This window comes from Amblyomma maculatum, chromosome 10 (assembly GCF_055883805.1).
Source record: "Amblyomma maculatum isolate TAMU_Amacu chromosome 10, ASM5588380v1, whole genome shotgun sequence".
In the NCBI taxonomy this organism is placed as follows: Eukaryota; Metazoa; Arthropoda; class Arachnida; order Ixodida; family Ixodidae; genus Amblyomma; species Amblyomma maculatum.
The window spans coordinates 57,608,249-57,680,071 of record NC_139353.1 but is presented as its reverse complement, the minus strand read 5'-3'; the positions used below and the strand labels follow the sequence as shown (position 1 = coordinate 57,680,071).

Below are 71,823 nucleotides of genomic sequence, written 5' to 3'. Positions count from 1 at the left end.
GCCTTGGTGAGTGGGGATCCATGATAAAGTGGTTGATCCTGTTGGAACACAACCAGAACCCTAAGAGTAGACAAAAATATGTGCCAAAGTATTCAAATAAATTATTTTTGATTTTTGTGCGAAAAAAAAAAAAAAAACGATACAGTTCACTCCGAAAATCAGTGCGCACAACAGTCTTGTATGTGGCTCGAATTCGCCATTGGCAATTTACTGCTTTAACTCAAATTCAAATGCCGTACAATAACGAGAAAGCTAGCGCCCTCCCTCTAACCCCTCTCACCCGACGAGCTACCGAAAAAATAGAGGGGGGAAGGGGGGGGGGAGCGTTTTCCCTGCACGGCAATGAAAATTGAACAAGGCGACAACAGTATTTTCCAGAAAAAAAAAAGTAAATAGCGCAGTGCACATGGTCTTATTTTTTATTTCTTGTCTCTGACCTCGCCGATCGAGTTTAGAAGCATGTATACGACGTCGGCCGATCGAGAAGCCGCGCTGTGGGTTCTCTGTAGGCCGCAACCACTGAAGCAAGGTTACAGCAGAGTGATCAGTGCCCACCGCCGACAAGTCTTGGCGCGCTATTTAATATATTATCGATTTTCTTTTTTTTTCTTTCTCTCTTCGGCGTCGACTTCCACTAGACAGCGGCCATGTGCTCTTTGGTCGCGCGCATTGTATGGCTCAATCGCGGCGGTCATGCGACGCCAGCCGTGAGCCTTTGTATATGTGTGTACCCGGGCGAGCCGGTGCCGTACAGGTGCCGTTTTTATCTATGTTTTTGGTAGTTGAGATTAGATTGTGATTTTGAACTGGCGTGTGCTAAGGGTAGGGAGCGGGGAGATGCGGCGGGGGAGGGGGGGGGGGGGGGGGGGCTGGGGGAATGGCGCGGAAAAGCGAAATGAGGAATTTTACGGTGGTATATACATTTTTTTTCTCCTATTGAATACCTGCGTCCCCCTCTTGGCATTGCATACTGAAACGCTTAAAGTTACAATCAACATGTGCATAAATGCACCTCCGCCGCGGCTGAGAGTGTTTTTCGCGGTAACTTGTAAAAATGCTCGAAACACAGCGTACTCAATTCTACATGCAAGACCCTAGTTATATTCAATTTAAATACGCGAAATGATACTCCTGGCGGGATGGAGATAGTAGCAGCATAGCTACAGAGGAGCAGTAATTCAAGAATGAAATCCGTGGTTACCACGTCAGTTGGATGACGCTGTAAGCTATTGGCATTCTCGCTGTGCTGACCGTGGTCGGGGAATGAGTTTCCAAGCGTGTCATCATCGCTTTCGGAGTTGCTGCCCGATTCGACCGTGTCAGCAGCCTCGTTCTCAATTTGTTCTTCCGTTTAAGATTCCGTTTGGGCTTCGGATTGGTTCATCGTTGCTATTATGCGCCCTTGCGGCGTTTGTTCGTTACTTGACTTCTCTGGAGGTGTTCGTGCTGTCGTTTTATCGGCATCTGATGCGCTAGTGGCGGCACAGAAAGAGTAACCTGTGACATCGCCTTTCTCCCGGGCCTGCTCGACAGCGTTCTTGTGGAGGCCTCCGCTGGCAGAACTGCGCGCTATTTTAAAGCGATACTTTGACCTGAGCGGTACTCCACATTTCGGGTCCAATAAGTAGCGGTTATATTTTCTCATGTACGGCATTTTAGTCGCTTGAGCTTCTGAAAAAACAATGTCCTGTGACTATAAAGAAGAAATACCCATGTGCACAGGTGCACATTGAGGAGCTACCTCGTGTCGTACACTCTGCGCGGGAGACCGAAAACCGCATCTGAAAGTTCAGTGAACTTCAGACAGTGTGTGTTAGATTTTTTCTTCGTTTCTCGAGGCCACCCCCGCCTGGAAAGCGGCCGCTTGGTATCCAGCGCGCGCGAATCGAATATCACCGCGCGCACACATCCATTGTAACCCGACATCCACAGTCTGCCTCTGCCGATGCGCGTCCGGGCAGTCGGCGCCGTACAGATGCCATTTTCTTCTGTGTATGTTGCTTTTGAGACTTGATGCGCATTGGTTCAACCGTGGGAACGAAGGGGGTGCGGGCTGCGTCCTCTAATCCAAGCCAGTTCGCTCTAGCCTCTTGGCCGTTGCTCAGAGCTTGGTTGGGGCGTCTTGCTGGTTGCCTGCTGCAGTGCTTCTATAGGCTTCCAACAGAAAGCAGTATGGATCACGTCCTCGTGAAGTGGATGGACGAGGAGAAATGGGACGTCTACCCTATCCGCGCAATGAAGGATGCGGCCGTCGGTTTCCGTCTCTTGACGGAACCAGGCGCCATTAATGAACTGCGTGGCACTGTCCAGTTGTTGAACTGGAAGGAAGGCGAGGAGGCAGCATCTGCCAAAATAATTGACATCGGTAAGTAGTGGCGATTTTCCCCATCAATACGGTTACAGAGTCATTCTCCATGCCGTGAATATTTTTTCCAGGCAAGCCTCGCATACTATAGCGCAGACGTGCCCAGCTGGCTTCTGAAGGAGACATGGAGGAGCCACAACAGAGCTCAATACCGCGCAGTGCTAATGACCAGGTTAGTGACACGTAGCGCTGTTTTGTACTCAGTAAATGAAACATATGTCAGTGGATGTCATCGAATCGAGCGTATCAGTGAGAAGGTATGCGCTAGGGAATAGTTAAGGCGTACTTGATTTGGTTGTACGGTGTAATATTGCGGTGTGGCGGACATGTAAATATGCTACTTGGAGTGAAAGGCGTAGTACGATATTTGTTTGGAATGCGCACGGACCGACACCACGAGCGTGCTTTTTTCCGTTGCCTTCCGCGCAGATCTGCAGCTTGCGTACGGCAATTACAATAAAATGTTTTTTATCAAAGTGTCAAACATTCCCTCGGTGGTTAGTTTGCTTTTTCTAGCAAGACGACCAATACATATCTATAACTGTTAAAAAGCAGGATAATCTAAACTACCGCTGTGAAACGTAAGTGCATGTTGTGCTTTTGCGTTGAACCTTTGGATTTGGTCAAGTTTTTCTTTGCAGTGAGTGCACATTTGTAACAGCCTGTACTACAAGCGCCAACCGCCACATTCATCTATGCTCACAGACGTACTATGTAGCAGCGATATGAACGGAAAAGCACCGTCCGCATTAAGCCAAGAATAGTCTGCGTGCTTTGATAAAAGCAATTTTCTCTCTACCAACAGCATACAGATAGGAATTTCAAATGATGTGTACACATAAACGAACAATTTGCTTAGGCGTACGATGGGATTGCTCCCTTTCATATTGGAGTATTAGGTGTTAGTAAAATGGTCTTTTTTTTTTTCTTGAACCTTGTATCTGTAGGTACGAAAGCATCCCTATCCTTGTCAAGTCTTGACAGGGTGTATACTTTGTAAAACTAAATTCTAGGAAGGAGAGGCACCATTTTTTAAAGGCGTTCTTAAAATTTAAACCACTGATTCTTCCCATCACTTATCAGTCATGGATTATGTCTCGAGAAATTGTAACGCAGCAAGCAGTTTGTAAGCTGATACATTAGCATTTCCAGCTTATTTGTGTTTTTCCTTGTATTTGATGCATACGAAGTCCTGTGCGGTATTAGGTTAAGCTGAGCCGTAATTAAGTGTTGTGTCTTATTACACGTGTTCTTTGCTGTTTCTTCTACTTATTAGTGCTGCAGGGGAGTTTCATATTTTTTTTTTTTTTTGGTTTCATATTTTGCATCCAAAGTCATGCTCCCAGTGCGAGACGTCCAGAGAACAAATGTGGGCTTTGAAGCGCAGAATTGTCATATCTTCGTGGTGCTATTAAGGAGTGTGACATTTAATGATCTATAGTTTCAGTTCATCCTGGCAGCATAACAAGCTTGATAACTCACGCAATAACGTATACAGCTCGCGTTCCGCAGAATTGATTGACAAGGTCATAACGCCACAACCACATTGTAAACAGCGATTTGGGGGAGGGTCCAAATGAAGCCTAAATTAGTGAGGAGGTTGCTCTAATGAAGGTACTTGAGGAAATAGTAATTAAAAAAATATATTTGTGTTTTGATTCCAAATCCAGACAATACAAAGGACACACACAACTCATAGGCCCCCAAGGGCTCTCAGTACCAAGCGTGTTTTAATAAGGTGTATTCACACGATGCACAGAATCGCGGAGCGATCGACCACGTGACCCCTGATCCGTCGTCCGCCCGTTCGCGGCGAGCATTCAGCACGAATCGCTCGCTGCTCGCGGACTGAAGCGAAACAGCGGAAATCACTGACGTAGGGTCACGTCACGCCGAATCCGCCTTTTGCGCGAGTTTTCTGCGCATGCGCGAAGCCCCAGCGGCGACTGATGAAAACACATTGAGAGGCGTCGACGGCGCTTCTCGTCGCCGCACTCATAGCCAACGCACGGGGGCTGGAGGCGCGGTACGTTCACAGCCTCGGTAAAACGATGCCAACCACCTGTGCCGCTTACGGCTGCCACTCTCGAGGCGTGCCGGGATGCAAGACGCGTTTTGTTAGGTTTCCTTCGGCGAGCCGCGACCTGCAACGGCGTGAAGCTTGGATTAGGGCAACCAAGCGTCAAGACGTGAATGGGCGACCTTGGCAGCCGACTGCGTGCTCTCGACTGTGCGAAAAACACTTCGTTACAGGTACGTATGCATCTAAAGGAAATGTGCATGATGAAAAGTATCTACCGGAGTTTGCACCACCAGTGATAGCCGCAATGAGCACTTGTTCGGCGCGTCTGATGGCGATGTATTTTGTCGTTTATTTTTATGTGCGAAGGGGCCGGGTAGTGCAGATATCACAGGTGGCTGTGTGCTCTAGACCGTAATATTTAGCATGTTTTATCGCGACTGCCGTCTGACTAAAAAAGAAAAAGTTGGACGTTTGTTGTGATGCACCGCCGTTCGCGAGCCGAGTGGTTGAGCTGGTCATGAGGCTCGCGAACGGCAGTGCATTAAAACGCCGTATTTTTTTTTTCTTGTTAGTGAGGTGGCAGTCACGATAAAACATGCTAAATATTACGGCCTAGCGCACACAGCCGCCTGTGATATCTAAGCTACCTAGCCCTTTCGCACATAAAGATAAGAAGGGACAAAATACATCGCCTTCAGGCCCCGGTGCAACTGAAGCAATCACGCACCGAAGAAATCCTCATTGCAGCTATCACTGGTGCGCTACAGCCTGGGTGAAAACTCCAGTAGGTACTTTTCATCATGCCTATTTCGCTTAGATGCATACATACCTGTAGTATCTGTGTTTTTGCCGCTCGGAGCATATGACGCACTTGACACTTGCACGACGCACAGTATTTTTTTTTTTTTAATTAAAGGCTCGCCTTCGTGCACGCCAAAGCATCCGGATTTTGTTCCTTTGGTGTACGAATTATCAGATGCACTTCGTTAGGCAGCTTGATAATCGTCGTCTTCGTCCAACCATTTGCAACGTCAAGGAAACCGCCCGGCACAATAAATGAGTCTCCTGGAGGGTTCATGCTCGTTCACTTGCAGAGTCGATCGCTCTGGACGTAGAACAGGGTTGGTTCCTGACCGAGATGCGCATCAGATATGTAGGAGATTCACATTTGTCACCAAGTTGTTGATTCCGCAGAAATCGCGGCGGAGGCAGAAATGAACGTTGGAGATCCTTTCACAACAGAATGACCATTCTCTGCGCACCGAGAACCTTTTCACCACTGCGACCACATCCGTTCTGACTCCTGAGGCCAGAAACCGGCTACAGCTCTGAATCATCCATTGCCAGAAAAATGCAGCGCGTTTCCTGCAGGTGTGCATTCCGGCCGGGACAATGCCCTTTTCACGGGGTGTGTATATGTGACTCTCTGCCGATCTTCGTGGATGAAATCCTATAGCTGCACGGTTGTAGATGACGCGGGGAGGAAGCGACGCCCATTGCACCATGCCGGCGCCGCGGTGACCGCATTGTGCTCGGTAACTCAAGACACCCCGCGCATATGCGCCGCTCAAAGTCACAGGAGACGATTCCACCTAGCTCTGCAGCATCAACAAACCCCTGGCTGCTTTGCCCTTTGAGATCCCTCTCTCTCTCTCTGCCCCCCCGCTCTCCTGTCTTCTGAAAACCTGCACGCTGAGAGCGTCTCATTCTGTCACGTCGAACACGGCCCGCGCTACACGCTCTTACAATACGAAGATAGTATATGCGTACGTGCGTTATGAGTGGATTGTGAAAACGCTCTACCTTCCCCCATACTGCGTGAACATGATATGCTGCAATCACTGTCACTACTTTCCGCTACGAGGCCAAAAAAGGGGGGAAGCTTTCGCTTTCTACCAGCGTTGGCGTGGCCATTTCGTATGGTGCGCTCTCGCGTCGTCTGCTACACTGCCGCTCAATGTGTTTCCCGCCCGCTCCCGCATGATGGCGCCACATCCTCGCGCAAAAGGCGGATTGCGAGAGCGCTTAACGTTTCGGTCCGTCCTGTGATTAAAGGGGCCCGCAGAGAGGGCATGTGATCCTTATGACTTACTAACGTGTGTTTTGGATTAATAGCTCTAAAACAAAATAGACGAAAACGTGTTTTTAAAGATGGGCGGAATCCAAAGGCGATGTTAAAGGCACTATTGCCTCTACACTCAAGGTGAAGCTTAAGCAATTTTAAATCAAATCAAACTTTATTGGTTACAGTTGTACCTTTTTGGCGGGTTTTAAATCCACTCATTTATAATAGAGTTCCAAGCGAATGAAAGTTTGGGCAGCACTGTAAAGTTGCGTCTGTGCCAGTCCTGTCCTATCTTGTCTGTGTGTTGTCTCTGTTGTACTTAAAAATTTTTGACAGTTGTACTCATATGCTGAAGCACAACCTGAGACTTCAGCCAATACATTGTGCTCATCAACACATATCGCCTTTAGGTAGTCTACTGCACACTGCAGCGAGTTTCTTCTTTGTTCCTTCAAGAAATGAGAGAAGAAATATAAAAGCAAGGTTTTCGATGAGGCACAGCCGATGCAACAAAACATTCTTTTGGTCAGATTTTCTGGATCAGAGTCAGAACCTTATTATGCACCCAATTAGTGCAAATAGCACAGACCTGCTGAGTTAGTTCCTTTAGTAAAGGAACATGTCGGACGTTTTAAACAAATGGCACTGCCTGAACTGAAACAATATCTGGACACTTTAATCGCAATTAAATCAAGATATACGGCCCTTTCCACCCCAAGTTTCTAAAAATAAGAACTAAGGTAGGCATGTGGGCATATAAAAAGATTTCCATGGATCATGATTGTGGGTTGAATGATAGTCCGAAAATAAATACCACATGTGAACCATTGCTGTGAGTGCGAGGTGGCCCCTACCAAGAACTTATTTCAGTTTTATTTGCTGCCGAAGTGTTGTGGAAATATTACACCATTTCATTGCGACAATATTCTGTTCTTGATATCAGCTCCAAAGAATCTTCGACTGTGTAGCACTGACGTGCAGAGCGCCACGTATACAGTCACTGAGGCTAACACTTGAATTGTTTCCGACTAGAAGTAGTTAGTGTGTCCCTCCTATGCTAGTATTAGCAGTTATATATTGTTTTAAACCCTCCTTTTACAATTTATGATTTGAAATGCAACTTGATCTATGCATGCAAAGTATTAGCAGCAGCCTTGTCTATATAACAGGTTACAAACATTTATGCTCGGGAAACTCCAACAGCTGTAAAAAATGTTGAGCAGGGTTCAGAAATGTCCCTTAAAATCATTACATACCCTCGATTTAATGTTTCAAGACCTTTGAAGGTCCTTAAATTTTGATACACTGTTTAATTTTTTTCCAAAAAAGGCCAGCTGCTTTATGTCTCAAAAGGCAAGCTGAATGGCGACTAGCAGTGCCCCTCAGACAGAACAGCGGAAGACATGCAGGAGCAGATATGGGGAAAACCCACAGTGATGTGGCACACACACCAAGATCAATCAGGGTCTTTGTTTCCTGTCCTCTCTCTTTCTCTTCACGGTTCCCTTCCTGGCTTCCAGCCATTATTACTGTTTTTTTTATATACTGTACATATTCAAGCAACCTGTTTTCAATAAATTGGTCTGATAGTGGATGCCGGTAGAGCACGTAGCTTGCTTCAGAAGTTTTCGAAGGTCTTTAATTCTGTTTTCTACTGTTCCCACTGAATTGAGTCATCCAGCGCAGGCGGCGTCACTGCAGCAGTTTACGTTTCTGCTTGAAAGTTAAGGGGTATTATATTTGTAACAAAACTGTATGCCAGGTGTATAACGTAGGATTATTTCAGCATCAACAATGGTGGTTATAGCTGGCAGGTGAGACAACTGGGCAATCGACTTAAAGCAAACGTTGTGACAAAATACTATTGGTAAAATATCATTGGAAAATGTGGAACATATCTCCAGTCAGTGGCATCTGGAAGCTGATATTGTACTGGAAGTTTTTTTCATACATGCAAAAAAATCTGGAAAACGTTTTAGGAGTGCGCAGCAGAGAGCAGGCACATTTAAAATGCAGGCAATGGAGCTGGAGCTTGTGAATTTGCCCCAAAAGGAATTACAAATATTCCTATACTATTCTGAAATACATCCAGGTAAGAATACCGACATCCAGAGTGACAGCGATATATATGCTTGTCACTGCTAACAGCTGCCAAAAGGCCAGACAGGAGTAAGCAGAGATGGTGGATGGGAAGAGGTAAATTGGAGCTAAGCAAAAGTCGAATGATGCCTAAACTGTGTGATCCAGATTTCTTTGCCTTTTGTTCTTAAAACTTCGAAGTTTTCAGAAAAGCTCAATTATGCTCTATTTTTTCTGGTAAAATGCCTTCAAAAGCCCTGCCTGCAGCTGCAAGCGAGATTGGTGGTTTGATGTTAGTTTAACATTGCTGTATGAGGCTCTTGCACAGTATAATGGAATGACTAAATGCCTCTGTGAACTTGGCTGAAATGAAGGCTATCCATTTGACCTCATGCCATTGAAGTCCATTCGGCTGCGAAGTGGTTGATCTCATTAAGGAGATAATGGCCACTACATGAGCAGGAACTATTCAGTAATATCAGAGTTGCCATCATTTTGTTGTACTTGAAGCAACAAAGGCAGCGTGGCACACCTAACCTGCTTATTGCTACCTCCGGCCTGAAGCTACGTGCTTACAGAATTGCACTTGCGTTATCACATGAACACCCACTATAAAGCTTTATTTTTTCCTTATTTGTTCAAAACAAAATGAAGGTTTCATATAATGCTCTTATTTGTAAATAGCGATTCCGCTTATATTTTGCAGGTTGCCTTTTCAAGACTCAAGTTAAATTTTCATTCCCAGGTGGACATTGGGAGCGGCGTGAAAGTAGAGGAGATGGCTTTGGCCAGGCTGTGTGGCAGCAGCCCAGGAGCCCCAGCCAAATTTGCGAGAGGGCTTTTGAGGTAGCTTTTTACACCGGAGGAGCTCCGCGGCAAGTCTCTCTTTGGGCGTAAATCAAATGCCTATCCTGACGCTGTGGTGGAGGGAGGCTTGGGCCAGAAGAAAGTTGGTGCCATCATTGGTAAGTCATTTCTTTGTCACCTAAATTACCAACTTCTGCATTTATTAAGTTTTTCTTCCATGTCTTATACTTATGTGCATTTGCAATTGAACAGTTAGCTATGCGTATTTCACATAACTAAGCTTAAGCATGGTCGTATGTTGGCTGATCTTAATATTTTTGATCTGCATAGGATTGAAAGCCTTACTGTTCCCTGTGTCCTACACAGATGAAACAAACTCAGTGTTGTAGATGGTGGTCTGGTCTAATATTCTGTGTTTTGATTTTGTTAAGCGAGTCAGTAGTTAGAACAAACCATTGAACTTTTTAAATATTTGCTCCAGAATAAAGTGCTGATTGGGAATCTTGGAAAAAAATGCCAAAAACAGGTACCGTTTTCTGCTAAATATGGCACAAAAATAATAAGCTATAAAGATATCGTAAAAGTAAATAAACATAAAGAATTTGAGGATTTCGTGTGGTCTGGCTAGTTGGTTCTGCATATTTAAAAAGAAATTAGCGCAAAAACTTGGACGGGGAAGGAAAGTAAACACACACGACTATTGACAAACGCTACTACCAAATGTTTATTAGGGTCTGTACACACGCTAATAAACAGTTGGTAGTAGCGTTTGTCAATCGTCGTCCAATCTCGAGGAGAAATTATCTCAGAAATTATCTCTAAAAAGCTGTTTTGAATAAGGTTTTCAATCTACACAGGGTGCATGATATGAGATTATCTTTTCAGGTGTGGACTGCCTTTGAATTCAATTTTCACTGCAGGTACATGTACCTGTGAGATAGCTCATTTCTGCAGATTTTTCGCTACCTTCCTATCTCTCCTAGTATTTTGTGCTGATACCTTTGGGGGAAGATAACAACTCCTTTACACTGCATAGGGAAAAGCAAAATTCACCTGCCTGGAAGTTGATGTATATCTGCCAGGCGATGTGCCCTATAGCCGTTCGTATTGCGAGATGGTGACTGCTTCAATAATCTCACTTAGCACGTTATGAATCTCGAGACCTAAGACTCTCTCGGTTGCAGTGTGAATGAGAAGCACAACTGCTTGTTTGACGCATTTTCTTATTACGGCCTCCACTTTCTCTTCTTCAGCTGACTTTAGATGTAAGTAAGGGCATATATAGGCTGTGCGACTGATCACAGAGGCCTGTACTAAGCGGAGAGTATTCTTTTCTCTCAAGCCGGAGTGGCGGTTACTAATGCAACAGATGAGTCGCATAATTTACTGCGAGATTCCTTGAAGCATTTGAACTGCGTCCCCATCGGAGCCGTTTTCTTGTAAGGTTAAGCTCAGGATTTTAATTTTGGATACTCGAGGAATATGGACTTCACGAATATTATAAGTTTGATGGCTGGTGGTGGTTGCGCAAGAAATCTGGTTTTGCGGAATATGATAAATTCAGACCTAGCCGGAGAGCATCGCAGCCCCCGGGGTCCGCATAATTCACTACGATGCACTCCTTGATTTGGGCATCACTGCCCTCTGCGGTCCACAAGGTAATGTCATCCGCATAGAGGATGTGATGGAGCTATGGGACCTGCGCTAAATGTTGTGGAAGTTTGAGACTCGCGATATTAAAGAGAAAGAGCGAAAGGCCCAATCCTTGTGGGGTGCACTGTGAGTGACAGTTTGCATACATCACAGGCCCACTTGATAATTTATGATGCAATAAACTTAATAAACCAATTGAAGGCATCAAAATCTTAGTGCTTATAATTTTATCTTGTGATTAGCATTGCATCTAAATAAGAGAAGCCTTAACAGTCGACTTCTTGCTGCAAACAAACTGCACGACAGTTATGAATCTAGTTGAAGCTTTCTGCTGATAATCTATATTTAGAATTATTATCAGCATGCACATACATCATAGAGGCAGTGAAATGTGTGAAGTTCATTTATACTGTGTCAAATATCTGATATCTATGCGTGTGTTAATTTTTGCAGGTTACACAATTCAAGAGTTCAATGCGGACCCGATCCGCCTTAAGAGCAGCCTCTCATCGTTGCTCTCTCGAAAGGTGAAATAGAGGCTGTCCCACTACCCGAATGCCCATCTCCCACCATTGCTAGCTTGCAAATAAAGCAATAAAGTAAGGTTGCATGAACAACTTTTGTATGTCTTTGCATGTTTTGCAGAACAGATCACATTCACTAACATGCACAATTGAAACTTGTTCAATAGCTCCACTGCAGGCTCTATGAGAAAGGCCTACTGGGTCACTCCAAAGAGTTGGAACAATGTTCTGCAATAAGCAATTAGTTATCTGAGCTTATTAGGTAGTAATTGTTGAAGGAATTATTGAAGGCGCTCATTGCAGTAGCTCTATAGCAATACTGTTTTCTGCTCTGTAAGAATGTAGTGGTCACTTAGTTATTGGAACTAATTAAACCGTAATTATAGAATGTCAGTAAATTATCTAAGTTCTAGTTTAATGAATCTTTTAAAATTGCAAAATATGCTCGCTCCTGTATTTTTATAGCAGTACCTCTTTTTTGTTCCTGTAAGAATGCGGTGGCAAGAGTTATTGGAACTCAATACACTGTAATTACAGCAAGTCAATAATCACTCTATATGTTTTATTGAAGAAAAATGAAATGAACATCAATTGGATATTTTTAAAGATTTGCAAAAGACATTCACTATTGTATTTCTGTAGGAGCTCGTCTTTTGTGTTTCTATAAGAATGTGGTGGCCAAAGTTATTGGAACTCATTAGAAAATATTTATAGAAATTCGATAATTGCTCTAATGAGGAAACCTAAATGAGGTTCTATTGGATCTCTTTAAGGTGGTGCTAAAGACACTCACTATTGTATTTCTATAGCAGTACGTATTATGGGTTTCTACAAGAATGCGGTGACCAAATAGGTATTAGAACTCATTAGACAGTAATTATAGAAAATCAATAATTACTTTATAATCTCTACTGAAGGAAACTAAAAGAGAATCTATTGCATCTCTTTAAAGAGTTGCAAAAGACCCTCACCAGTGTATTTCTATAGTAACACGTCTTCTGTGTTTCAATAAGAATGCGGTGGCCAAATAATTATTGGAACTCATTAGGCAGTAATTATAGAAAATCAATAATTATTTTATAGTCTTTATTGAGGGAAATGAAAAGAGCATCTATTGGATTTTTTAAGGAGTTGCAAAAGACCCTCACTATTGTGTTTCTATAGGAATATATCTTTTGTGTTTCAGTAAGAATGCGGTGGCCAAATAGTTATTGAAACTCATTAGGCAGTAATTATAGAAAACCATTATTTATTTTATAGTCTCTATTGAGTGAAACTAAAAGAGAATCTATTGGATCTCTTTAAAGAGCTGCAAAAGACCCTCACTATTGTATTTCTATAGGAACACGTCTTCTGTGTTTCAGTAAGAATACGGTGGCCAAATAGTTATTGGAACTCATTAGGCAGTAATTATAGAAAATCATTAATTACTTTATAATCGCTTATTGGGGAAAACTAAAAGAGCATCTATTGAATCTCTCTAAAGAGTTGCAAAAGACATTCACTATTGTATTTCTATAGCAATACGTCTTTTGTGGTTGTGTTAGAATGCGGTGGCCAAATGGTTATTCAAACTCATTTAACATAGTGCATACAGAGTTAAAAGGAATACAATACATTCTAATGAGAAAACTGAAAAGAGATTCTAAACCAACACATTACACATTTTTGTAAGGGCAGGCACTCCATTGGTGTTTGCCGCAGAACGGGCGCGCTGCGTTAAGGCCTTTTGGGGCTCTAGGGTGCAGCAGCTGGACAGGGTCGCCTCCCAGTTCTCTCGGGTTGGGTTGGGGACAGGGGGCAAAGATGGATTTCTCTGGCAGGTCCACACCATGTGGTAGGTGTCAAACGCCTTCCCACAGTGCGAGCACAGCCCGTCGAATTGCGGATCAAAATGTTTTAGAGTAGCCGGGCACAACATTGTATTGGTGAGCAGGCGCAGGAGCATCCGCTCGTTTGCCTTCCCCAGCCCTTTGCACGGGGTTTGGTGCGTGGATCTGTAATATTCACATATTTATTTAAATTTGTAAGCTGGGCTGAAATCACAATCCTGGTCCGCGTCGAGTCCCGTGGGAAATACCCGGAGAGAGAGCGCGCGGGCGGCGTCGTCGGCTGCCTCATTCCCTTGGAGACCTTGCTGACCTGGAGCCCAAACGAGAGATCGGTACGCGGGATCCGAATTTCACTACAATTTTGGTAGATGCGGTAAGCTAAGGGAGCAGTCCACCCTTGCTGGACGTTCCGACAAGCCCCTCGCGAGTCGGTTATTACGTATTTGGAGGAGGAGTCAGGTAGTCGGCGCCGCGAGTTCGTTACATCAAGGTCAACCGCCGCGACATGTTCGTTACATGGAGTTTTCAAATATACGCACTTCAATGGGGGCGGTGTTGGGGGATTGAAAAACTTTGCAATATCGACAAATTCGCTACATGGAGGTTCGTTACATAGAGGTTGAACTGTATTGTCACGTGGTGGTGACAAAGCCGATGACAACAAAGGAAGAGTCTGGCAGTGCACTAAAGATACTCTTTATTGAGCTAACTTGCGCCCGCAAAAATAATTAAGCGATTCGGAGGCAGCGATATACAGCAAACGGTCTCGCTGGTCGTCGAACAGAGAATGCCCGTCGCACCCGTAAAGGCGACGAAGAAACATCTAGATAATGCCACAAACTGTGACTAGCCTAACCTGGAACACTTTAGAAACACGTGCGAGTGGCTCGAATCTTTGAGGTACATCTCGGCGCATCTTGCGCGACAAAGGAAACGATAAGGCTGCGTCTCGCGAAGAAGAGCATGAACAAACAAAGAATACAGAATCGACTCATGCGCAAGAATAACAGTGATAAGGCCGCATGCCGGCGGCTGTCGAAAAAAAAAACAGAGATTTGAATAAATTTTTTATTTTCGTTTATTTACTTTTACAGTCTTCGTCTAACCATCAGTCCGAACAGCTCAGAAACACTACCTTTGACCTTAATGTGATAAGTACTGTAAGGTGGCGGTGACGCGAATAATATGCGTTACAAGACAAGCACCCGAGGTTCGTTTCACAATGAGCTATTTTACATCAGATACCGTCGACAACACTGGCAGAGCATGGGGCATCGCTTTTTCATGTCTGTGTAGTAATCGATGAAAAAAAAAAGTTGGTTTAAGGCTTAGCTTGGTTAAGCCTGGAAGATTGCGAAAGCAATACCCTTGATTGCGCCTTGTTCGGCTCGTGCTTGATTGTGAAATATGCATAGGAGCACTATAGATACACTTGGTCTCACCCGCAGAAAGCCAATCACGGCGGTGCCCAGAAAGATGCAGCTCGTCGTCTTGTTCATGCTATCTTTCAATCACTTCTCTTCGATCAGGCTCAGTCTCAACAAGTTACAAAATGATACATCTAAAACGAAATAAACACTTGAGGTACGCAGCCACGTATGAAGCCATGCGAGTCATTACTGGTCTACCTCGAGTAACTTCTATTGGTCCGCTGTATGAGTATGCGCATCGAAATGCAAGCGATCTTAGCAGCAGCTTTCTCCCCATCCTCCTATAATCATGTGTACGTATTTGCGATTCTCAAGAAGCTCTAAAGCCTCTACAGAAAATCCTTTGTAGGTATCTTTCGGTTGCCTAGCAATTGTCGATCCTACAAGATAATTAGCACAAATGTGCATAACATCGTCGCTGGCGAGGTTTCTGGTTCAAGAGGCGCGCCACATACTGCCTCTGCCTCTTTGTCACCTGGTACACTCCTGACGCATTTGACGCCTGCAGCCTTTTTCAGGCAACGCACACCTGCTCTCATCCACCCGTGTACATACATGCCCTCCCGCCTCCAACATGTCGCGGGTGCAGCGGCTCTCTGGCGGTGGGTCGGAGCGACCTTGTGTTCGGCCCCAGGGCGAAGTGGGAAGATTCCAAAGCCAGACAAATGTCCTCATTGCAACCCACCCGCTTCCGTCACCACCGTGCAGCACTTATGCTGCAGACATGCCCACGAACTTCGCTTGTGCGCTTCCTTGTCCTTCGAAAGACAGGCCTGTCTTCCACTAATAGCAGCCATTTCCGCTTGCGCTAAAAAAAAAAAACACGCATAACCGTAGTGCGTGCTTTTTTCTAAACCTTCATAACGTTGCTTATTGACAGCACATTCTGTACCGCCCCGTGACAAATTTATTATAAATAACAACTCGATAGTTTTACACCAGAATCACGCCGCTAGCCTGCAAAATCCTGAGTCAATGTAGGACCTCAGCTGCACGGAAGGAGCTAATATGGGTATCAGGTCACCAGGGAGTTGAAGGAACGAGCGCGCACACGCTTCGGTCCGAGCTTTTCTTCCCCGGAATCCTACGGTATCCCTTGCTGATTTAGGCTCCCCCTCTCCGTTAACAACATTCAGATATTACAGCATTTGCGCCTTGAAAGGCAGACATTCCCGAAGCCCGCTAAGGGTCTTAGTAAATCAGAAGGGTGTCACCTTCGAAGGTTGCAAACTATCATTTAATATTCCAGCAACACTTCCCGCCATTGAACCCGAATTTTTGTGGCCAGAAGGCAAACTTATACCATATGGTATGGGCTTGTCAACAAAAAAATTGGTAGGACGCTTAAGCTTCGCCTTAAAGAGTGGAACGCGATAGCGTTATTGCACCTCGTTCGCACCGCCCACTCATTCGCTCGGTATGCTCTTGAGTGATCTAAAGGAAAGAAGCTTGATTCTACAACCCGTGAGGGTGCACGGCGAAACGTCAGGGGCGAGTGGCGCGCCACCTGTGGGGGAGCGCCGCACATTGCGAGGAGGGGTTCTTCTGTGTTTGCCGCAAGATGGCTCTGCATGTGCGCAGAAGAAATGTAGCGGAAACTTACTTCGCTACTCGTGTAACTGCGACTTCTGTAAGAAACATGCTCATAATTACCGATATACACCGCAGTATAACGTTCTAAGGCACGTTTCTAAGGCAATACCGCATTCACTAGAAGCGCTTTTGTACCGCTTTCAAGCATCGAACTCGTCAAGAGCTATTGTCCAAAAGATGCATCGTATCTTTGCCGTCTTTGTGTGGGGGTCTTCGTGGGAACGGACAAGTCGGACAAATCTCTTCCGCCGGGTGAAGGACGGCGGGCTTGGTTTGGCACATCTGTTTCTGCGCCAGTTAGTCAATCGTTTCATGTTTTTGAGGAATGTGAAAAATCCATTTCTTCGTACGGTCTGTCAGTTATGCCTGGGTCAAGCTCTCCCGGGAATTGTCGTTTCTTCTGACCGCATGTCAGGAGGTGTCCACGGGTATCTAAGGGAAGTGGTCTTTGCGTACAGGTTCTTGATGGTGCGGTTTACTTTAGACTATTTGTGGAGTGTAAACCGGAAAAAACTGTATAGACTTGTGCGATGTGGTGCTTCCAGAACCGTTGTACAGAGCTGTGTACTTGTCCACAGGGGGCAAAAATGTTCTTAAAAGAGTGAAGAGGATGATGGTGCCGGCAGGGGTGAAAACGTTCTTTTTTAAGCTGCACACTGGAACACTGGAGGTAAAGAAATGGAAGGAACAGAAAGGGCTTTTTGTACCCTGGGGTGTCCACTGCATAATATGCAGGAAAGAGGAGACGATTGAACACGTGTTTCTCGAATGCTGGGATGCCGTATTTTTATGGGACGTGCTCCAGAGGACGCTTAAAAAAGAACTACCCATAAGCCCACATGGTATCCGATTCTTGCCAGTAGAAGCGAACAATGATACACCGTTGGATCTTTTGATGCTACTGACTCTCCACAGCATATGGAAAAGCAGAATGGCTGTAGAGCACGGTGACGTCGATGCACGTTCAGCGAGACAGCTCTTTAGAGAGAGCATACGGGCATATGTGGACGAACAGAAAGCGTTAAAACTAGAGCCAGAATGGTTAGTTAGTTTTGAAGGGTTGTCACATATGAGGGATTTTTAATCCGACAACTTCAGCTAAGGAAGGCTGAAGCTTTAAGTCAATGCTTGATCTTTTATTTTGTCATGTATTGATGTCACATGTGTTTTTTCTGTACGTCCTCGGTCAGGAAATAAAGAAAAAAAAAGAACTCGTGGCTGAGTGGTAGCGTCTCCGTCTCACACTCCGGAGACCCTGGTTCGATTCCCACCCAGCCCATCTTGGAAGTTGCTTTTTATTTATGAAGTGCATGCCGGGATTTATCGCTCACGGCCAACGCCGCCGACGGCACCGGCTTTTCTGCGACACGAGCTCCTTAACGCTACCGCGTCAGTACCAGTATTGACATAAATCAGCCAACATAGGAAGGTTGGGAGGCGGCCCTGTCCAGCTCGGACCTCGAGGAACGAGCCCTCGTCGAAAGAGCACGGGCAGCGGCTTTTACCAACGGTGTCCCGGACTAGGGACCCAACTAGCCTTCCCTTAATCCAAGCCGTCAATAAATGTTTTCATCATCATCACCCATGGTGTTCCTTCCCCAAGACCAGGGCCGGCGAGTAACACAGGGCCATCCTGTACGACAGCTCCACCAGTCTTCATGCAGGTTTATTCTGCTTCATAAAAATTGTGATGCAAGATCATTATGCCACACATACACGATAGCAAACAGTCGTAAGTTACCACATTATATGTAAGGCCAATTAAAGTCCCACTTTAACCAGGCCGTATCAAAATATCTTTAAGGCGAAAGCCTTTATAGGCTCATGAGTGTGGACAACATTTGTGTGTCCGCAGAGAGTGTCGCAGTCATTGTCGAGAAATGGATTGTTTGATTTATAAAATAAATGGTTGTCAGAGGTAGAGGGTGAAAAAAGTTCCAAGAGCACTGTTTAATCTACACTGCATAAATGCGGAAGCCGAAGCGTTGCTGGTGCACACGGTGCATCAAGTTACCATTATCAAATAAATGCAGTTATTAATAATGCCATCATTGTCATTATCACTAATTGCAGCTTCATTGTCACCGCTACTATCATCCTCAAGGTAGAGGATAGTTATGACGTGCGTTTCACGATCCAGGATGCGGCGCAGTTGGTTACAGCGCTCTGCTGAGGATCCAAGGGATGGAGGTTCGATTCCCGGTGGAGACAAGAGGGACGATGTGTTTCGGTTGATGACGTCATTTGATTGACAGCTTAGTGGGACAGGACGCCGGAAGCCGTATTAGTCATTAAAGGCCTTCACCTTAAAGATGTCTCTGCGTAAAAATTCGTTGATGTGCAGCATTTAATGAAATAATTAGAGCCAAAAAAGTCAATTCCACGTCAAAACAGCCAAGGACTTCGCTATAGCGTACAGATGTCAAAACCGCCATGGACGTTGAAATTGCAAAATACGTTCAGAAACGTCGCAAAACTTCAATGCCATGCCTTTTCATTGTGCTACATCGAAAACAATAAAAGAAATAAAAAACAATAAGCAAATGCGTGAAACAGAGCCGTATTGCCTTTCTTACGGCTCTGTTACGGAGAGATTCAATGGAGATCAAAGTGCCTCCAACAAACCTTTCTTACGGCTCTGTTACGGAGAGATCCAAGTGCCTCCAACAAACTTTTTTAATGCTATTGCCTTTATATTTTTTTTCTGAGAGCTTGTTGAGCACGCGTTGGAAAACTATCTGGTTGACTTTGTAGCAAGTCTGATAAAATGCCAGCACCAGACTATTGGAATGTGCCGACAGTCAGCCACAACTAGCTTTAAATTCAGTGAGTAAATGCTCGCTACCAACAGTAAAAGGAATCCTTGTTCACGTACCTATTTAACCAACCCCTGGTAATCAGCAGCCGATTGCAATTCTTTTATTAGGAACCAGCAACCTCAGCCACCAGTGTGCTGTCATCATTATGACTATGGCGGATCCTATAGCATGGATGTACAACTCTCATGCCACTGGCTTCTAGATAGGTCTCACATTTGTAGGCTAGAATAGGAGGACCTAGGGGAATAGCGGTGAGCGAGTGCACATGCCCACAATGAAAGCCGCACCTCTCGCCCTTTCAGTGCAGCACTGTTGTCCCGCAATTACAATATAAAAGATAGGTCCAGTTTAAAACTCACAATAATATGATGGCCGACTGTGTTGCAAAAACGCGTATTAAGCTAAATTTGACGGCGAAATATAGACAGCCAGTTTGGAACAGCTTTGAGGTAGTGTGTTTTAGACAAGAGAAAGTGGTTTGGAGCACAATGTGTACGTAGCAAACGAACCGTCACTTCCACCCCCCAAAACTATTCGCTCCCAGAGGCAGAGCTAGGCATTCAAGGACGGGCTAAGCAGGTCGCACAGGAAAGTGCAAGCAACACTATTTAGGTCATGGCCTAGGTTTGCCAGAAAACAATTTTCGCACTAATTTCACTTCCAGAAAACTTTTGTGGTCACCAGCATAACACATGCAGCATAAGTAGGAGGCACCAAGGAACACCACCTCAAAACCAGGCACTATGGCAACCAGCAACTGGGCCGCTTGAAGAAATGCCTATCTCCATTCCCCAGTTCTTCCATTGGCTCTTGAAACAGTAAAGTTGGTAACAATTCACTGCAGTAGCCTCTCCCCTGCCTTCACTACGAGTTAGCTTCCGGCACTTCGACTCTTGAGCCCATCAGCGTGACAGTGGTCTGCCATTCTTTGTCTCCCCGCTACGACAGCGATGGCTTTCTTCTTCTGTTCAGTTCTTTCCCAGTCATCTTGGTGCAACGTTAACAGATTAATATGGCACAAGTTGTGCAGGAAACCTCAGTGCCAAAAGCAATGCCCAACTTCCTGTACGTATACAACAGAGCGGAATGCAGTTGGTCACCGAGCCACAATGAATCCAAAATAATAAAATTGGCATCTGCATGAAGTTCAATTTCACTAGACAAAACAAATTTGTTTTCAAGTTTCTAATTATAGATGGACGACTGAGAGACATAATTCAGGCACCCCCATCAAAGATTGAAGGCAGTTTCTCGAATTTAAGGGGAGATGCTACTCGAAGACACTTTTTCTTTAATATTTGACTTAGAGCTATGAAACTCTGGTTAATTATTGTTTTTTATGCTGATTTCAAATCTGCAATTAGTTTTATTGTAAGTTGCATAGTTTTTGTTCTGTTCAGTGACAGTGTGTAAAATATACTCTTCTGCCCCCCTTCTTTGTCATACTAAACTTCCATAAACACACATCGTTGATGGCTCATTTTGATCCATATAAACTGTAGAGTGCCAAAAACTAATAATAAAGTACATATAAAGTATGCTAATGACGTGAAAAATTTGAACCTGGCAAGTCTACATTGTCAAGACACCCCTATGTGGTAATTATTTTCTTTTTGTAAATATTTGATCAGTATTTATTCTTGAAAGAGATAATGGCACTCCTCACACCTCAGAGAAAATGTGTGCAAAATTTCATTCAGATATGAGCATCAGAAGTACCAAAACCATGAAGGGCAAACGCTAAAAATTGCCCAAAATTGCATTTTGAGAAAAATGCATTTGAAGTTAAAATTGCATGTTTATTTAAAAAAGAGGGCTTCAATTCCTATCAAACTTTGGAACAAAAGATGAAAATTGTCCATAAAGCAGCCACTGGCACTAGAAACTTCCTGCAGCATATGCCGCTCTCTCATGACCCTTGCGAGTGGACTTCGACATGTGCTTTTTTACTTCAGTGTGCGGCGATTTGCGTTCGCTTCCGCAGTCAGCTTCAAGGACATTTGTTTCTACATTGTTATTTCTCTGGGTGTGCCAAGCTATGATGCATTGGCTTCTGGAGTCCAATAATTGAGGAAAATCGCACTAGCTGCTCATATCCAATTCCTATAAAACAGGCCGCCACAGCAGCTTTGACATTGACGGCGAAGCTTTCATCCGAGCTCCCGCTGTCAATCTCTGCTCGCATCCTTGCTCGCATCCCTGCACGCCATAACTCGCCGCAATCGGTATGTTGGGGAAAGCACACATTGCGGGCAGGCGGAGTTCTCACAGAGTAGTTCAAGAAACGAAGCGAGTCTGCGCTTTGCGGCCGATTCCCGAATACTGGAAGTCCTGAACGCTGGCTTGGGCAAATCGCGCCGCCCACAAGAACGTTCACCGCTGCCAAGTCAGTAACTACAGATGACGCCTCATCGCAGGCTATTTCCTCACCTTAGAAATGCCCAATCTTTTTTTCCGAGGCACTCACACAATCTAACGCCGCTTCAAATTCCTTGGAGGCATCTGAAACGCTGGAGGGATCGGCGTCGGTTCCACTAGGCCTAACTGCCACAGGTCGAGTTGTCACTGGACGAGCCTTCTCTTTCGATTTTCGCCAACGTCCTCTATATTTGTGAACAGAACGGTATTTCACTCCTCGGCGACTGCGCTGGTTCAATTGTGCTTCATCCATGACGAAGATAAAGTTGCCGAATGATCGTCACTCGGAAACGCACCTCGGCGTAGCATGGAGTCAGCAAGTGGGCTTCGCCACATGCGCGCGCGCGCGGCGGCCAATGGCGAGGCTCGATTCGTACCACGTGATTTAAAAACCAGTCGCAGCGCTCGAAAAACGCGACGTAGGCATGCTTTTTTTTATTATTGCTTGCGTTTTAGACGCCGGGCAACTGTGGTGATTGGGAGAATGCGGCTTGGCTGATCTCCTCACGTGATCCGCAACGGCGATCAACTGCGCTATGCCGACCGCGGGACGCTCGAAGATAGCATACTTTCGGTCATTTAACTGCCACCGTGTGCTCTTTAAACGTAATTTCAGCCCATTTCCTGTTTAAACTCAGCTTTGATTTTTATTTTCATGAAAGTAGAGATACTAAACCTGACAAAACAAGTAAAAACAAAAAATCAGTCATTTTCGAAAAAACCCGCGTTTTTCGACCCGCATCTCCCCTTAAGAGTGCAAGCAAACAGGAAACTGCAGTCGAGCTGGAAAAGATGGAATCATCAATAATTGATGGTCCACACACAGTCTTTATTAAACTAGTGTCACCAAAAGTATTTTTTGGAAGCACAGATAAATTATGCAATTACCTGACCCTTTAAGCAACTTGCCAACATCACCAATGACGATCACACGTGCAGTGCCTGGCAGTGTTATCATGCAGCACCTCTTTTCATTCATAGCCCATGGACCATGGCAAGCATGTCTTCTAAATGAAACACTGTTTTAGCAAATGTCCGGCAAGCAAAGCGACGAAATAGGACGTGCCTGAGATTTTTGCTGTGAAGTTCTAGCCACAAGCAGCAAGCAATTTCAGCAGAAACTGATGACAGGCCCACTTCACAGCTTGAACTGGTAGAAACATTTTGGCAACATCTTTGGAAAATCAGTGAGAGTTCATTACAAGGAGCCATAAATGGTAACACCTTATTTTGTGAAACATAAGTGGCAATCACAGCATAACTGCAGTCTACAGCAACAAAATGAGGTACCAAGCAGGGTAGAGTAGCCGATAGCTAAGCAATTTAGGTACTACATCCAATAATAGAACAAATCATCCAGAACAAGCTTGGTGCAGTAGCTTAAATAAGCCCCAAATGAGCCAAACTCCAGAGCTGATAAATCAGCCCCAGAAGGTTGTACTTCAAAGCGCGAGCAGGAATGCACACACTTGAACACATGTCAAGGCTGCCAACTTTATTTCTCTCGTAACTAAAAAAAAATTAGAAAATCTGAATTTGCAAGGAGGTAAATTTTGAAAGCTTTGAAGCATTACATGAATCTCAAAACAGTGTCTTTCTCTTAGTAGATGGAAGGTTGAACTAGCAAGGCTTCAAACCTGTCCATAACACCATACACAAACTATAGCACGAGGGCAGCAGTGCTCGAATAGCTCCATTCTGAGTTCTGTACACAAGCTGTACAGAGCAAACCATCAAATGAAACCTCTCCTCTTACATTGTGCCACATTCACCTGCTACTCGAACTGACAATCCGACCACAATGACAAAACACAAGAGCAGAAGCAAATGGTTACCTTCTGCACACTGCTAAGCCTAGCCCAGGGACATCTTACAAAAAGCTGTTTGACAATTTTCAATAATCGCTTTAGTAGAATTATCAAAGCCTCAATGCTGGATTAGTCATTTTTCAAGGCTGCTGGGAGAAGAGGTGTGAGGGTCATCGACAGAATTTCCCCTCCAATTTTCCCAGCATGAAATTGCCCGCACCATAATCTCCAACTTTACACCAAAGGAGAGTGCCACCCAAGTCGACGCAAGCTACGTTTGTCATCCCTGTATATAGCATCACATTGGAACTGATTCCTAAAAAAAAAAAAAGCAAAAGGTGGCAAGTGGACAAATAAATGCTTGAAAGACCACATGATGTACAATTGCTGGCGAGACTTGAAGGGAACGAGCACAACGGATGATCCGATGCTTCCTCTCAATGCCAGTTGCGACTTGCACCGCTTCTTCGCGTCACTTTCGGTCCTTTGTTTTCCCTTCTTGGATGATTTCAAAATGCTGCCAAAATGGGCAGGCAGTCAATCACATTTACTGCCGCCTCTTCTGCGGGGCGAGAGCACCAGGACAGTGAAGAGATGCTCCGAGGCAAGTAAACCAAGCTGCGACACACACCGAGGCAAAAGACCTCACTTCGGGCTCCCGAGCTTGCAGGACGTTACTTGCCAATACTCCAAACAGAAAAGTAGTCCCGGAGCATGGCAGTCTCCGCGCACTTCGCAGAAGAGACAACTGCCTGCAGCTCCAATGGTCCTCCACACACAAGTCCGTCAGTCAAGTTGAAAAACAAAAAAAGGCAGCCTCGAGATGCTCCTCCAAATGTCCACAACAACCCACACAGAATAAAAGGGAGGGATTTGTACACACAGAGAAAAACAAGAACAAAAAACGAAATTTACCCCTGAAATTCGCCAAGTGCTCACGGCCAACCAACTTGCAGATGGCATTTGTGGAGTGTGCTTTCACAGTCAATTTTTTGCCCCCCCCCCCCCCCCCCCCCATCCCGTATGAAGAAAACAAAATCAGGTTGGTGGTGAGGAAGAGGGCGGTCGAATCTTCCCCCATTCGCACTGCAGCATTCACTGGTAAAGGATGTCATAGTGGCCCGGCCTGTACAGGAGGTGGATGCGCGGCTCACGGTCCTCGGGAAAGTCGTGGGCGTTGACCTTGCCACCCATACCACGGTCCATGTACTGGATGCGGACACCAACGCCCATGTGACGGGTCAGCGAGATCACGTGGATGTGGTCGCTCTCCTTGTACATAGGCTCCACTTCCTGCAGCAGGTACCATTTTTTTAGCGGGAAATCAGGAAAACAACACCCATTTCGATTACCACAATGTGTAGCACCAAGTTCAGTGGCAGCTATTAGCATTAATTAATATGTACGCCATTTGAAAAGCTCAGTGGCATCACCTCGGTGTAAAGGTGCAAACCGTGAAAGCTGCTTGTACCACAGAACACACAGAGGGCACCACTACCACATGGTTTGCTTTGTGAACGCCACCAAAGCCACAACAGTGGGCACCACACAGTTTCATTTTTTTTTAACAACTCTGAATGTCATTGGTTCACATTTTAAACAGCGCACAAATGCAGTTATATCCGAGACGTAGCGGCGCTAAGTATTTCAGGTGTGTGCACAAAATTGCACAAATGTCCTTATTTGGAGAAAGCTAGTACTGGTAAAAAATTTTGAGCGCGAAACAAATTCAAATATTGCATACTGGCAAATGCAGTAAGACAGCTGGCGAACTGGACAGAATAGCAGCAATGCTAGTCAAATCATCCCTGCCCAAAAACGAAGAGGCAGTTGTGGAATGCTGCCAGACATGCGATGTTGGTGACGACATATAACCTGCTTAGCCCTAGCGTATGATTTCGCCAGACTGCATGCCCTGCGATGTAGGCATCAACTAAGCAAAACCTGTCGCAAACCACAGAAACGAAACTATGCCGCCTGGTCTGGTTGCGCAGTCTGGCTTGAAACCCGACACTTCGGTCGTACGTTCTTTGTCTAATGTTGTCTAAGCCCATCATATTTAGCAGCACAAAGAGGCACATTATTTATCATCCTTTTTCTAAGCCTCACATTGTTCTATATATTGCTACGTGGGCCGCATTAAAATACTCGTTCCTCGCGGGACAGACATTGCAAAATAACGAAAATAATATATAACAATAAATAACTAGAACCATTAGGATTATAAACAAAAATTAATTGAGCAAACGAAAATGTCTTTTGTACACCACACTCTCCCATTCTTCGTGAAAAATAGCGGAGCGTGCCCCCCTGCTACGCAGACGCCAGACGACTGCCACTTCATGAACGTTTGGTTTGTGGGGTTTAACGTCCCAAAGTGACTCCGGCTATGAGAGATGTCGTAGCGAAGGGCTCCGGAAATTTCCACCACCTGGAGTTCTTTAACATGCATTGACGTCGCACAGCACACGAGCGCCTTGTTTTTCACCTCTATTCGATCCCACATCCTTTCACTGATCACGACGTCAATCGGTGTCAAGCGGTAAATAGCCTTGGAGCTATGTGGCCAGACTAGAAAAAGTATTTGGCCAAACGTGGGAGCGTTTCTGGGAGATTTCTGTTTTGGTCGTACAATCGTACAAAAGCATTAAGATTCGGGAGACCTGGCAGGTATGTTCTTGCTATCCAGAGATTACCCGTCACATTATACCCGGGATTTTGCAGTATGTTCTCCTACCGAGAAAAATACTTAAATTTGTGTGCCTCCTACTTCCACACATAATGTGAAAGACAAACTCTGAATTCGCACATGCCCCATTGAATTAGAGACTTATTCCCGTATCAAACATTTTCGCTCAGACAATTACTTCCGTTGTGTCTCAACCTATTTCCACAATGAGAACTGATCTACAGCCCCGCTGGGGTGGCGCAGTGGTTAGGGCGCTCGACTATTGTTCCATAGGGTGCGGCATGAAATCCTGGCCTCGGACGCCGCTTTTCGATGGAGGTGAAAAGCAAGGCGCCAGCCCCATACTGCATTTCCTTAGCATGCCACAGACTTTTCAAAAGTCCGACTCTTTCTTGTTTTGGAAGGGTCATTTTTCGTCAACTGAAAAATCACGCTAACAGAGAAGCTGGGGCACTTGCCTGCTTGCAGAATTCCTGCACCGTCCGCTGCCCATCAATGAAGCTGGAAAAGAAGGACTCCTCCTTTTGCAGCTGGCCAGATGTCAGTAACCTGCACAGGCACAATATGCTATGAGTTCAAAAAATGGGCAGGGAATTTCGCATGGGTAGGGAGCACAAATAAGCACCTGCTACTTCAATTATGCAGGAATTTTCAATGACACTTCAGTTAACCTTCGGCTGAAATGAACAGTAGCTAACTGCCACCAAGTCCTCTGTCAGCAGCTCAGCTCAATTCTGGAAGAAAGAAGGCTTGATGAACAGTTCAGAAGGGAATCGATGGACTCGGAGCTACAAGTTGCGGCATTCCACACTGCCGCACATCTCGAAATTGCATGAAGGGCTGCTGTTTTGGCAAATGCAATAAAACCTCATAGATACGCTTCTTTAACGTGAGAGAAAAAATAAACGCAATATTCAAGAAAAACTAATGACCCACACTGCCCGATTCAGAAAAAAATGTAGCCATTGAATGAGGTACAAAAAGCCTTCTCCAGCACTTTCACTTCATAAAAATATACATTAGCATTCCTTAGTATAAGGTATGAACGGCTCTTTCTTTTCATTCTGGTACAATTAAGTCTGCACTTAAGTTGTACTTGGTGGGGAAGAGAATTTGTACCACACCCGGTCCTGTTGCCCGCAACAAAGAATCGAGATCACTTCCTCACTGTTTCCGGATGCTGAAACTGGAAAGTGGTAGCAACCAAACTGACATCCGGTTCCGGAAGTGGTAACAACCAAACTGACATCCTGTTCTGGCATTTCCATCAATCAGATGGCTTGAGGTCAGGGAGACAGCGACACTTAGGATAACGACGCAAGCTCTGAATACAGACCCCCCCAGATCAAGCGCACTGCAGAAAAGCTAGCGCGGTGGATGACTGTCGCCCTGCCCTCTGCACTGTGCTCCCAAGGCCCGGCATGCTCGTATGAAAGCCCATAGCTATTCTCAGATGCTTCAACCCCATAGCAAACCACCGCATTGCTCATCTTCACGTTGCATTACTGAGGGAATAGCCCTCTATGCTAGTTCGTTTCGCTTTCTTTGATGCTTCGCCCCTTTTGCACCTAGTCACTGCAGAAAAGCTGCCCCGCCAGACGAGCACCGCTGCTCTCCAGCTCTTCATGTTGCCTCCAGGTTTGGGCCACTCGTATGCTAACGTGACAACCTTGCGATTTCGGGCGTACGAAACGAGAAATCATATCAACCAGGAACATGACAACAAGGTTGCTCTATATAAGCTATAACCTACAGCTTGCTCGAACTGAATATCTACCAATTTTGAAAAAAGCATTTAAAAAAAATATTAGCAATATTTTTTGGCTCCAAAGACTGTGTCAAACTAACACTGAAGAATGTGCCTGAAAGCAAGCATAGACTCTGCATTAATCAACCCGTGCTGAGTATCATGCAGTTGAGCTTTTTCTCTGCACCAGTAGTATGGGTCAAAGAAAATTTTCAACAAATTTTCTGGGTCCTACCAACTACGACAAATTGTGCCAGCTGAAACTTTTCAAAGTGACCGTAACGAGTGAGGGCCAAGAGAAGCTACAAGCCACTAATGATGAAAGTTTTGGAGAGATGCAGCTTCACGTGGGCTAAAGTTGAGTGGGTGTGTTGCGTGCACCTGCCATTTCGTCCTTTTCTCCTTTGTTTACCTGTGTTGTTTTGAGGTTGTGACGTGATGCAATGTGCACCAAGAAAACAATAGAAAAACAACAAAATGCTAGAAGCAGTGACATTCGCGACTTTGGAGGCCAATTTTTTGCAGCAGCGCAATTTTTTTTAACCCCTTTGCGGACTTGGACAAGCCAGGCTCGTGGCAAGCTCAGCTCACTGTGGATTTTGTGTGACACTTTGTGCCTGCTTTATATCAACTAGGGACCGGTCCAATACAAATTTTGGCAAAGCGGACAGAAGCTGTTATGGGCACTCAAAGACCGTTTTGGTTGAAATTTCGTTTTAAAAAACTGTCTGTAAGGGGGTCAAGTTCACAAATATTTTACAACTGTTCAATCACTTGGACGATTTTCTGGGTCCTGCTAAGTCTGAAAAATTGATCGTCCTGTCCTGAACCAAGCGACGGTGTACTCCTCAGTTCTAAATGACGCTCTCCCTTGCCTTTCTCCGAAGAAAATCATGGGACCACTAGGGCTTCTAAAAAATGAAAAGGAGATGTGTTCTCTTCTGCGGGGGCCAGGTTGTAAAGAAGTTCCAATTATGCGGACAGATCGCTGAGATAGAGGAAGTGCTTTTGCGGACTAGCTGTCAAGAAGCTAAGCCACCACCGCGTCTTGCTCATTGCCAGCGCCTGCTACCAGTGCCTGGATCCCCGCTTAACACTCAGTGGAGGTTGCAGGATTTATCTTTCATTTCCTCACCCTGGAGCTCCGCAGCCGCCGAATTCCGACCTCAATGACTGGTTCCAGCGCCAGCACTGCCAGCCCCGCTCACTCAGCCCCTTCTATTCCGTGCTCAAGGGGGTGCTTCGACAGCGGGGACCCTTCAGTTTTCAGCGATACCGAGGATCAGGACGTGGAGGACTGGCTTTCGTCGTATGAACGCGTAAGCACCCACAGTAAGTGGGATGACCTCTTGAAACTGAACAATGTCATCTTCTACCTTACACACAGAAGTAGCAAAGTTGTGGTTCGCAAATCACGAGGCTGACATCCCAACTTGGGCCTTGTTCGAATCTCGCTTTGTGGATGTCTTCAGTCGTCCTGCGGTCTGCAAGCTTCACGCCGAGCACACAGTTTACACGAGCGGGTGCAGCAGACTGGACAAACTTTCACTAGCTATATCGAAGACGTTTTAGATTTGTTCCATCGCGTAAATACATCGATGAGTGAAGCCGAGAAGATTCACCACATCATGAGGGGGATCCACAAAGGCATATTCAACATGCTCATGGCCAAAGATCCCCGCACTGTAAGTGATGTTGTCACAATGTATAAAAGCTACGACGACCTTCGTCGCCAACGCATCGTACCTCGACAACTTGAAGCCACGATCGCGACTATGCCTGACGCCACTGTCAGCTCCACCCTTATTCAAGAAATCGAAGACTTCGTACGGGAAGAGGTTGCATGGCAATTATCATTAATTCCAAACGTTCTGCAATCCAGCTCACATCTGGCTCCGACCATACGCCAGGTTATTCAGGAACAAGTTGCCAAAGCACTTCCTCTTTCTAAGCAATCTATCCGCATAATCTGAACTACTACTTTACAGATGAAATGAAGAACAGACCAAAGTGAAAGTATTGGCAATATATAATAGCGAGGTAGGACTACAAAAACATTGACATAGAAAAGCAAAGATGTCAAACCAGCCCGAGCCTCCAATGATCCAAGAACAAGCTGCCTTTTTTGCACGTACCTCATGTAAACAACGATGTAGTCAGAGAGGCCCTGATCGTTGAAAACCTTGAGAAGGTCATCGAGGTTGATGTTGTTCTCGATCTTCTTGAGAACATCCATGAACTGCAAGCGCCAAAAAGAAAAAAAAAATGCAAGTTCAGCGCAGGCACAAGTTGTACCCTTGCCGGCAGCACTTGAAGCTGTTGAGTTCTTCCCTTTCTTGCCTGTGTTTAAGCTGTCAAAAGTTAGTCATACATCCAAGCTCTGTAACTATTACTGGCCTCATCACCATCATAATCATCTGGACTATGCCCACTGCAGGGCGAAGGCCTCTCCTATATTTCTTCAATTAACCCGGTTCTGTGCTAGCTGCATCCACTTGACCCCTGCGAACTTCTTAACCTCATCCGCCCACCTAACTTTCTGCCGGGGCCCCCTGCTATGCTTTCCTTCCCTTGGAATCCAATTTGTTATCCTTAGCGACCAAACTACAGGCACTTCATTACAACCCTTTCTTGAGAGCAAATTCAACAGAAAAAAAGCCACTCAAACTGTCACCCTGAAGTGCGCAGCCGACAATTTTGAAATGAGCACAGTTTCCGACAAGCGCAACAGCTACAATTTAAAAAATCCGCCCCGTTTCAAAGCTGCGCATCAGCTGGGGGCCATCCGTTGCAGCCATTCATATTGCCACAGATATCAAAACTAATAGAATAATTGCCATACCACAATATTGAATTATTTTGCCGCTCTCCATACATTCCAGTACTTCCGACCTTAGGGTGGATGCAACAGGTGCTCCCTACACCATGCTTTGTACACAAATATGCAGATAAGAAATACCTTATCTACTTGCGTAACGAACCCAAGCTGTTCAAGAGAAATTGACGTGAGTTTGGTGGGAAGGTTCAATAGCAGGGAGAAAGAACTTAACAGACTTCTTCCTTTGCATTTTTTGCGAGTCGTCCATCCATCAATCATCAATGAAATTATTTAGACAGCCCAGCTGTAATTGCAACCATGATGCCAGCTTTCAGCATTGGTAGCTTTACCAAAAGATAGACACCTAGTCATGTTATCTCTCTGCAAGCATTCTGGTGCTCTACAAAGAAATGCGCAGTGGACTGCGAGGATCACAGCGCAAAACAGAGGGATCAGAAGGGCAGGGTCATGCTAACTTAGTTCTAATGTTATTGGGAAATAACCAAAGCCTAATTTGGTAATTTCTTACGGGTCGTTAGGACAGTTTCCCTCAATATTTTTTCGTTCCGATTAAAATGTAGTTGTAGCCAAAGACCTGCCATGTGGAGCTATGCTATTTATATTATCATTGATGTACATCACAGTATAAAAATATTCAATTATGTAGATGCCCCACAATTCGAAAATATAATTAGCTGACATTATTGTTCAATAAATTTGATATGTTCAACTTAGCAATATAAAAATAGCATAGCTCCACAGTTCAAACCTTTCTGAATTCAACGGTATAAGATTTATTAAAATTGCACCACAAAAACCCAATGAAAAGTTCCGTAAGGCTAGTCATGTCACCAAAAAACATGAAGCTGAGAAAAACTCATTTGAAGTTTTGACACTGAGTGCAGAAAATATTGGGAAGAATCTTCGACAACGGATGTTACTCAGATGTTCCCTATCAGTTTCCCTACAAAACAAAACAAAAAGTGTCTTATTCCATCCAAGGAAACATTTTTAAAAAAAATGTCGAATGTGTAAGTGTGATGAAATTATAGAGGTTACTTTCGAGAAGTTAGGGGTTGACTTTTTTTTTTTTTTTTTTTTTTTTTTTTTTTGAGGTGAAAGTGAGGACCGGAGCCAAGGAGACTAGGGCTCCACCAGGCAAACAGTTGGGTGGCCCTGAAAAGGACCGTTGGGTGTGATGCTCGAGCGGTTGGCCGCTAACGTCTTCAAAGGAGTCCCGGGCTGTAGTCTCCAGTTGCTCCCGTTTTGTGCCGCCTTGCAAGAGCCTCTTTTGTGTTGGTGCTCTTCTGATGAGCTTCATTTGCCTTGCGCAAACGTAGTGCATCTTTTTCGATGCTTCGGCGAACAAGGCAATCACCAGCTTCATAGCCTAGACTTGTAGCGATGGCTACGTTGGTTGCCCTTCTCCCTTGGTTGTAAACAGCAACCGCCTCAACAGCAGCTCGTTTCACACTTTTCAGTGAAGCATTCCCATTCTTTGAAGTTTGGGTCCAGATAACAGAGTGTAGGCTCTCACTCGCATTCTGCGTCTTTCCCTCACTGCAGCGTGCCAGCAGGTGCTCATCGCTGAGCCTGGCAAACACTGGCTCCAGAGCGGCCCTAACCGAAGCCGGGAGGGCACTCTTGTGCGGAGGTGGAACGTCACCATTAATCAAGGCTCTATTATACTTGCACCAAGAGTCGGCACCCTCGGGGCACTTCGAGTGGTTTGGGGTATCGTCTGTGGATGTCATGTGCAGGAGTGTAGCTTCCACTGCCTTCTTCATGGCTGGAACGTCATTCCTGTTGCTCCTCAGGGCATAGCCGTAGTAGTTCGTGATTTTCTTCATTTTGTCCTGCGTCAGTTTGCCTTTTCCCCCAAGAGACTCACCCAGAGCCTTCTTCTTCTCGACAAGATTCCGGAGTGCAGTCCCCATTCGCTTGTGGACATGGTTGATGCAGTCCTTCTTTTCAATTGGAATGAAGCCGTACACTTCTGCTTCAGACAAGGCATGAAATGTCCGGCTGTCTCCATCGGATAGCACGGTCATGTAGCGCAGCCCGTGCTTGGCCAGCGACCTCCGAAACATAGTCAGTGCTGCCTCCACTTCCATGCGGCCAGAATTGCAGTCTATGTTTCGTTGGCACTCGTGGGTGGCGAGCCAGGCACTGTACCCTTCATCTTGTGGCTGTGGCCCCAAGGCACATCCAAGGCAGAAATTCGAGTATACAACGTGGTCAATCACGAGACCAGTGTACAGCTCAACAATGCAGCCCACACTGATGTGAGAGGTACGACCACGGGTCATCCAGGAACCATCAAATATCACATCAATGTTCCCGACAGGATTCAAAAAGTCTGCATACAAACTCTTGACGACTGCCGCACTTGCAGCTTCACTTGCGGTCTCTGTACTCTCACAGGCTTCCACAAAAGTTTTCAGGTGTCCCTGAAAGGTCTTGTGGTGCAGGCCTCGGTGTGAGAGGTTCATACAAGCACAGAAGTCCGCAAGGGCAGTCAAGCCTTTGCCAATCGTCTGTATGCCCTTCATTGCCCTCATGTTGACTTCAAAGGGAGTGATGGTGGCAGCTCCGCTTATTCTTGGGGAGGAGAACTGCTTCTGTTCGAAATCACAGTTTTCGCAGACAAGCAGAAGCTTTACAGCAAGGCCGTACTCCTTATCTGTTGCCTTGCTCAAACGCAGACTTCCTGCGCCGCAGGTTCCGCACTTCGCTTTCGCAAAAAAATTGTTCAAAACCTTCAAGTCCACAATCAAGAACTGGGTACCGGCATCAGCTGTCTGGTAATCCGCACTGACGCCAAGAAGGTCAAACTTGCGCTGGGTTGCAGACTTTTCCGACAGAACGGACTTTGCTTGCGCCGATCGCTCAACACGCTGCACCTGCTCGGTCGACGAATAGTACACAGCATCAACACGAAGTGTACCACAATCCGAGATACGATTCGTGCTGCAACTTGGTCCCGCGGTGTCGTCATCGGGCAGCGTGCTTGATGTACCCGGCGGATCCAACGAGTCCGGCACTGCAGGCCCCGGCGACGCACTGGTGGCCGCTGCCTGCTGTTTTTTGTTCCACGGACGTTTCTTCCGGCTTCCAAAAGCTCGTCGCGTGCTCGGTTTCAATCGACTGTCTCCCGGCATCTCGATCGCAAAGAAAAACTCCCGGCACAAGGCGGAAACACGGCGTGTAGAGAAACACGAGCGCAAAAACAGACGCGCACGAAGCAACAGCCACAGCGGCGAACGCAAGAGAAAGAAAAAAAAAATGACGTAGACGGTCACACCATCCAATGGGAGGCGCGGAACGGCGCGCGTCGCGCGCGCGCCGCGTGCGAGCCAATCAGCGACCCGAAAACGGCCTTCGGGAAACCGGCCCGAACCGCCGCTCTGCTTGAACGACGCCATTTTGAGATAGCTCAAATTGCGCACAAAGAAACCAGCTTCAAAACAAGCCCAAGATGGCGGCGATCGACCGGCTGCAACGCCGGCGGCGCGCGCGGGAAGTTCGAACAAAGTCTGTCTTTCCGGGGCCATTTCGTCGCTGCCGTGGTGTTTTGAAAGCCGATTTTATCGCATTTCCCGACCGAATTCAGCGTTAATAATTTTACTGTAGATGCTCGAAAGGTTAAAACTTCCGAAAATGACTTTTTCCCAAAATCGACTTTTTGACCATTTTCGACCGTTTTAAACCCGCGTCTCCCCTTAAAATACATACAGTCCTGCACACTGCAAAATCGCATTAAATATCGTCAGGTGCAGTAACAAGCCAGTAAAGACACAATCTTCTTTTCCAGCCTGGGGAAACAACAACAGCTTTCTAAAGGCGCAGAAGAAGCCCTCATGCCCTGGCAACTCTCTCTCCCCTCTTGGCCAAAACTCTGTTAATAATTTACTGCACGGAAACCAGCCCACTGCAGTCAATGGCAGAAATACCAAATTATTGCTTACACAAAACACGCGGAACATCCCCTTGCAAATCCCACCAAAATGTATGGTGCTACTGTTAGCACTCTGAGGGGTAGCAATTTGGGCTAGTTGGTCTAAACCAGAGGTTCTCTAACTTTTTTGCCGTAAGGAACCCCACCGGCCAGGGAACTCCGCCACCGCAATCTTGACATTGCGATCAATCGACGTTGCTCGTGAATGAACCCATCCTAGTATTTTCTATTGTTTAGTTGCCTTTTTTGCAAGGATTTGTGTTTCCTTTTTTTTTAGCAATAAACATTTTATCAAATGCAGACACATTTACATCCAAAATAAGAGCGCAGAAAACTGCAGTTCAGTAAGAGCTGGCGGAATAAGCAATATCAACTCACAAAACCAAGTTTAAGAACCCCTGGTGAAAATACATGAATAAAATGCAAACGACACAGAGGCACACAAAGAAGAAAGGTATAAGCACTGACACAGCCAACTGGAAAGCTGTTCTTTGCTTTTTTTAAAGGGAGACACGGGTCTTTAACCGCGAAAAATCGCCAAAAATTCGCTCATCTAAATTATTTATCGGAATCTAAGGTTCTAAAGAACCAATTTCTGAAATATTATGGTCCACCGAATACCGTATTTACTCGAATCTAACGTGCCCTCGATTGTAACGCGCACCCGTTTTTCGTGACCCCCACCCCCGAAAAAAAAAAAAGCTCCGATTGTAACGCGCACCCGTTCTCCGCGAAAAATGTACCGCGCACCTCACGCTTTCATACAGCAATACAACTTTGTCTCGTTTGGAAAAGCAAAGATTTAATCTCGGTGCACTAAGAAACACACACACAAAAGGAAACGGCTTATCTTGCCAAGATTGTCACTATGCCGGCACAAGGTTCACTCGTCGTCGCTGTCAGACAACTCCTTGTCACTGCTGACGGACCAAAGCATCTCATCCTCGGTGCCGTCCATGGCATTCGATATACCACATTTTTTAAAGGCCTTGATGACCATGGCAGACGGTATCGTGCACCACACATCTTTCGCCCATCCAGTGAACTCTTGCAGCGAGGCACGCTTCATTCAATTCATGGCAGCCACTCACAAGCCATTCGGTGTAGAGCGTCCGAATCCTATCTTTCACTGGCTTGTTCAAGCAAACATCGAGCGGTTGGAGCTGCGATGTCATGCCGCCAGGTATCACGACAAGGTCGGTGTTGCACGCAGCGAGCTTGTCCTTGATGCGTTGGTCGAGATGGCGCTTGAAAGCGTCGAGCACAAGCATCGCAAGCAGGCCCAAACTGCCGCCGGGTCTCTTGCGCCAGACGTGATCGATCCAGTCGGCGACCAAGTCCGTTGTCATCCAACCTTTTTCATTGGCGCGCACAATCACACCACTCGCAAACACGATTCCTTTCGGGAGCGTCTTGCGCCTGAATATGAGATACGGGGGCAGCTTGTGTCCATCCGCGGTGCAACAAAGCATTGCGGTGACGCGTTTTTTCGTGGCCGGAAGACAACACGCGCACTTGCTTCGCCCCCTTCTTTTCAACGGTTGTGGTGGCAGGCATGTCAAAGTAGAGCGGTGTCTGATCGGCATTTCCAATCTGGCCGAGGTGGTAGCCGTACTTGCGGCGCAAACTCAGAACGAACCGCTGAAAACCGTGCAGCTTTTCTTCGTACTCTTCAGGCAACCTCTGGCATATCCCTGTCCGCCTTCGAAGAGAAAAGCCTTTTCTCTTCATAAAATTTGACAGCCAGCACCTGCTCGCTTTAAAGTCGCTCCGCGTTAGCCCTGTTTGTAGGGCTAGCTGCATCGCCCGGACTTTGAGCAGGTCCGTCGTCACTGGCCGCTGCGCCGCTCGCTGCTCTAGAACATATTCTGCGAGCCGCTCTTCTATTTCGGCGAACCGGCCCTGCTTCGGTCCACTGAAACCTTTTCGTGTAGCCTTGCTGCCGAAAATCTTTTCCTTCTGCTTGCACCAGTCCCGCACGCATGTTTCCGGAACTCCGAATGGGCGTGATGCGGCCCGATTTCCGTCCGTCTCTGCACACACGATGACTTTCCTTTTAAATGCGGCATCATGATGAACGCGACGAATATTCGCTGTCGGCACGTCCATACTGGTCGGTCAATCGCAGAAAACGGGTAGGCTAACCAAAGCACATGTACCAAAGCACACGAAGGACGCTACTGCAGCTAGGCATAGACAGCTAGACCAGCTAGTAGGCTCGAAGTGCGTACCAGGCAGCCATTTTGAAATGCCGATGGCGATATGATATCGGAGATTTAGGGTCGTACTCGATTCTAACGCGCACCCAATTTTTGGACACGATATACAGTCGAACCCCGCAATAACGAAACCGCCGGGGAAGGAAAACCTTTTCGTTGTCGCGAGAATTTCGCTGTCGCGAAAATGGACAAATAAGCACACCCATTACCTTCCAGAACCAAGATTTAATTAAAAAAGTCGCTTATTTTGCTCTGCTTGACATTGCTGTGCAGGAGCTTGACGACTCTGGCTTCGCAGCTTGATAAGCTATGCATAGCTTCGTCGTCGTCGTCGTGGTCGCCGAGAAAAGTCCGCATCACATCGAATGCATCAAGCACATCACGCGAGCTTACTTGCTTACCTTGTGCTTGGTTTTCGCTATCTTCGTCGTCACTCGCCTCATTTCCTTTGCGCACACTGTCGATAATAGCGTCGTCGCTGAATTCCTCGTGCACGATCAAGTCGGCGTCCGCACACAAAAAGTCCTCCAGTTCAACAGCCTCTGGCACCATTGCATCTACACTGCGAAGCGCGTTCCATGCTTCGGTTAGTGGCTGCAGATCGTCACCGCTTGCAGCTTCCGGTTCTGCCAAGGCGTGCTGACCAGCTGCGAAACCGGCGTGCCTGAAGCAGTTCTGGACAAGCGTGGCCAAAGTAGCAATCCACGGGCCGGCAAGCATCTCCAGCGCCATGAAGAGGTCAATTTCCGTCGGTCGCTTCATTTCGATGTTTAGCAACATCCGCTGTATGAGCCTTCTTCGGTACGCAGACTTCACACTTTTGATAACCCCCTGATCAAGAGGCTGGATAACGGACGTGCAGTTCGCGGGGAAAAAAAATCAAGTGGATGCTCGTCAGGGCAACGTCTTCAATGTGGTGCGCACTGCAGTTGTCCAAAAAAAGGCAGACAGATCTGCCCTGCTTTCGCATGTCCGTATCAAAGGCTTCCAGCCAGCTTGTGAATATTGCGCGCGTCATCCACGCTTTTTGGTTTGCAGTGTACTGGACCGGAAGCTTTCGGTTACGTTTAAAACACCGTGGAGTCTTGCTCCGGCCGATCACGAGGAGGGGACGCTTGTCAGATCCATCCATGTTTGAGCATAAAAGAATGGTGACCCGCTTTTTGCTCAGCTTGCCGCCATGGCATTTTTTTCCTTTCAGGTCTAGCGTTTTTGAAGGCAATATTTCATAGAAGAAGCCCGTTTCGTCCGCATTATAAATTTCGGAGGGCTCGTACTCGTCCATTATGCCTTCGTAACTTTTCTCCATCCAGGAAGATGCTGCTTCAGCGTCTACACTCGCAAACTCCCCCGGCAACACTTTGGTGACGATGCAGTGCCGCGCTTTAAATCGACTTAGCCATCCGGCACTCGCCTTAAAGTTGTCGTGCCCCAGAATGCATGCGTAGTCAATCGCCTCTTGCTGCAGGAGGCTTCCGGACAAAGGCACCTTGTTCGCTCTCTTGTCCAGGAACCACTGAAATACGGCTTTGTCCACGTCTTCGTAGACCGGCGCTGCCAAAGTCTTGTTCTGAGCGCGCGCGCCGTTCTGGAGCGCCGCCATGATGCCATTCCTTGATTTCAGAATCGTAGAAAGCGAGCTGCACGGGATACCGAACTCCTCCGCAATATCAGTTTTCTTCCTGCCTTTTTCAGCTTCGGCGATAATTGCAGCCTTTTCCTGCAGCGTCAAAAACTTGCGCTTCTTTACAGGAGGCGGCATGTTTCCGACAGTAAAAAACACTGTACACAGGCAAGTCGCGAGCGGCACAAGGCGGATGGCGAGATCGGCGAGATAGCGTGGTCGGCGCACTAGCGAAAAGAAAAAAAAAGGAGGTTCCTTGCTCTTCCCCGGTTGGCCGGCGGTGTCGTCACGTGGCGTGAAACGTCACATACATGCGTAGTGGCCAACAGAAAGGCTAGCAAAAAGCCGCTTTCAGCGGGCAAAAAAAAAAAAAAAAAATGCTTTGCTATCATCATCATTACCGAACCAAAAGAAAGTAAACAAAAATGGCTGCGCCGGTGATTGTTGGCAGGTGAAATGAACGGGCTCGACTTGTCGGATGAGTGTGCTGCTGCAGTTTCGCCCATTCTATGTTCCCGACTGGCTGATGTGCCGAAAAAATGTTGCAGATCACTACCTCAAACTTTCGTTAATGCGGGACTGCTTTTTAAAAACCCTTCACTGTTGAGAGGGGACAAATGCATTGAACCCTATGGGAGTTCGCCGGGGGCGCCAGAATTTTTCGTTGTCGCGAGAATTTCGTTCTTGAGGGCTTTCGTTATAGAGGGGTTCAACTGTATCGGAAAAAAGGTGCGCGTTAGATTCGAGTAAATACGGTAGTATTTATTGTTTTATTAGGTTTTGAAGACACATCAATTTTCGCTCACAGAAAGACCTCAAGGTTGATTGAACTCGACCTCGCACCACGCGGCAACGGCAAAGAGCCGCGCGGCCATTTTGGTATCCATTCAAAAGCTGCACTATTCTACAAATTATTGGCATAAGAACAGGGAAAAGAAGGAAGGAAGAGCTCTCTGCAGGCAGTGTCCGTGCCTGTGCTCGTCTCCTTCCTGTCTCATCGTGCTGTCTGCGCTGTATTCGTGTAGTACCACACCACGCCCATCTCTGTATCATGTCATGAGCCTTCACTGCCAATGAAACCATGTGAACAAAAACGCACAACAAAAAAATGCTCAGTGGCAAAAAAAAAAGGAGGGAAGAGGAAAGAGAAAAAAAAAGCATCAGTGAAACAGCAACCGGCATTACAAACTGTGCTCACCAGGCCCGTATTCTGAGTGCGCCATTCTCACCGTCACTTCGTGTCGCCCGATAGGAGGCACCAGAACTGGATGTTAGTTCGGTTGTTACCGATTGCACTTCTAGCGTCTTCAAAAATCAGACGAGGGCAAAAACAGCAGCCACTGTGTGACCTAGTCCAACTGCCAGATATGAGGCCACCCAGTTATCTTGCATGCTATCGTGCACTTGACAGTGGCATGCAAGCAACGCTGCAAGCATGGGGCTCCGATTTTCGGCAGTCTTTTGCAGTGCTAGCAACTGCAGCATGGAACTTTGATATTGAGTAGGATATTTCGAAAAACTTCTTACCGTGCCGGTCACACAATCGGCACGAGCAACCACATCAGTATCAGTTCTCACCGACTTTCTTAGCCATGTGTAAAGAGCAAGCCAACAGTTCAAATCGTCCAGATTTCCTGGTTAACTACAGTTGGTTTAGCCTGCTTTTACTGCAGTCCAGCTTGAGCACCACTGCTGCCTCGGCCCAGCGTAACAGCACATGCTGCTGGCACAACTGCAAACTAAGTCGGTGACTAAGCTGCAAATGGAGAACCTCCTCACCGTGTCGTGGAAGTCCTCGATGGTGAAGCGCTGGAAGCCGAGGGAGACCAGCCCTTCCTTGCTCACCTCGGCTAGAGCCTTGAACCTGCACGAGGGGGTTGACACATATCGGCGACAATGTCTCATAACTGTGGCCAGCCCAGGCAGAAACAAGTGCTGCCACCTGTGTTGTGACCCTTTTCTGTCAAGTTATACACTGGGCCAGCATCACATTCAAATGATATGGATGAATGAATCTAGAGGCGAGTAAATGCCAAGAGGTGACAAAAACATGATGATATAGATATTTACAACTAGTGAGAGTTAATAGGGGACACAAAAGACAACTCAACCGAAATCTTATTCTTGTTTTAAAACAAAAAAAAAACCTAGTTGTTTTACAAGGTTCAACATCCCAAAGCCATTCAGGCTACAAGGGACACCAAAGTGGAGAGCTCTAGATAAGGTCGACTATCGGGTGGAGGCTAACCAAGAGAGTTCTACTTAAGTTGAGGACAACCCAGAGGGCTATGGAACGAAACATGGTAGGGGTAACATTAAGAGATAGAAAGCGTGCAGAGTGGGTCAAAGAAATAACTCAAGTTACCGACATTCTAGTAGAAATTAAGAGGAAGAAATGGACATGGGCAGGACATGTAGTGCGAAGAGAGGATTAACCGATGGTCGCTGAGGGTAACAAACTGGATTCCAAGGGAAGGAAAGCGTAGCAGGGGGCAGCAGAAAGTTAGGTGGGCGGATGAGATTAAGAAGTTCGCAGGGGTCAAGTGGCTGCAGCTAGCACAGAACCGGGTTAAGTGGAGAAATATGGGAGAGGCCTTCGCCCTGCAGTGGGTATAATCAGGTTGCTGCTGATGATGATGATCTGGGGTTCTTTATTGTGCACTGGGACTGCACAATCACGGGAAACCTTGCATGTTTCCGTCAACAACCGCAAGAGATGCATTTGTTGACAGAAAAGCTGGTTTGTTTTTGTTTTTTTTTTCATTTTTGCTGCTAATGTGGTGTCAAGGTCCAAATGGGTTCCATAATCCCCATTTTAAGCAAATGGCTATGGTACTAATTCTAGTCTAAGGGACCTGCGCGACAGATGAAAGTCTTGACACACCCAACGTTAGTTGAGAAAGAAAAGGAGGCTGCAGCAGCAGTACCTGGACTGCATTTGAACCTCCTTGACTAGCTCTCAAGAGCACCGTTTTCAGCCGGAGTAGCCTCTTAAACATCACGACGTAGTAATAATCTGCACAGGGTCTCACGAGGTGCGGAACAATCCGCCTCGTCCGAAATTTCATATCAGCCGCACAAACAACCACATCCACACTCAGAAACATGGGAAATGCGTTCATTCAGACTCCCTTTACGGCTGCAAGCCTCAATTTATGGCCATGCCACTACAGCTGGTGAGTTGCAGTGAGCACAGCACAACTGACAACTGCAACATGTGCAATGTGCTGGCCACGCTTCATTGCAAACCTGTGTCATAAGCAGAGTTAACAATAAGGCGGTAATGTGAAGTGCTCTCTGTAGCAGCCACAACTTGCACACTCATCATCGTCCACAGTGGCATCGGAGTGTGTTCAGAACGTACAAAATTTTGCACGTTGTATGCAACGCACTCTGGCCAAGAAATTTTGCAAATCTGTATAGATCGGGTTCATATCGCAGATTCTACTGCATATTTACTATTAGACTGTAGACACTAGTGCACTGTTTACAAAAGTGCACGGTCGTTAGTGAAGTTTACTACGCAGAGAGTGGCACCTCTCTCTACCCCTCAAGACAAAGCCACTCCAAACTCCCATTGAAATGAAACCTATATATTGAGCCACTAGCCAAAAAGATTCCAGGCAAAGAGGTGAGGAGAGTAGCTTACTGAATGCCTCACGTGCCCCCATAGCTAATGGTAACTATTAAGGGAAGATGAGAGTAAAAAAAATTAGTTTTTTTTTTCCAGATTTTTTTTATTTTGGAATTTTTAGGCATTCAGCTACCTTGTCTAGAAAAATGAAAGTGATATCCGCATCAGAATTAAGCAAAAAATATGTTTGAATGAGTCGTGGTCGACGGAGAAACCAAAAGTTGCCATGCAAGTTGCCCATCTTTGCGCGCCTGCCGTGCACGGCAGCTTCTCTTCACACCACGGCAATCGCTTAGCGGAGATAGTTGTGCCAAGGCTTACTTATTCTCGCATGTGCAATGGCCACCAGTTTCGTATTTTCACTAGAAATAATAAAAAAAGAGACGTTCCGCAGCCTCTCTCGCGTGTTCTTCGATCACTTGGTGCGATTCTGACGACGCCATTGACTGCGGGTGACCAGTTTGTGCGGTAAAGCCAACTGGCTGGTTTCACTGGTTTTCTGCCGCTCGCAAGCATTGCGAGACTGCCACAGCCACTTCTGCGTTTTTTCAGTTTTGCTATCATGGTCAGTCCGAAAAGCGCAATACTCGCGTGCAGAAGTTTCATACTAAATTTAAATTCAAAGGAAGGAGGCGCAGGTCGACGCCGACAACAATACACAAGAAAAGCTGCCTGGAACCTACTAGGCCTAACGACAGCATCGGTGCCGAGGAGATAGACTCTACCTTCAACTTTGTAAGTGCTTCTGAAAAGAAGATTGGACTCTTCAAAAACGAAGAAAGAGCCAGTGATAGCTCTGCCAGCACGGTAGTGTGTGACATCGATGCGCTGACGCTGCTCATGCAAGGCGCGACGTGTCCTGCTTGTGGCGAGAGCCAACTCTTCGTCAGCGAGTCGCTTCGAAAACGCAAGGGACTTTTGTCGTTCCTCGATCTTTGTTGTGGAAACCGTGAGTGTCCCGAATCTGTTCTGTCTGCATCGTACACCTCGAGACGTGTGGCGGCAAGCGGAGACGGAAGCACGGAGCGAAGCTAAGAGCGGGAGCTCGCGCGACCCTTTGCTACGAATGTAAAAGCAGTGGTAGCCGCCCGTGCAATCTATTCTGGCTACAATCAACTTGTACGGTTTTGCGCCATCATCGGCCTTCCAAAACCGATGCACCAGAAGACATTTCATGGAATCGCAAAACAAGTGCATTCCGCGGCCATGAACACTGCCACGCAAAATCTGAGGACTGCCCGCGAGATCAAGGCGGGGGTCGGCGGTGCAGACGCCGTTATGTATGATGGCACATGGCAAAAGAAGGACCATAAGAGTCACAATGATGTGGGCACTGTTGTATCCCTCGACAGTGGACTGTGCCTCAATTTTGAAGTGCTGTCAAATTATTGCTTGGCATGCAGTCGGCACAAAATATTGGGCAATGAAGAAAAGGAGATTTGGCAGGCGTTCCACATCTTCTCCCTTCACTTAGCGTCTGCAGCCATCTTCTTCCTTGTCTTTAACGTCCTGCCAGTTTGCGCAGAAATTCTAATTTCTTCTTCAACAATACCACTGAAGGCATACTGACAGATTGGTCTCCCGAGTCACTGATTGCATATGCTTCCTAAATTTCCCTTGCTAACTTATCCTTCATCCTATTCATAACCTTAACATTATGAAAGTCAGCTGGACATTTTTAGTCTCTACAAACAACGCAGTCTTTCAGTGCACCACGAGATTAGTGCCAGACTTGTCCGATATTGCCATAGCGTGCTCTCTAATCCTGTCCTTGATACATCTTCCTGTCTGTCCAATATATTTCTTTCCACAATGCAAGGAAATCTGATAAACAATCCCCTGAATACAATTGGAGTACCTAGTCTGGTGCGAAGTCCTTGTCCTTGTCCTTGCTTGTCCTTGTTTGTATGTGCTTCTTATGTTTTGTGTTGTTACCTGCTCTGCTGCCTTCTTCCGAGAGATGAGTGACTAACTAGCTCAATGTTCAACTCTATTACTGTTCGTAGAATTGAAATGAGCAATAACTAATTTCGTTAAAGTGAAGGGCGTTTGCATAGCGTTCAATGGAGCTTCGGTGGGGGGATTTAATAAAGTTCGTACAACTAAATACTTCGTTTAAGCGACGTTCGTTCAAGTGGTATTCCACTGTAGTAGGCACCTTTCAATTCTGCGCAACCTCAATCCGCTAGAACCTAAACATTGCCTTTTTGCTGCATAGAGCCAACCTGCACTACTGTGTCCCACACAGTGCTTCCCGCACGGCAGTTACTGCAGGGAAGTTTCATCTTAGAATATTTGGCCATTTGCCCTCGCATTGCAGTAGCGACGAAACTTCGCAGACAAGGCAGTCGCAACAAGATTCAGGCCGCCTGCATCATGTCCAGTGTCACCTTAGGCACAAACATGCCAGAAGCCGAACGCTGTGGCGGCCAAACAACAATGCGAGTCTCAAGTTCCACTTTAGTTGGCGTGCTATCGCTGCTCTGCGTGCATTAACCGTAGTCTACCAAAATGCCACCCCGGGGCAGAACACCATTGTGAAATCTGCAATTGCAGCATGCAGGAAAGCTGCCATAGTTACAAAAAAACAGGCAAGTTTCCATTGCATAGGTTTCTATGGGAGCTTGCACTAGACTGGAGGAACTTTTCACACTATTCTCACATGGTTCAAGGCAGCAAATATAGAAAAAAGATTCTAAATACCTTGTATACTCCTGCTTGTCAGTAAGGAGGCTTTCCAGGTAGGCAAAGCTGAATGCGCGGAAGAAGCAGTTGCCATCCGGCCTGGTCTTCCGGATGAACTGGTACTTGCTCCGGAGGTCCTGTCATGTGAAAAAACGCCACATGGCATTTTATTTTGCTTCTTTTCGAAAGAAGCGAAGGAACTAGAACCACACTGCATCAACACAGATTACAAACTATTTGGCTACTAACCCTGCAAACCTGGAGTTTTTCGGCCTTCCCACCTAGCCACGGAATCTCAGTTCTATTGCAAGGATTTAGAAATTCAAGAAAACACAAAAAGTTTTTCTTCAGTAACTATAGGCGTTCAGTGCCATTCTTTTAAGAAATGAACAATATACAAGTGATCACCATTTACTTTCCGCTAAACTACTATGCACCATTATCTTCACGTTTGGAAACTCATAGCATATTCAAGCCTCCAGCTACAACCACTGTGATTATTGAGGCATTGCTGTCGAAAAAAGCAACCCTCCCCTCTCACTTTTAAAACACAAGAGACATGCAACTTACTGAAGGAAAGCACGGCTACAAGTCATGCCACAGTTCAGAATGCAGAGTTTAGCTTCAACCAGATAGGGTACCGCAACGTGCAATGAAATATTTCTTCACAAGCCGCCTTAAGTTTGCCTCCACTGATTAACAATGGGCATAGCAGCTTGATGGAGCAAGCAGATTGTCCTGAGGCCTAATAGGGCACAAGCAAGGACAAATCGACACCGTGGAAATGGTCACATTGTCAAACCCAGCCCTCACTTTTTTTGACAAATCAATGAAAACGGGAGCCCAACTTGAAAAATAGTCCTATGTGCATATGTGAAGCCTTAAAGCCAGAGACGACAAAAAGATGTTAACATATTCTGGTTTATCTCACAGCTTGGTAGCAATAGTAAGAGAGAAACTCGCGGTTTAACTACATATTTAAATTTTAAAGTGATCAGGAAAGTCGAGTTTTAGCAGATGGTGGCACCATACTGAGTCCTTTCATTGCCACTAACCCTTCATCTGTTCAGATCATCTGAAGTGAAGGTACTACGTTTTATGACTCTGCCACAGCGTCATACACATGTATTTGTGTTGATATCAACTTAAGGCAGCCTACTTCTTTCTCTTTAAATAAATTACAACTACTTTTACTCTTCAATCTTTCTTGATCCAATTTTAAAACGTGTTTGAAACAGAAAACCACCCAACCAAAGACGCCACCATACTTGTTGCGGTGCTGCTATCAGCAGCGCTACTATAGCAAGAACGGTTGTTGGTATCTACGGTAGATGTCACCGGGTCTACTAAGGTTATCCATTCGTTTCTTTCTATTTCAAACTATTTTGATACTCTCAATTATATTTTGAACAAAACCTGCGCATCTTAGTTATGACACACTGTGCACGCGACTTAAGCAGTGCTGTAGTTGCTATGTTCCATAGCACCCCATAGAGTTACCATATGTATGTATGTCGTGCCCACGACGTCAGTTTCCAGACTCGACTACCGATGAGAAAATGGTACCCTATATGGAAAAATTAAGTTTTAAACCATTCTGTCGTGCTTCTCAGCTCCATAGCAGGAAAATGAAACTTTCCAATGAAGCAAGAAAAAATCTGAAGTGACCAGACAGTTCTGTTGAGAGCTCCAGATTCCTTTCCCTTGCCCACTGCTTCCCAACCTGCACTGTCCGCTGCTGTCACTCACCTTGACCTTCTCCTGGTACACAAGGTCATCGGCGGCATACTCTTTCTGCAGCACACACAGGTCTTGCTTCATGTCCACCAGGGGAATGCGCTCAGCAATCTGCCACAAAGGAAAGAAAGCATAGGCTCAAACGCAAGAAACAAGGCTCAGGTATGATAAAGTTGTGTGCCATGCAAAAAAATCTCCGAGAGCACTGTGGAATCTACACTGCAGAAATACGAAAGCCTGAGCATTGTTGCTGCAGAGGGTACATCATGTTTGTTCTCATTATCAACTAAGCGCGCAGTCATTATCATCGCTACTGTCATCATTGTCATTATCACTAACTGCAGCATCATAGTCATCGCTATTATCATCCTCACAGTAGACAAGAAGAATTATGAGGTGCGTTTCACATTGCCAGGAGTGGCATAGTTAGTTAAAAGGCTCGGCTGGGGATCCGTTCGATTCCCAGTGGAGATGGTATTTTTATTTTTCTAGCAACGTCATCATGACATCATTTGGTTGACAGCTATAGTGTGACCGGACGAATGCCGACAGTATGAGCCACTAAAGGCTTTCGCCTTAAAAAGTATCGCCAAGAATGCTTTACGCCTAAGTCAAGCCAATGCCTGCATATGTAGTGACTAACAGGCTATGAGAGCATGTAACAAGCAGTTTCATGCCAATGTATGTTTAACATTGCAACAACTGCTGCTTGGTTGGAAGATGCCAATGTGCTTCACAACAGTCGAGCCCAGCTCTGGTGTGCCCATGAAGCTCATGAATTTGTTTACAACACGACTCCTACGCCAAAGAGCAGTACGACAATATCGCAGCTCAGAGGTCCAAAAGTTATTGCCACTTGGAATACGTCCCAAAATAGCTGCAAGAACATTACCTTTTCTCGAGGGACCTCTGGCCCAGCTCTACCAGTACCCTTCGTCTTGTTTAGGAAATATTCAACCACCGCGGTCACGAGCGAACGGGGGAACCCGGCTGCAAAAGGCCTAGCCAATTGGTGATTAAAACTGTCCCGTTTTTTGTGAGGGCATAACTTTTTGAAACAGCCTTATGAGCCTTATCAGCTATCGGTCCGAACAGTATTTGTATACATAAATTTGATTTCTGTCAATGAAGTTTCATGAAGAAGCTAAGTCACACAAAAAAAGGCACAACAAAGCACACATTTCCTGAAAAAAAAAACATTCCTTTGACAATGCACACAGAACAGAGAACCATATGTCATTCAAAAGAGCTGCAAGAGCTTATTTTGTACATAATGTGATCACAGTGAAATAACGAGTGATGCAACTTAAAAGCAGCGCGGTTGCAAACGCCTTTCAAAAGAGGCTCGCCAGGCAATGGCACACATGCTCGATATTCTCATCATTAACCCTAGAGTGACATCAAAGTCGACTGCCGGGTGTTTCTCCGATACAGGAAGGGAGATGTTTTCGCGAAGCAGAGGTAAGTATGACAGTTCATTTTTCAATGCAAGAAAAATATGGGAACACCAATGCGGTTATTTGTTTAAGTCCGTGGAATTTAATCTGACATTTGGATACACCAAAAAGAAAATTCTGCCAAGTCGCTGAACAGCTAAATGGAGCTGCTCACATTCCACGAAGATTAACATGCTGCGACTGCAGCATCAATCACATCATGGCAAACTAGGGCCATTCTTTTTAACCTACACCAGTGCAGCAAATCTCCAATACCTCTAATGGTCTTTTGCTATACTAGTGTAGGTGGTGTAGGCTAAAAAAAAAATGGCCCTACTGTGTGCCGCACCAACTGTAGGTGCTACGGTTGATTGGACTGAGATATTTCAGTTAAGTACAGCCTTCTTTCCCAGTGGTCAAAAAACCCAGCGTGGTGAGCACAGTTTTCTATACGAGCTCTGCCCAATCACATGCTCATCAACTACTGTGCAGTGGTGTGGATACGCAACAGCTGCAAGATATTAGCAAATGTATAGAGCAATACGACTGCAATGAAGCTAAACAGATGCGGAGAAAAGTGCTTTGCTAATTAACATTTTCCTGCCCACACCTATTCCCATTATTCACCCACCATCAATGGCTTCAGTCGTATTTTCCCAATTTCCAAGCATGATGGATGATGATGAATTAATGGCACTCACAAATAGCCAGGGCCATGCAGTGGGTAAAAGAGGAACTATATACTCTCTCAGTTTTGGTTTTGTATTTTGTTTCTCCACTGAGAAGAGAGCTTTAAAAAGGACCCTTCGGAGCAGAGTCCAATGACATGCCCGCATTGTTTACATTGTAGCATTGGGGGTCGCGTGCCGCTGCCCCAAGGGAAAAAAAAGTGCTTCCTCAGTGTCTGATGCACATACGGACAAGTTTTTATATGATGCCAGCAGCAGTGACAAAAGCTCTCCAAACCCCTGAGCTCAGCATGCCAGCATTACTTGGCGGCAAGAACACGCGCTTCTAAGACATAGTCGCCCACGATGCAGTCGGCTGACAGCCATTCTTGTAGTTTACACCGTTTGATTCGACAAAAACCAATTCTTTGTAACTGTGCCGGGAAGAGCCTGGGCCTCCACTGGGTAAAAACTATTACATCTAAATTTTTTTAGAAACACACATGGTGAAAGCTATGTAATTGCACCTTTCCAACACATAAGTTTGAATAACAAATTATGCATTGTCAAGCAGTTTGTTTCCCATAAACATTTTAGCAAAATTTGAATAAATTTTGTAAAGGTACCCTTTTATCGTGTTCCAACTTTTTAGAATATATGCTAATTGATTGACATCATATTAGCCACCCTCTATAAGAACACTTCTATCTTTTATTTGCAACCAGTTGCAGTTTTCAAGCGATGTTAGTGAAACTTGACTTTCTAAATAACCTTGAGAATCCTCGAGGCGACGCGGTTATGCTTCATTCTTTTCTCTTGATAGAAGGGATCATCAAAAACAAGTGCGGCATGCTCGGCTACTTATCTAGATTTTGTCAATGTCTCGCTTATAGGACACACACATCGCGGAGCTCTTTCTGAAGTAATAAAAACGTTCAGCCATTTTACTTTTGTTGATTTTCTCTAGCTTTTAACAAAAAGCCCAGCTTCAAAAGTTTGTTATCGCACTAATCACGAAATAGCTGCTCAGTTCCCCAAGCAGACCACCAAACAGAATTTTAGCACAGAGAAGGCGGAAGGGCCATCGGGTAAGTAACGTGCAGTATATGAAATGAAAAGCAACAGAAAAATAAAAAAAATATTTGTATGTAGCTAAGTGATCACAGGTCAGTTAGAATGAAGAAATTTTTCACTAGGTTGTTTGTGGAAGCAATCGCTTTATTGTAACTAAGGCTTCAGAACAATGTGAAGCTCTGACAAGGCCAGCTACCCAGACAGCGGAGCTTCAATAAATCCGCGCTGTCTTATTCCTTTAAACCCATTCAAGAAAAAAAGATGACGCTATAAGAATGCACTAAAGGTTCCAGAAAGCACAGTAAAATTTCCTAACTTAGGTAATAATATTATGCCTTTATCGTATTGGGATTTCGGTGATGTATCGAAGTATCAATGATACAGTATTGAGTATCTGTATAGAAAATCGATTTCGGTTCTGTATCTTGTATCGGTATCGGCCTAAGACATGGAAATAAACACCGACTAACCACCCAGTGCAGTTCGAAACTGTTCCGACATTCTATAGACCGTTTACAGAGAGTAGTTCCACTCATCCCTAGCAGGTGGCACCACTAGGACGGCCGTCATTGCTGGCCTTCGGAACGCATCGACGCGCAGTTCGGACTACTGCGCTGTGCGTCTTGTGTAAGAATGCCGGCAGACTTTTAAACACTGCTACTTTGATGCAAATGTCATCTTTATTGTATAAGTATTGTACGAGGAAGTAGAGCTAATGACCCTGTTGTTTACTGCGGAAGAACAGACTGTGTTTTCTACACAAGGTGCACATCATGGCCTAGATAGGCCGCCGTTTTTCTCGGAGGTGTATCACGAGTTCATGTTCTGTTCTGGAAAAATAAAGCGCTTGTGCATTGTGAAGAAAGGCTATACCTCACGCACCAGCTCATTTTAGTACCGGCAGTAGCCATGGGAATTTGAGAACGACCCTGACGTTTTCTGAGGAGTTGTATATTGCGCCATTGATGCCGCGTTATTTTCGCGTGGCGGTAAGGAGTACCTTGACGTGGCTATTAATGTATATGCATTTATAAGAATTGATTGTGCAGAGAAGGAAAGTCAGTGTGGGCATGTCAGTGAATTTGCTTACTTTAATTAGGTACTGTTCCCAAGATATACGCGGTATCGAATCCCGGCCTCGGCGGCTGCTTTTCGATGGAGCTGAAAACCCAGGCGCCCGTGTGCTGTGCGATATCAGTACACGTTAAAGAACCTCAGGGGATGGGAATTTCCGCATCCTCCACCCATAGCTTCAGTCGCTTTGGGATGTTAAACCCCACAAACCAAACCAAACTTTAATTAGACAAGCACTGCTGCAATTTAATAACAGCTGTTTTTATGAAACTAGTGCACGGACCAATGATAAAATTTACCATAATAAGAGTTTTTATATCCCCACTTGCTTGGGCTGCCTATACAGTGGGTTCTGAATTCCGATGCAGTTTCCAGTAACTTTCGCCCGAGCGCAGGTGGTTGCCGCTGAGCGCCTGATGCGGCTATCAAGCAGCGTAATAGTCTTTTGAAGCCAGGACGTTTAGAGGAGGTAAAATTATACCTTATCAATTGTCGGGGATTACACGCGCGTCCATATTGAGCAGTAAATATTGTGCACAGTGTTAAATGGTGAACAATAACAATGCGTCTCAGCCAGCACGGTCTGAACATGCGTTCGCCCTCTGCGCAAGCGAATAAGAAAAAAGTTTGAGGGGACAATCAGTTTGTAATCTATTCAGTTTTACAGAAAATGTTTTCCACTGAAAGCGCAAGAGAGGGAATTGGTAAAAAAAAAATTTAAAAAAAAATGAGTCGACGGCTGACGGTTTGTCGAAATGTTCTAGCCAATGCAGACAGGAGGATGCAATAAATGAAATACGTGGTTAAATTAAACCTTTTTTAGCACCTACACACACACTATGAGCATTCAGAGGAAGTTTTTCGGCTGTCTACAAGCTCGTTGTCCCCAGCGATAGCGGGTACGCCGCACCGTGCAGCCGAGTACTAGCGCGCCGAAAGCCGTCAAACCAGAAGGCCCGAAGGCCAGCGATGGCGGAAGGGTCACATGATCAAATATGGCAGCGCCCATGCGCTCGCGCTGTAAAGGGTCTATAGTAAGTAATTTGTGACAGTTTTTGCAGACCCCATGAACTTCGTTGCACTGGGCTTCAACTATCTCCAAGTACAACCAACTTAATTGACAGCCAGTTTCAGGACCAAAACACAGCGGCACATTCTGTCCCAATCTTTGTTCCAAACAAAATTTGACTGCTTCAATTTTTCCTTTCGAGGAATTCGAAGTTGAAGTAGAGAAGTTTTTTTCCCCACCATTCGATTCCAATTCATGACACTTATCATTTTAGGCGAGTTGACTGATTACTGACTTAAAGTGGGTGTTAGTGCAGACTAGTCTCTTAGGAATCTACCAATGGTAAAGCACCTGACTCCATCACACTGACCTAGTGATTACAGCTGTTGATGACAATACCTACACTAAAAACTGTACTGACTTTCAGAAAGTGCTAAGGGAGTGCTCCCGATACTCATGCAATGTAGAGGGTGACAGAGAGGAAAAACAAAGAAGCACTTTGACTAAAGAGAGCGAACGACATCCCTAGAACATGCAGAACCTACAAACATCAAGAAGTGGATGAAAAGGAGAGGGGGGAGGGGGTGCAGTAAAATCAGTTACAATGTACCTCAAGCAAGCAGTTGTTTAGACCCCTTCGGGACAAATGCTGCTGTTACATATCTCACGCAAGTCACTGATAATCAACCTGATATTCAACTAAAATAAGATCCCACTGCAACATCAAATTCCAATCCTGCGTACGATAACATCATACATACATCTTTGCTGCTCAGAGCAATACCTGGCATTAGTCGCTGCATTGGGCATTTTCTCATATGGTACCAATTCTTAAACATATTCTTAAACATGTCATCTAGCTACCTGTAAAACTATAGGATGCAACTGCTTTATCAAAATAAGAACTGTACGGCTTTTTATGACATCTGGCTATACCCAAACCCACTGGCCTCCATGTGATCCCCAATAAGCGACGCTGCCAAAAAACAATATTCCCACAGTTTGCGCCCTTATGATGGAAAAACTGTTTTTCAGAAGTAAGACAGGTTAGCTAGGCTGAGCTCCACTCCACACAAAGGTTGTTCTCATCAGTGCTGCTGAACGTGTGGAATTACTGGCTACAAAATTTAAAAATTGGGTGCACAGTCGATTGCGAGTAATGACACTTCTGTAACAACAAAAAACAAGTGCTACTATTACATATCTGGTCACTGTTCCGCTCTGCATATCTGCCAAAGATTAAATACTGCTAATGCTGGGGAATGTGCATGATGAAGAAACTGCTGAAAACCAACCAAAAGGGTTTACAGCACACAAATGAAATTAGTGACAAATATGCGCATGGCCAGTACTTTGCTTCAGTATGGTTGTCTCCTTGCACAAAAATCCAATCTTACCACATAGGTATGGCTTAGTAGGGTTTAATGTCCCAAAGCAACTCACAGGGATAGAAGCAGGCTCAAGCAACTCGGGGAGCAGTAATAAAGCCTATTTGGAGCAGCTTTAGAACACTAAAATGAGACTTTGGAGCATTCAAATTATGTTTTGGAGCATATTTCTAAGGTCAAACACCTTAGTAGTTTGCAAGTTTTTATTCCTGACATACCAAAATACCCGATTTGATTCCTTTGTATTCTATGTTTCAAGACAAACAGCCAAAAAATTTACAGGTACTAAACACAGCTGACCTGAGGAAAAATTTGGAAAAGACTAGCAGCAAATCGAATGTTTGTTTATACACTTCATACATGAACTAAGAACTAAATCCGACTGTTTTGACTCGATGGATTCAAACGTGGAGTCCACCACTTTGATGTGCTCAAGCACCACTACTTGACATAATGAAAAGCACATTTCCACTCTGCCTTGTGTATATTCGTTTTGAACATATGCCTGTGCTGAAAAATTCCAAGGCACTGGTCAGTAGTGCCTTCAGGAATGACAGACGGCACTCAAGGGTGGAATTTTCCTTTATTTGCTTCATAGCCTTTTGCCAGTCGCGCATCAAGTTTTCACCTGAGCGAATCTGGCACTTCCTGAATTCAAACACATTGGTGATAGGCCCGTATGACTTTCGAACACTCTTCAGAACATGTCTAGGGAATGGTACCTTCGTGGCATCCCCCCTTTTAAGCTTCAAGTATCCTTTTGTCTGATGCAGGCTCGCCACTTGTTACTAACAAACAGGCATGATGGCGAAGTACCTGCTTGTTTTCACAGCTGAACCCTTAAAACAACTTGAGTTGTACTGCGCTGTCGGGCAACTTTCCCAATGGCTCGAGATACCCGCTGTGACTGCTTTGCTCACTTCTCTCGCCACTGACGATTCAAAAGGCTGGGGAGAAGGTAACTCTGCCACTATTGTTCTGCCTTTCTTTTGACTAAAGCAACCCCTAGAGGCTGTACACAGAACTCACAGCATGCCACCGTCCCGGTGTGCTTCTGTCACTTAGTCAAATTCATCGAATCACATTATCTGGAGGAACTATCCTTAATAGCCCCCTGTGCAACAAAAATCCGTGTCCTGCTAAATTTGACATCAAAACATTGCGGCAGCTCGTTTGCAGCAGCTTTAGAGCAATATTGCGTTTAGGAGCAGGATGGAGCAGGAAAAGCAGTTTGGCGCAGAATGGAGCAGTACTTTCACCCCTGGACTAAAGGCTATAAGAGACGCCGTAGTGGTGGACTCCGCAAATTTAGACCACCTCGGGCTCTTTAACGCGCACCGACATCGCACGCAGCACACGGCTGCCGCTCCGTGTGCTGTCAGCTGCAGCCGCCGGCGGTCGGGTTCGAACCCGGAATAGTCGGGCGTCTTACCACTGCACCGCGGCGGAAGGGCCTTACCTCAAAGGCCTAAAAATTTCATGACTGGGCCGACTATAAATAGCTGAAGTTGATTTGCTCGCAGCTCAAGATATCGGCAAAAGTCCCTTGGTGCACGTTTCGTTACAAAAAGGTAGAAATCCAAGGCATCGAATGCTTTCAACGTGAAGCAGCCCTCCACTCCGCACCCCTGCCCCTCCAAAGTAGAAGGGAACTGGCCAGCAGTACGTAATGACTAACTACACAGAGGGACACGCTCTGTGCAGCCATCTGACCAGCTGCAACGCTGACGCGGCGCGAAACACCGGCACGTGAAGTCATAACAATTATCTGCGCGTACCATGGAACATTCGCAATGCACGAAGGCATTCAAGAAGCGGTGCAAAAATAAACTTACCTCACGCTCAATTTCCTTTTCTTGCGCAAGTATTGCCTCGTCGTGATTGATGTCTGAAAGGTAAAGCCGGAAAAGCAAGTTGTCAACGAAGAGCCGCTCTTCCGCGTACGCTACGAGCGCGCACAGCACGAAGCCCAAACAGAAATGCCCTTAAATATTTCTTCGAACAGAAAATAATAAACGATCCACAACTACACAGAGATGAAGCATCATTAAAAAACGAAAGATAAGTCATCACTCACTCAGTCGCGCAGACAGAACAAACCAAACGATCCAATGCAAGGAGCGGTTAAGGCCTAGGCGGCCGATACAATGGGCACCGACCATCGGCTTGTTTCCTACAGAACATCGGGCCGCGTGTTCTCCGATACAACTACAGGACTGCGGTTCAAATGCATGCGTTGCGAAAACAGTCCAAACGTACCTGACATCATGTTTTTTGAAGGCGAATTTGGTTCTGCTTGCCGCACATCATCGGCCATGTTTACGTTCGGAGGGTTCATTTTGGAGTGGCGACTGGCGACATCTGCGCGCCTGCAGGCGTTCATTTGAATCAGAGTTCATTAATCCTATCAAATAAAAAACTCCGCATGAAGAACGTGCTTCATAAAGTTACAAATAACATAAACAGCTACAACTTTAGAGCATAGTGCGTCATCAACGGCTGAGAAAAATGTTTTCACTCCGTTATATTTTGTTAAAATAGCTCAAGAGCAGTGCATATTTTACAACATAGATGCCGCCATCATCTGGAACCTCAAAAGCACTTTCGAAGGTATTTTTCAAGTATTTGCACGGTGTTTAGGGTTGCTTAGCTGTCTTTAAAGGGCTTTAGCGACTTTCACTGCTTTAACTACTTTCACTTCTTTTTTTCATTAGGGTTATGCGATCGCTTTCGAGAAATGTGATTCTAAGGTGAAAGTAATCTAATCTGATTGCCTTGAATACTAATGTCACTGGTAGTGGACAGTTAACACAAAAGTTGCAGAACGATAAACACGCGCATCGCAGTTCGCTCACGCAATGCCATGCTCACGCTGCTGCATGCTGCTGTTTGTTTTCGTTTGCACAAGATTTGTTAACCAGCTCAAGCGTTGCATGCAGAACTTCTTGAGTAGGGGTCCTTTACCATGTTTTAAAAAACATTTGTCATAGAAAACAGTAACGTTTGCGTTTGATACAGTTTTAAATCAAAGAGTTCCAAACTTTGATCTACAGATGACGCTAGTGTACAGTACAGCTCAAACTTCTTTTTCTTGGAACAAAAACTTTGCGCATACATTCTCTCTAGAGAAATGTAAACAAAACACGCATGGCCAAACGTAACGTGCTGGTTGTTAGCGAAATTGCGGTAAAGATCTTTATCAAATTTCGTGGTGACAACCTCTGATGCTAGCCCAGCTACGGTTACCGTTCTGTCTTCTGCGCGAAAGATCCGTCGTTGTAAGGCGGCGCCAAAATGCGGCTTCGCTTTCCGAAACGGTCGTGCCGGACCGCTGCAGCGGCAGCGCGGAGACAGAAAATGCGCGCCGGTTCAATCCCATCGGAGTGCAAATGCTGTCGGCTGAGCTTCACCGGCAAGTCTTTGGCGGCACTTGTGACAAGCCTGACTCCGACGCCGTCGAAAGAAGCGTGCGTCATCTGAAAGAACAGAAACTCTGGGGCCACGACACCACGCCTTTGCCGGACGTTGACTTCAAGCTGCCGCGGCTGCTAGGCTCGAACCTCGAGGAGCACTTCTTGGAGCTGGGCCGTCGCTACTCTAAAGACTACAAACGTGCAGCCGAAGAACTGAGTGCGACGTCCTTACCGTGCATGCCGTCTCGCTGGAACTTTGCGCCGGGATGGACGAAGTACGTCAACGACGGGAGGGAAGCGGTCGCAGTCGACTACCCCGACGAGACATCGCTGGTCTTTGACGTCGAAGTGTGCATGAGAGAGGGACATTACCCTACGCTGGCAACGGCGGTCTCAGGCGAGTGCTGGTACTCATGGTGCAGCCCGCAGTTAGTCGGCGAGCGGTTCAGGTGGAAAGAGCGGGTAAAATTGAGCGACCTCATACCCTTGGAGAAGAACACTGGTGTAGAAAAATCGCCGGCAAGAATAGTCGTCGGCCATAACGTCGGCTTCGACAGGTCCTTTGTCAGGGAGCAGTACATGGTTGAAGGAAGTCGCCTCAGATTCCTGGACACACTTTCACTACATATGTGTGTTTCAGGGTTGACGAGCTTTCAGCGTGCTCTCTCCATGGCTAGTAAGTCGGAAAAAACCCCGGAGACCCCGCGCGGTCCGCCGGTTGAAATGTGGCAAGACCTGAGTTCCCTCAACAATCTGGCAGATGTGTACAAGCTCTACTCTGGGGGTAAATTGCTCAAGAAGGAGTCTAGGGACACCTTTGTTAATGGAACACTTACAGACATTGCAGACAATTTTCAGGAGCTCATGACTTACTGTGCCAATGATGTGGTAGCTACCCATGTTGTTCTGGGAAAGCTGCTTCCATTATACTTTGAGCGCTTCCCACACCCTGTGTCGTTTGCAGGGATGTTGGAGATGCTGACAGCATACCTGCCAGTTAATCAGAATTGGGAGCATTACCTCAAAGAGGCAGACTCCATTTATGAGGACTATCAGCAGGAGCTGAAGCAGATGTTGACAAGCATTGCAAATGCAGCTTGTCGTCTGTTACATGATGAAGTGTATAAGAAAGATCCATGGCTCTGGGACCTAGACTGGTCAGTACAGAGCATCAGGATCAAGAAAGCGCCTGCTGAACCAAAGGTAGCTTCAAAAACGGCTTCTAGAAAGGAAAGTACAAAGACAAACAAAGCACCTGCAAAAGAAAACTTGACCAATTTTTCTGAGGCTGTTGATGTACCAGAAACAGGCCCTGGGATCAACTCCAAAACACATGGCTCACAATGTTTGAGCAGCTGTTCTGAATCATCTTCAGGATCAGCCTCTGGTATCGAGGCAAACCAGAGCAGCAGTCCAGTTGCCACCGAGAAAGAACTGTTGGCGCAGGTTCAGCATGTGTTTGATACATCAAAGTTGTTATACAAGGTGCAGCCATTTATGCCTGGCTATCCTGCTTGGTACAGAGACTTCTGTGTAAAGCCACCTGCCAAGCCTGAGGACAATCCAGACTGGGCTCCAGGTCCTTATCTGATAAGCACACAGATGCGGTCAGTACCTAAGCTACTTCGACTGAAATGGGATGGCTACCCGGTTCACTACGACGAAACACATGGTTGGGGCTACTTGGTTCCTAAGACCCAAAGTGATGGGTCTGTTGCTATTGCATCAGGCAAGAATGAAGAAGGTGCCAACAGCAAAATGCCAAGGTTTCCTTTTGTGGAGTTCTTGAAGGTTTGCGGCTACCAAAAGTGTACCGTAGAGAGCAGTGACACAGACGCAATGTGGAAGAAGCTGGAGAAAATCCCAGAAGAGGGAGAAAGAGAACTCTGGCGAAGTGTTTTAGGAGGGAAAGCTAAAGCTCCAAAAGTCCAGGAAAATGCAGATACAGACATTGGCATAGAAGGCTGCAATTTCTTCAGGCTCCCACACAAAGATGGCCCTCATAAAAGGGTTGGAAATCCACTGGCAAAAGACTTTCTGCCGAAGGTTTCTGACGAAACCCTTCAATCCAGTGACAACCCAGAGGCCAATCAGGTGTTGTCGTTGAGCAAGATGATTTCATACTGGAAGAACGCTCGTGACCGCATCATGGGACAGATGGTGGTGTGGTTCGATAAAGGTGAACTTCCAGGTACAGTGGAACCCAACGATCGTGCAGAATATGGCGTCATTTTGCCACGGATCATTCCAGCTGGCACAGTCACGAGAAGAGGGGTTGAAACAACATGGCTGACTGCAAGCAACGCATATAAAGATCGTGTCGGGAGTGAGCTTAAATGCATGGTTCAAGCTCCCAAGGGATACCACATTGTTGGTGCTGATGTAGACTCGCAGGAGCTCTGGATCGCATCCGTTTTTGCAGATGCCTACTTTGCAGGCATGCATGGGTGTACTGCCATCGGGTGGATGACCCTCCAAGGTAACAAGGCAGCTGGTACGGACATGCACAGCCATATTGCCCACTCTGTCGGCATCAGCAGGGATCAGGCAAAGATTATCAACTATGCCCGTATCTATGGTGCCGGCCTGCCATTTGCACAAAGGCTGTTCATGCAGTTCAACCACAGGCTGACTCTGCAGGAGGCTGCGTCCAAGGCAAAGATGATGTATGCCCAGACGAAGGGTGTAAGGGTGCATGCTAGTGAAAATGTTGGTGGCCAGAATGTCCACATTCATGGTGCCCGTAAGGTCTGGTCTGGTGGAAGTGAATCTCACATGTTCAACAAGCTTGAAGCCATAGCCAACTCAAAGCTTCCAAAGACTCCTGTCCTGGGCTGCTGCATCAGCCGTGCCTTGGAGCCTGCTGCAGTGAACACCAACTTCTTCAACAGCCGCATCAACTGGGTCGTGCAGAGCTCGGCGGTGGACTACCTACACCTCATGCTAGTCACCATGAGGTGGCTCATGGAAGACTTTGCAATCCGTGGCCGCTTTGCTGTCAGCATTCACGATGAAGTGCGCTTTTTGGTTGCATCTGAGGACAGGTACAGAGCTGCCCTGGCCTTACAGGTGACAAACTTACTGACACGTTCCTATTTTGCCTGGAGACTAGGCATGCGGGACCTTCCACAAGGTGTGGCGTTCTTTAGTAGTGTTGAAGTTGACACGGTGCTCAGAAAAGAAGTGGACATGGACTGCGTGACGCCATCAAATCCCCAGGGATTGAAAGAAGGTTACGGCATTCCTCCAGGTGAAGCTTTAGACATTTACACTGTCTTGGAGAAGACGAATGGAGGTTGTTTGTCGCGTGAGGCGAAAGCAGCCTGAGCATTCTCATTTTGAAGCAGTTGAAACGTGTATTTGTGTTTTCTACATTGTCAGGATAGACGTGTGAAGCAGGACCCCAACTCTTTTGTAGTTACAGTGAAGCAGCTCTGTAACAAATGATTAAATGCTTACTGTTGCAGTTTGAGCACATTTTTCTTGGCTGACTGGTTGCATAATGGTGTGGGGAAAACGCTACTAGGTTGCCATGTCAGCAGTATGCACGTAGATCTGACATGACTTCATGCATATTATGCAACTTTTTGGCCATTGCACTGCAGTACTGTGCTGCGCACACTCACAGTGCTGTAAATATCCTCAGTGTTTAGGTTAAGCAAATGGTACTTTCTTGCAGTTGCCGTATTTTTCAGTGTATAACACGCATCCCTCATATCTGGAAACTTTCGCACCATTTTAAAGCCGTTTGAAACAGCTCTAAGGCTGTTTGAATCACACCCACATTTCAGCTAGGAATGTTGCACAAAATGAGAAAAAAAAAGTGCATTTAAGAGACACCGTATATAGGACACACTAGTAAAATTTTCTTTAAAAAAAAACATGTTTTATGAATCTGAAAATTTGGTATATTGGGCAGAAGTGCGTACACTTCTATTTAAACTATTTATTACTACTGAAGTTTATGCAGTCTTTTTGTTCTTTTTTACAAGCTTTTAAGTAGGCATATCGGCTTACTTAATGCAGGTAAGGGTACACATAATAGCATTATTGCTGTCTTCCTGGCTTTGTTGACCAATGTGGTGCATAAGAGTATTTTGATGTTTTTCTCACATATTTTAATCTTATGCCATAAAGTTAATTCCCATCTCTTGCCTCAGTTAAGTTTGATTGCGCTGCTGCTAATTGTGGAGACCAGTGCATTTATTTCACCCTTTGAATGCATCAAAGCCACAGCATATTGTCCTAATCATATGACAGAATGTGAAGAATGGAATGGGCTGTTTTACAGTGATTTTCGCCTGCTTTTAGGTTGAAAAATTAGGTGAAAAGCTGTCGTGGCGCATGGTTCTTCAATGACCAGCGTGACAATGTTCCAGCATACTGCTGGGAATATAAATGCATGCCATTCTTGCCGAAAAGCGGTATTCTTTTTTGTCGCCTTGACCAGGTGACCAATGTGGTGATGCAAGCCTTTATTGTTCAAAAACTATGCCAAGCGGTGCATCAGTCATTTTTCTGGGGCTGCGTTGGATGAGAAATTCGGTTAATTGTTTAACCAGCTACCCTTTGCTCTTGATTAATAACCTTTTCATCCCATGCTTGTCATCTCGTTCCCACATGGTTTCGACGTGCTCAGTTTGTAGCGGTTCATGCACTGCCGTGGTGGTGCAGTGGTTAAGGCGTTCGACTATTGTTTTCAAGGGTGTACAATTGAATCCGGCCATGGCTGCCGCTTTTTACTGGAGGCGTGAAACAAAGGCACTTGTGTGCTCTGCGATATCAGTGCACGTTAAAGAAACCCAGGTATGCTAAATTTTTGGAGCCATCCACTGCAGCATCTCTCATAGCCTGAGTCGCTTTGGGACGTTAAACCCCATAAACGAAACCAAGCCAAACCAAAAAGTCATGCAATTCTTTATTAAAGGGTTAGAGGCATCAAATTTTCCTTACTCTATTTGTGTTTTGTAATTATTTGTATGACCTTAGTAAATATTAATCGTGGTGTGAGAGTCACCTGCATTTACTAAATAGTTTACACTTGAATTTATTCTGTTTTGCAGTTTGGATTTTGGTTTCATAATGCCAGATGATGGTTTTGAGGTCACAGGTGAGCATGAGATCGCACATAAAAACTTCAGTACAGTTGCTCTTTGCCCAGTTGTCATCCTGGCAAATGGAGCCGCTTAATTAAAGTGTTTTCATGAAATAAAACTACAAAGCATCAAAATTATTGCATCTTTTGTATGCGTCACGGGATCTCATCCCCATTTATAATGTTAGGACCTTTTTTTGGCAACCTGAAACCAGGACTGAAACTACAGAGTAAACAAAAGTTATATTGCAATTTATTTATCGAGTGCTAGCAAATTCCATTCGGCAATCGATGTATTCTAATGTCATATGCGCAACTCCAAATCAAAATTACACAAATAAAAATTTATTGTATCCACCCTTTCGGACCTTCAGCTGTGAGTCAGTGGTGTCTTCTGTTATTGTTCTTTATGTACTGTTTAAGTTAGCACTGTTATTCACCTTCAGTCTACACCAACTAGGTCAAACTTCTGCACTGCTTCATATCTTCAGCTGGTCTTCATTGTGGACATAGCTTTTTATAGTAGCATCCTATTCAGGGCTTATCTTGGAGCAAAACTTTTCATTTCATGGACTGCATGATTTGATCCCCATAGGCAAAAGTTTGTCTGTGTGACTTGCTGCAGTGTGACATTCGCTATGTGGCTGACATGAGGTGACAGTAGCCTACGAGTGACCACTCTCAGGTTTTATCTGCACATCTAAAAGCTGCTGCAGGCAATCTCTCATCTAGATTGCTTTTGAGAAAACAAGTTCTTTTTCATTAAGTGAGATTTCAATACCTTGCAGTTTGCTACTTTTATCAGTAGCTTCAACAAGCTCCATTAGTGAGCACCACATCCCTACAACAGCTATATATAGTTCTCTAGAAACCTTGTCATTAATTTGCTGCAACAGACTGGGCTTCTTTGCGTGAGGTTCAGATGTGATATTAGGTGCACAAATATTATGTAATCCTGGTGGGCTTGACTAATAGCCTAAATTTAACTGCTGACCGAAGAAGAGGCAACGTATGATGCAGTAGCTTGCTCAGTTCTAAGTATGAATTAAATTGGGGGTCAAATCATTTACACGTTATATCTGGGCAGCCTGTGCTTGGCAAACTTCTTTCATAATTGTTCGCTTGTGTTCTACAGAGTCAATAGCCATGACGAAAACATATTTCTAAGTCTTGCCTATTAACAGCAGAGCCTTGCTCATTGCAATAACCATTTTGTGGTTGTTCGATGGATTCACTTTATCTATATCCACTAATAGACCTGCTTGTGTGTAGCACAGATAGAGTTGTAGCGAAGCAAAGTTTTGGAGGTTGGCACTGTTGTTATGTAAGGGAACTTGGCGATATTACTCAATTTAACATATGCAGGTCATCACTGTTTTCATTGTCTTTCTCATATAAGTACTTTCAATTGCCTCATCTGATACCGTACCATATCTTCATATCATAACACCACCTTTAGCTTGCGAAAATGGCACTGGCGGCAATACTTATGTCTGATTGCTCGGTATTTTCTAGCTTTTCATGCCTACTACGTTTTCAGCTAAGATATCCCCGTTGTTTTTTAGTGCGCTAACTAATTCAGAAAACTACAATTTCTCTTTAGCCTGCTTTAAATGCAAATGTGAAGGTTCAGTTCAGTTCAGTCGTGTCCGACTCTTTGTGACCCTATGGACCATGTCACACCACGCTTTCTGGTCTCTCACTATCTTGCTAACATCACATAACTTTATCTGCAGAGCCTCGAGGATGCCATCTACCCTCAACCTTTCCCAACATCAATTCTTACTCCAGCGACTCCTCTCTTCTTATCAGATGACCAAAGTAGCTGAGCTTTAACTTTAGAATTTGACCCTCCAATGAGCACTCAGGAGTTATGGTTGACAATATTGACTGATTTGTTCTTCTGGCAGTCCAAGGAACTCTTAAGAGTCTTCACCAGCACCACAATTCAAACGCGTCAATTCTTCGGCGGTCAGCCTTCTTCACAGTCCAACTCTCGCATCAATACATCACAACTGGAAAGACCATAGCACGAGTTATACGGATCTTGGTTGGCAGACTAATGTCTCTGCTCTTTATTAGGCGGTCAAGGCTAGCCATGGCTCTCTTTCCCAGAAGCAGGTGTCTCCTAATTTCATGGCTGCAGTCTCCTTCCAGGGTAATCTTGGAGCACAAGCAGAGAAAATCTGTCACAGCTTCCACTTCTTGTCCCTTGATGCTCCAGCACTTGATAAGGCAAGATGCCATGATCTTTGTCTTTTTAATGTTCAGTTTAAGCCCAAACTTCTCACTTTCTTCTTGTACGCGCATCAGAAGTCTCGAGTTCTTCTTCACTTTCTGCCATTAAAGTGGTATCATCCGCATATCTAAGGTTGTTGATACGTTTTCCAGCAATCTTCACTCCAGCTGAAGACTCATCCAGACCGGCCTTCCTCATGATGCACTCAGCATATAGGTTAAATAGGCAGGGCGACAGTATGCAGCCTTGTCTCACTCCTTTCTCAATCGTAAACCAATCGGTAAGACCATGCCCAGTTCGGACAGCGGCCTCTTGCCCTTCATACAGGTTCCTGAGGAGACAGATGAGGTGAATTGGAACTCCCATCTCTTGGAGAGCTTGTCACAATCTGCTGTGATCTACGCAGTCAAACGCTTTCGCATAATCAATAAAGCAGAAGTAGATGGGTTTCTGGAACTCTCTTGCTTTTTTCATGATCCAGCGAAGGTTGGCAATCTGGTCTCTAGTTCCTCTGCCCTTGCGAAACCCAGCTTGCACATCCGGAAGCTCCCGATCCACATACTGCTGCAGCCTACCTTGGGGGATTTTCAATATCACCTTGCTAGCATGCGAAATAAGCGCGATCGTGTGGTAGTTGGAGCAATCTTTGGCACTGCCTTTCTTTGGAATGGGGATGTGAACTGACCTCCTCCAATCCTGTGGCCACTGCAGGGTTGTCCATATTTACTGACATAATGTATACTGAACGTTAACAGCATCATGGTTGAGATTTTGAAGCAACTCAGCTGGAATGCCATCAATTCCGCTAGCTTTGTTCTTGGCAAGGCTGGCTAAGGCCCATTCAACTTCACTCTTCAGGATGCCCGGCTCAAGATCAGTAATCACAACCGTCTTATGTTGGGTTTGCACATCCGGGTCCTTCTTGTAGAGTTCTGTGTATTCCTGCCACCTCTTCTTTATCTCTGAGGCTTCAGCGAGGTCCCTGCCTTGTTTGTCCTTTATCACGCCCAGCTTAGCACACAAGCTTCCTTTGATATCTTTGATTGTCTTATACAGAGCTCTTGTGTTCCTTAATGGGCTGTTGTCCTCAACTGCTTGGCACTGTATGTTCAGGAAGGCATTCTTATCTCTCCTTGCTATTTTCTGACAATCCGCATTGAGAACCTTGTATCTTTCTCTTTCCCCCATAACTTCTGCCATTCTCCTTTCCTCAGCTATTTGCAAAGCCTTCAGACAACCAGTTTGCTTTCTTGCATTTCTTTTGCTTTGGAACTACCTTAGTAGCAACTTCTTGTATTATATCACGAACAACAGTCTACATCTCTTCAGGCTCTGTCTTCTAGATCTAATTCTTGAAATCGATTCCTCACTTCCACAGCATATTCTGATAGAATTTGATACAAATCATACCTGAAAGGCCTTGTAGTTTTCTGCGTTTTCCTCAATCGAGCTTAAATTTGGCGACAAGAAGCTGATGATCGGTGCCACAATCGGCCCCAGGCCTTGTTTTTACTGCTTTTATAGCGCTTCTCCATCTCTGCCGGCAAAGAATATAATCAATCTGATTCCTGTACAGACCGTCCGGTGAAGTCCATGTGTACATGCGCCTCTTGTGCTGTTGAAAGTGAGTATTCGCTATGGTCAGGTTGTTTTCTTGAAAAAACTCTGCTAGCCTCTGCCCAGCTTCATTTGGCTCACCAAGACAGACCTTGCCTGTAATTCCGGATATTTCTTCACTCCCCACCTTAGCATTCCAGTCTCCTATGAGAAAAAGGACGTCTGATGATGGAGTGCGATCTAAAAGGCATTGCAGGTCAGCATAAAATCTCTCAACGTCAGCTTCTTCAGCAGTAGTGGTCGGTGCATAGACTTGGATAACTGTTATGTTGAAAGGGTGACCTTGGATCCGAAGTGAAATCATTCGGTCGTTTTTGGGGTTGTACCCTAGCACTGCTTTGCCCATTCTTCTGTTTGCTATGAGAGCGACCCCATTCCTTCTCCTGGATTCGTGCCCACAATAAAAGACATAATGGTCGCCGGAATTAAATTCTCCCATTCCGGTCCACTTGAGCTCGCTGATACCCAAGATATCAATGTTCAATCTGTCCATTTCTCGCTTGACGACATCCAGTTTACCTTGCGGCATAGATCTTACATTCCATGTTGCTATGTGATATATCTCCTTGCAACATCGGACTTTCCGATCGCTTCCCGACACATCCACAACTGAGCGTCCTTTTGGCTTTAGCCCAGCCGCTTCATTCGTCCTGGAGCTACTAGGAATCGCCCTTTGTTCATCCCCAGTAACGTGTGGGACGTCTTCCAACCTGGGGGGCTCATCTTTCGGCGCCATATCATTGATGCTATTGTGACTGGCCATAGGGTTTTCTTGGCAGGAAATGCTGGAGTGGGTTGCCATTACCTTCTCCAGTGAATAACATTTTGTCAGAACTCTCTGCCGTGACCTGTCTATTTTGGGTGGCCCGACACAGCAGAGCTCATGACTTCATCGAGTTTCGCAAGCCCCTCCGCCACGAGAAGGCAGTGATCCATGAAGGGGAAATGTGAAGGTAGTGAACGCATAATTAGGGTTTCATGACTGGACTTCTAGATGTTTGGGCTTGAGACGTACTTGTAACGTCACCCAAGTTAAGGCGTGGATGAAGCTTAACGCTGCGCAATTTTCGGTGCCTTTGCGGTGGCTGGCGGACGGTTGTTTCGCTGGACCTACCACTAGAAGCTGGCTTTGCCGCATAGTGATTCCTATTGCCGTGAAGCATCCACAGTTTTTAAAGGAACAGCGTTTAACTCTACAGCGTTGATTAAGGAGTTTGTACCACAGATAATGCGGCGTCCGTCCGAAATAATGCTTCGCACTTCCGAAAATGAAGTCTACAAATCAGATGGGGATCCAAATGAAGTCAAGCTTGGCGAAGAGGTTCCTATAATGGGGTTACTAATTGCGAAAAATAGAGTGGTGCAATTTCCAGTGCTGCGATCGAACCCAGACCCTGTGCGTGCCGAACGAGCAAGTTACACACCCATAAAAGGTTGATTGCTCCAAGTGAGTTAGAAGAGGGCCTAAGGAATGTGTTGTGCTGTCTGTGAAACCTGCAATAGAGTTTGCTGAGACATGTGGCGCCACCTGGCGGCCGACGGGAACTAATACTGAGGCGGCGCAGAAGCTGACGCCGTATGTTGCGGCCGCTGTGTTCCTTCTGCGTTCGCGCTTTGTTATCCCAGTGGGTGCGATTTACTCATTTAGTGACTTCAGTGGTCTCGTGCGATGCTTCGACTGCTACGGATGTGAACAAGAATAAAAATAAGCGTAGGGGTGGCGAGAAAGACTACCGCAATCGCGAAGGAAAGCCAAGCGTACCGCTTGCTGGGGAGAACCTGGGGAGAATGATGAGAGGATGGGACAGTGGCTGTTAGAGAGTACTGTAACTGAAATTCGTTTCGTTATGGGGCCAATGGCGTACAGACGCCGAGGAGCTAAAATAAGACGATTGCCCGTTGAGCGGAGGAAACGGTATAAACTTCCGACTCGGGGAGTCAGGTTGGTTGGCGCACTCTCCTCAGTACGCTCTCCGCGCTGTAAAATTTGGCGTGTACTGGTATATGCTGTGCAGGGTCGAGTGGAATTGTCCTTTGAAAGGGCGTAACGTCCAGAAACGCAACAAAGTCGCGCTGCCGCAGCATCAAATTACAGCCGCATTTCATCAGAGGCGAAATAAAAAAAAAAATGCTCGTGGATCTGTGAACCGGATTTCTAATGCGGTGTCTATTTCGGAACCTTAAAGCCAAAATATATTCAAAACTTCCAATTACAGATTTGGATAAGCATATTTATCTGTAAATTAGTCCTTAAGGTGCGGAAAAAGTCGAATTGGCAGGGTGTGGAGGCCCGTGATTCCGTGTACGCGGAGCATGGAACTTCGTTCTATCGTTCCGCGCCAAACATTTCTTGCACCGACTGCTCAAGCTGCTCAAGAGTTTCTTGTCCCAAGCGGTGGGCCGTTCCATTATTAGTAGCAACAGCAAAAAAATCTTAACTCTAACGACCTCATTTACGGAAGCTCTGCCGTTGAGTGCCAGCATTTCCCGCGGCTTTCCCCCAAGCTTGAGGTACGGAGGTACAAAATGCCTGCCAGTTTTCGTTGATTACGCACGCTACAACCGCGCAGTGCTTGCAATCGCCACGACATCCGTAGTGGGTACTGCACCTTCCTTCTGTAACCTCCACGGCACTGTCGAATGGTGGTATTAAACTGTCGTGGTATTAATTCGTCGTGGTATTAAACTGTAAAGCGAAACCGCGAGGAAAATATGCTGCTGTAATCAAATAGCAAGAACAAAAAAAAGAAGAAACGGCGATCAATCTAGGTTCTCTCTGCACTTTCAATGTTTGGGTATGAGGTGTGAACGCAATAGGTAAATGCAAAGTTACGTTTACAACATTTTTCATTCATTTAAGCATTTCTTAATTCATCATCACATATGCCATTGATGCCCTGAGGCTGTGAATTTCGTTACACAAGAAAATAAAAAATTTCTTGGGCTGTAAATATGCAATATCTTGTGCGTGTGATACTATTTGCTGGTCGCCACGTGACCCTCCCCACCCTTTTTTAACAACTAGATTGTTTATTTCAAACAAAGATCATGAAAAAGTTGCGTCCAAAGAGCCATGAATGAAGGCAGCCTGTCGAAAGTCACCATTTTCTTTTTGTGCGTGGTGACGTACGTTATCAATGCCTTCTGGAAATATGTGCGATAAGAACGGCAGACGCATAACGAATAAAGCACGAAAATGTGCATGATGAGGGAATGGCGAAGGCATTCCTGAATTTTGTTGGAGGGATATATAGACCTACGATAAGTACGAAACAGAATTGCTAGGTCCTTCGATGAAACAAAGCAAGGTTGAAGGGGTGGCTGAGGACACTTGGATGATTGAATAAAGAACAGAAAACAATTACCAAACAGTCGCGTATGCTGGCGAAGGCTGCTCTATACAACAAAATCAAAACAAGCCGACACAAGTCAAGCGGACCAGCAAACTGCGCTTCAGCAGCAGCAGCATAGCATGATGGGGGTGAGCCAGCGACAAATACGCTTGCGATGGGCGAATACAACGCGGACAAAGGAAAAGGATGTGACGCGTCCCAGAAAAAAAAAATAAAAAAAGTCGAGCCAAAGCCAAGGCGAAGACGCGAGTCAAGCCGAACGCAGGGCGTTGCAAAGATGAAGACGGGGTACGGGCGGCAGACGACAAATGCGCGCCAAAAGGCGAATGAATAGCAGACGACGCAAATAAGAGGGAATAAAGGCACAAAACGGGATAACGGTGCAGGCTCCGAGGTCCGGGAAAGGGGGGGACGGGGACTACGGGAGAACGAGGATGAGCAATGGTGGTCTTGAGGCATTATTACCGGCTCGGATTACGCCGTAATCACTGCAAAGTGGGCCGATGCGATGGACGACGCGGGCACAGGCGAAAGCCGTGGGGCCGAAAAGAAAGAAAACGTAGAAAACAACCGAGAAATGACTGCTAGCGCCCTCTGCCGTACTTCGGCGCAGCAGGTGGTGTCGGGTTGCGCGACGCTGTCCCCTTCGCGGGCAGCCCCTCCAGTCTCTTTTGTACTTTTTTTGTTCCTTTTTTTCTGCCATTCTTTTATTTTCCCTGTTTGCCCTAGCGTTGGCCCGCTTCCATTCATCTTTCCACTTTCTGTCCCGATGTTTCTCATCAAATCTCGTCTTTCTTGCGTGCTTTTCTGGGGCTTCGCGCGCCGGGGTTTTACGCTATACCGGAGGGAGCTTTTCTGCTCTTCTTTGACGTCTTTGGTCGAATCGTCCTCGTCTGTCTTCTTCACTGTCTGCGTGTGTATTTTTATCTCGGTCGATTGCCGTGGGCATCTTGCTTCCCGGAATAAAACCTTGTGCAATTACAAAATAGCAACTACATCTGGTATCCCATTGTGTAGCTTCCTAATTGCGTTTCAGAATTCATTACTTGCTGGTGCGCTTAAGTGAGCATCAAGTATGGACAAAGCAGGTGCCTTTAATTGACTAAAGACGAAGAGATGTTGAATAAATTTTATGAAAATCGGTCATTAGTGTCAAGATAAAACGCGCACGCACGGATGACATGCTGTCATGCTATAGAGGCTAATGTATTGCGATTACAGACTACTCCACACTTACAATTAGTGCTGGCCAGTTGACCATTTAGTTTTGTTCACAGCATGAATGCTCACCAGAATTCCTAGCTTATTCAGCATAAAGTATTCGTATTCACGTGTAGATTATGAGTTTTACCTCGTTGTTTGCGCTCTTCTATTCGTACTTTCTTCTGTGCTATGCAAAATTAATTGCCGGATATCAGTTCAAGCGCTTTTAAATGTCGAGGACTTGATTTTTCGAAGCTTGATTTTTTTCTTATTTCGTATTTTTTTTTTAATTCGCGAAAAAAAAAAGCAGCGCCACAATAAAGTTCTCGCTACGTATCTGTGGAGCAGCCTTGTAAACGCAGCTTCTATAATGGTGATGTTTTTTTTTTATATCAAAGTACGTAAACGGTGGCTCAATTGGCATAACTGGTGGACAGCAGATAGAGATGCACGCAGCGAAAAACATTGACCAAGAGATAGAGCCTTATCTGAATCCGAACCCTCCACTGCAGCACTTCTTTCTCTCTCTCCCTTTTCCCTTTCACTCTTTGCTTCCTTGCTTCGCCTGTGCCCTGACAGCACGGTTCACCCGCCCCCAAGGACAGACAGTTCCTCCGTATTTCCCTTCCACACCAAATGCTTGCATTTGCAGAAGACCCTCACAAAAAGCAACGAGAGTTGTAAGAAAAAGCGTTCTGTCGTGTCATCAGAGCTTATTTGTGCTGCATTTCTTGCGCCTGCCTTGATTTTTTTTTTATTTTGACTCAAAGTAAACGTCGCCGACGGAAAAAAGAAAAAAAAAAAGAAATGGTAGAAACCTTTCCTTTTCTCAGCTGACCGCGCTGCCACATATCGACCTGAAACACTCGGCTGAAATATACAGTCCCAAGAATAACTAAAGAAATTAGATGGGCATAAGGTTTCCGGCTTTTACTGTAGTTAGCATAACGAGACGCACAGCAGAAAACCATCACGGCTCACACGGTCTACAGTAGCCTTCTCCCGGTACAGCAGGCATAGAGCAGTAAACGACAACAAAATCTTCCGAGATGCATTATCGGTTTAGAAAAGAAGGGACATGTGAAAGCCAGCTTCTTGAAGCGACGGCACAGACCGGCAAGAAGTTCTGAATAGCTTTTGTTTTTGAGGTTAATGGACAAATGGAACAATTTGTGGTCCTCTAACGAACGGGAATTTTAGTACCATATTTTTAAAATGTGAATTTGCGTAACGATGTATCGAGCGATAAACATAGAAAAAATGAAATTGAGATAGACGTATCGGTTTCTTGTAACAGGCAGCCATAACCGTAACTTCTAGCAGACGACGTCTATTGCGGCTGGATACCAGACACCCATAAGAGAGAATCGTCTGCGCCTAACAGGCGGCCCGACCAGACGACACGTTACACCGAGAGGGATGAAGGAGAGCAACACGAAGACAGTACAAAGCAGAAGCACAGGAGACACCTCTGTGCACAAGAAAAGAAAAAGAGGAGATATCTATGCGCAGACTAGCATTTACATATGTGCATATATTTGTTTAGATATTCAAATATACGCGCTTTTAAATGCGTGGTAAACATTATACGGATACATTTTGATTCTCCCCGTGTCCAATTTCTGGTGTCCACTGGCCTCAAGTCATGTACAACTTTACTGGGGAAAAATAAAAAGAAACGGGGAGGGGGGGGGGGGGGGGGGGGGGGGGAGGCATAGCGAAAGTAG

At 45.6% G+C, this 71,823-nt stretch overlaps 3 protein-coding genes across 3 annotated transcripts; 1 reads left to right on the top strand and 2 right to left on the bottom strand.

Moving 5' to 3' along the window:
* Positions 1-22,416: 22,416 nt before the first annotated feature.
* LOC146176575 (ubiquitin thioesterase OTUB1) lies at positions 22,417-55,578 on the bottom strand. The gene is made up of 8 exons (XM_084582836.1): positions 55,436-55,578; positions 55,012-55,064; positions 46,540-46,638; positions 44,809-44,927; positions 40,251-40,335; positions 29,988-30,091; positions 26,564-26,654; positions 22,417-24,709 (listed from the first exon to the last, which is right to left on the bottom strand). Exons 1-8 carry the CDS (start codon positions 55,557-55,559, stop codon positions 24,512-24,514), a joined length of 873 nt encoding a protein of 290 aa, XP_084438962.1. The 5' UTR covers positions 55,560-55,578; the 3' UTR covers positions 22,417-24,511.
* On the bottom strand, positions 31,296-33,202 carry LOC146176576 (uncharacterized). Its single transcript, XM_084582835.1, has one exon. It carries the CDS (start codon positions 33,160-33,162, stop codon positions 31,897-31,899), a length of 1,266 nt encoding a protein of 421 aa, XP_084438961.1. The 5' UTR covers positions 33,163-33,202; the 3' UTR covers positions 31,296-31,896.
* Positions 55,579-56,222: 644 nt separating the features above from the next.
* Positions 56,223-62,038, top strand: PolG1 (DNA polymerase gamma, catalytic subunit tam). Its single transcript, XM_084582834.1, has one exon. It carries the CDS (start codon positions 56,401-56,403, stop codon positions 59,914-59,916), a length of 3,516 nt encoding a protein of 1,171 aa, XP_084438960.1. The 5' UTR covers positions 56,223-56,400; the 3' UTR covers positions 59,917-62,038.
* Positions 62,039-71,823: the final 9,785 nt, after the last annotated feature.

Excerpts from the sequence above, each read along its gene's own strand:
- LOC146176576 (XM_084582835.1), bottom strand. The coding sequence starts at position 33,162 with ATGAACCTCTCACACCGAGGCCTGCACCACAAGACCTTTCAGGGACAC.
- PolG1 (XM_084582834.1), top strand. The coding sequence starts at position 56,401 with ATGCTAGCCCAGCTACGGTTACCGTTCTGTCTTCTGCGCGAAAGATCC.
- LOC146176575 (XM_084582836.1), bottom strand. The coding sequence starts at position 55,559 with ATGAACGCCTGCAGGCGCGCAGATGTCGCCAGTCGCCACTCCAAAATG. Across the intron at positions 40,336-44,808 it reads GACAAGCAGGAGTATACAAG|GTTCAAGGCTCTAGCCGAGG; the intron begins GTATTTAGAATC and ends CCCCTCGTGCAG. Across the intron at positions 26,655-29,987 it reads TACATCGTTGTTTACATGAG|GTTACTGACATCTGGCCAGC; the intron begins GTACGTGCAAAA and ends GTGCCTGTGCAG.